The sequence below is a fragment of the Manduca sexta genome, chromosome 5, assembly GCF_014839805.1.
Source record: "Manduca sexta isolate Smith_Timp_Sample1 chromosome 5, JHU_Msex_v1.0, whole genome shotgun sequence".
NCBI lineage: Eukaryota > Metazoa > Arthropoda > Insecta > Lepidoptera > Sphingidae > Manduca > Manduca sexta.
The window spans coordinates 4,224,377-4,296,465 of NC_051119.1; the positions used below are offsets into that span (position 1 = coordinate 4,224,377).

General features: G+C 36.9%; 1 protein-coding gene across 1 annotated transcript; it reads left to right on the top strand.

Moving 5' to 3' along the window:
• Positions 1-8,343: 8,343 nt before the first annotated feature.
• LOC115442300 (photoreceptor-specific nuclear receptor) lies at positions 8,344-54,045 on the top strand. Its single transcript, XM_037444600.1, has 11 exons — positions 8,344-8,829; positions 20,267-20,395; positions 21,071-21,185; positions 30,781-30,884; positions 43,883-43,997; positions 47,900-48,039; positions 50,227-50,314; positions 50,753-50,861; positions 51,107-51,221; positions 52,117-52,236; positions 53,361-54,045. Exons 1-11 carry the CDS (start codon positions 8,769-8,771, stop codon positions 53,597-53,599), a joined length of 1,335 nt encoding a protein of 444 aa, XP_037300497.1. The 5' UTR covers positions 8,344-8,768; the 3' UTR covers positions 53,600-54,045.
• Positions 54,046-72,089: the final 18,044 nt, after the last annotated feature.

Consider the following 72,089-nt stretch of genomic DNA (forward strand, 5'->3'; position numbering starts at 1 on the left):
ACACTTTTTTACTTCCTTCTCCAATCTCATTGTAAATTTTTTTTAAGCTTGTCATCAAATTGAATTTAAATGGATATTAATAAGTTTAATTATGTAATGGTTTCAAGTATTGACGTATATTCTATAGACACGAACGTCCATATAAACTATTTGTTCAAAATCTGGAGTTAGCACTAAAGTTCGCAGCAGTGCTAAAACAACAAACGTCGTCTTACCAAACTTTTAAAACATGCAGTGCCTAAAGCGCTTTAATTAGCTGTCAATATTGACACCATATTCGTCAGTTTGAATGTATTGCAGTTCAATTAAGTTCAACACAGGAAGTGTTCGGAACGCTACATTTAGTGCGTAGTACATATATATATCGATGGTTTCAAGAAATTCATATTTAACCTCTTTGCAAGTTGCAACAACCTGTGTTTGCACATGTTGCATGTTTTAATTAAAGATAATTTTGAGCCTTTGTTAGTAACAATAGACCTTGGTGTTCCATACCTGTCTTATCTACTTATAGAAATTTATGAAAAAGCATAATGCATTTGGCTTTTCCTCGATAATATCATTGCACAGAAAATACTCCCATCTTCAAAGCATCAAATCCTATCAAATAGGGTATTTTCCTATGTTTGATTTTGTATATTATTTTATATGTAACAGTAGATACGAATAAAAAAAAATCACGTCGAATTAATAACCTCCTCCTTTTTTTGAAGTCGGTTAATAAGAAGCCCTTCTCTAAAAACTATATTCAAATTGGTTAAATAAAGCAGTAATTCATATTTCAATTATTGCATTGTGCAGGAGTGGGCGTAGCAGGGATATCGCTACATCTCATTCTTTCACACGCTTTATAATTCACAATGACGTCACATGCGCGTATTTCGCCTCTTTTCTCGTTTCTAGACACTTAATACTTCCATCAGATTTTTCTAAAGATTTTTTTATTATTAATGCCTAAGGCTAACGGTCCACCTGATGGTAAGTGACCGTTGGTCACGGACGTTGGCAATGCCAGGGGCATACCCAAGCCGCTGCCTACCGTGAAAAACTTTTTTAAACCTCGTGTGAAGGACAATTTATAACGCCAAGGAAACTCCGAGGGAGAAAGTTCATTCCACAGTGCAGTGGCGAAGGGTGAAGCTGTACAAAAGGAAACCTGAGGAAAAAAATACCTTAGTTAACATATGTATCGGCCAATTTAACAGAAACCAAAAACTAAAACAAACCTAAATACACCTAAAAGGGAAGCCGGTAGGAATCAAATTGTATGGACGCTTCGCCACTGCCAGAGAGCACAAGTTCGTGGTAAAAATGATCTCTGAAAACGCACAATAAAGCTTATAACTTATTGATTTTTACTGGATTTTAATTCATCTTTATTGAAATTTATATAAAGTAAATATTTGGTGAAAGTAAATAACAAATAAGAGTGAAATACACAATTGTATTAAGTTTAAGAGCTTCTTATCAGCTGCCGCCATTGTTACATAAATAAAACTCAGCTGTTAAAATCCGTCTTATGCTGTGACTCGAGATATTATTTGAGTTGTTGACATCTTTATTAAATAGTGACGACTAATGCAGGATTTAATTTGACAGCGTCTCACCTGACGCACTTAAGAGTAAATTTGAGTTCAATATTATTACAGCCTATAGGGTCATAACGACAGCTTCTCGATCAGCTCCAGTTTGACAATAAGCAACGGAATTGAACTATAATGAAAAACAAACACTACCACTACATTACCACTGAACATATTTTACCTAGAATTGTAAGATGTAGAGTTATTTAGATGAAACTCAATAACGCTCTGAAGAGTGATATCAGCCGAGACGTTGTCAAACAACTATCAGCGTTTAATATCGCTATTTAAACAGATACATCTCAAATGATATCTTAAATCATAACGTATAATGGATTTTGACAGCTGAGTTTGGTTTATTAAACTGCGCCGAAACAGCTGAGAACAGGCGCTTAACTAACAGCTCAAGTATTGTTTATTAAGTAGTTTAATAACTCAAATGTCTACTTAAGGAGCTACTCAATTACATCGTTCAATAACTTAAGTGTTTACTTAAGATGCTACTCATAGCTGAGACGTAATCTAAGACGCTGTATTTATGTTATAATTTGCAACTCAATATCTATAATTTTTCCCTCCAGTTCTATTTATTCCCTTTACACCTTAAAGGTTAGGTACGATACAGGCCTATCATATACCTAATCTTTGACAGTAAATGTCACAGCCCTATCTCCCCATTGGCCGGGGAAGCGCGGGGAAACTGTTGACTTTTCCTCTCTGACGCGAATTTTCGCGGTCGCCACGCCTCAAACGTATTTCGTTTTGTCATTGGACGATGTTATCACGTGATTATGTTTTATATAGAGATTACACGAATATAAGTATTCAATTTCTTACTTATGTACCATTCTGGATCTGATACAATGTGAGTAATAAATTATGATAGAAAAATCTGAAGTGTTAGGGATTAAAGAATCATACACAAACTAACATTTCGTTAAGTACGATGCAATGTGTTTAGTTATATTGTCTGCTACTCAACTAATGACACTTATCAATTTGAGATCATCAGATTACCTATTAATATAGAACGATCGATATCAACTCGTGTTTTTTTAAACATACATAAAAAGTACCGCCAACCATAGATACAAAAAGGATACATTGATAGTTGATGCATAGGCAAACACCATAGCTCATCATTCGCACCATGATTTAAAAAAAGAACATTTTTATTTTTAAATTCAAATAAAAACTATAAACATTTCGGCCTGTAATTGGAACGCGAAATAGTGGCTCATTCAGCGAATATACGACATTATTCGAAACGGCGTACCGCCAACGCGTTATACCACAAATTAAAGCTTAAAATGGACGCTTAACAGCTGACCCAAAATCGAAGATAGTCGGACAGCCTGACTCAGGGAGCGCTGCGAGATCTCTCTGTATACTTATGCAATATTTTTATTTGCTCTATAGTCTACGTTTTATATTTAGGGTGCATGTCAAGCCACATGTAGCTAAGCTGTTTGAGGATGCGTAGCAGCATTACCAAATGGTGTGACATTTTTTATAAGCCTTTTTCCTACCCTGTATTAAGCGCGGGTGGAAAAATGAAGTGTTACAAAAAGGTGTTTTATTCTATTTCAAATTCATATTTATTTATTTTTTCTGGTCTAAATACGTAGAATATATTTATGGTGTAGGTAGAATTAACAATTAAAAAACAATTGTTAATTCTACCTAAACCATAAATATCTATTTATAATGACGCGATCAGCGAACAAATTAAAATACACTACAAATATTTCACTGAAATTATATATTACAATAATTAAACATTTACGGGAAAACATAATGAATGACGCATGAATTCCCTTAAATTATACAAAAAATATTTTTATAGCGTAATTCGCTCCACACTGGCTCCGAGTTTGTTTCCCCCTGTCTATCCCCTGGAGGCGAAAAGCACTGGGCGGAGTCTGCCCCGCCTTCGGCTAGCGGCAAGCGTAGACCGCGTCAAAAGTTCCCCGGCCGCCGCGTGACGCGCGCGTTTTTCGCCCAATTTGCGTAAAACCGTTTTGCGTATGCAATTTTTTTTTGTGTTTTAAATTTGGAATTGTGGTTTTGTGGAATTTTGGAATAGAGCAGCCAGTGTTTGTATTTTCAAGTATATATTTTTAATTTCAATGAGTAATTGATGATGTAGATGAAATCGGCAAAAATCTCTAGAAAAATTAACAAAACGTTTCAGTGCTTTGCGTAATAAAAAAGCTACTAAAAAAAAAATAGGTACAAATTAATATTCCGCTCTGTGACCATGAAGGATGATCTGCAAAACGTTAGTCGAAAAAATTAAAAGCAAATTAAAAAGTATCTAGTCTTGCTTCAATGTCAAATTTCGCGTAAACAAAATATATTTAACAAAATAGGTACATACATTTAGACTTCATTTTATTAAAATTGGATAACGGAAATATAAATATTGTAGAGCGCAAATGTGCAGTAAAGTGCATGATGCACTATGAACAATAGACCACACGTCGCGATACCTACTTTACTATAGTTAACATGAATACAGCACGCATAATGAAGTAAATTTAATATTTTTACAGCTGAAAGAGACCATTGTTTCCAACTTGATACCCTCTACGTGTTCTAAAGAAAAAGGGACCGACAAACGGACAAACGGCACTATAATGCATTGCGTATTCCTAAAAAGACGTATTAACAATTTTACTAATTAGTAAACAAAACGTATTACCAACAAAAACAACCCGTATAACAGTAAATGTAGAAACATTTTTTACCTTTTGACGACGGAGTACTTATTAGAGGTTGTATATATGTAACTAGCTTTTGCCCGCGGCTCCGCCCGCGTTATAAAGTTTTTCAGGCTAAAGTTTTCCGTTATAAAAGTAGTAGTTTCCCGGGAGCCTATGTTCTTCCCAGGGTCTCAAACTGTCTCCATACCAAATTTCATCTTAATACGTTGGGTAGTTTTGAGTTTAACACGTTCAGACAGACAGATGCAGCGGGGGACTTTGTTTTATAATATATTTTTTAGAACTTTTAAAGTGGAACAATCCCGTCATACATCATTGTTGCATAACTTTAACCGTTTACGCAGCGCAGGCAACGGAAGCACTCAAAACTTATAATTTTCCCCGTTTTTGCAACATGTTTCATTACTGCTCCGCTCCTATTGGTCATAGCGTGATGATATATAGCTTATAGCGGTCCACAAATAAAGGGCTATCCAACACAAAACGAATTTTTCAGTTGAAACCGGTAGTTCCTGAGATTAGCCATTACTGCTCCGCTCCTATTGGTCATAGCGTGATGATATATGACTTTGAGCACTCCACAAACAAAGGACTATTCAACCCAAAAATAATGTTTCAGTTCGAATCGGTAGTTCCTGAGATTAGCTATTACTGCCCCGCTCCTATTGAATATAGCGTGATGATATATAGCCTATAGCACTCCACGAACAAAGGGCTATCCAACGCAAAAAGATTTTTTCAGTTTGGACCGGTAGTTCCTGAGATTAGCCATTACTGCTCCGCTCCTATTGGGTATAGCGTGATGATATATAGCCTATAGCACTCCACGAACAAAGAGCTATCCAACGCAAAAAGAATTTTTCAGTTTGGACCGGTAGTTCCTGAGATTAGCCATTACTGCTCCGCTCCTATTGGGTATAGCGTGATGATATATAGCCTATAGCACTCCACGAACAAAGGGCTATCCAACGCAAAAAGAATTTTTCGGTTTGGACCGGTAGTTCCTGAGATTAGCGCGTTCAAACAAACAAACAAACAAACAAACAAACTCTTCAGCTTTATATAATAGTATAGATATGTGAATAATTAAAGATTTTATGTTCATTGCAAGTAATTGGCTAACCAACTTTTTAAAAAGGGGGAGTTATCATCTCGTCGTGTATTATTTTTTGTTCGTTGTGTCAGCACTCCGTCATTTATTAATAGATTTAGAATATTCTTTTATTTGAAACAATTTATGTTTCCAGATTGATCCCATAGTAATATCTTTATCTAAATATGTAGTTAAGATTAAAGACTGCATTAACCTCACGTTTATCACCTTGCATATTGCTATTTTTAGACTAGCAAGTTTTTGCCGCAATAAATTGCGTATGAACTTCCAATGCGTTAATACTCGCCGCGATATTCCAATAGATACACAGGCGTCCTTGCAAGTCGGCTTAAAAATTTCGAAGCTTGAAAAGCAATCATATCTAAGCGACAAATATACCGAAAATGTATTCTATAAATATTTAGAATCGCCATATATTTCTGCGTCATTTGATCTAGGTTTTGTACGTGTAGGACAATTTTAATATCATTAGGCTATATCTTTATAAAATAAAAAGTTGAATTGTTATGATTTTTTATATTAAAATCGAAACTTTAAATCACTCTACTCAAACATTTACTGATTGTCGCTTAGATATTATTGAAGCGTCGATTTGCAAAAGTCAACTTTACGTGATTGTTTGATACACGGTAACATTTGTTTCGGAAGTCAACTTCAGCAAGATTTCTTTTGTGAGTCCCAGCAATTCTCGTTCAAAATTTGCCGAAGTCTCCGTGATTGTTTACACGATATTTATTGAAATTAAACTAATTTTCCGGATTCTATCGCGGTTAGTATTTTATTTTTCTCCCGACGTTTCGAAGACTTTACAGCCTTCATGGTCAGCCCGTGACCATGAAGGCTGCAAAGTCTTCGAAACGTCGAAGTTTGAACGACGTTTGATTTCAATGTCTAACATTCGCGTAAACATAAGAAATCATTACGATATTTATTATTATATTACGATTTACCGAATAGCTTCGGTAGTCGACTTCTTAAAGTTTTTTTTCTAATCTAAACCTCTAAGACAAAGCTGTTTTGTGGCCAATATACGTCTCTCTACTTTACGTCTGAACTGTTATACCATAGACAATTTATGTACCTACATATCAGCCGTATGATGGCTGTATCTCTCTTATACCCGCTATACTGCCGTGCTAAGCTCAAAAGCGGCATCTCAAAAAATCTAAATCTTGATTTTTATATCGTCAGATAGCTTAAAGAAATACACATCCAACTTACCTAAATAACGGTACCTTGTTTAGAACTACAGTTTTATAGTTTTGTATGTAAAAATGAGATAGAGACACTCTTTTGAGGTTTTTTTGAACAAGTTCTAAACAAGATACCGTTATTTAGGTAAGTTCTTCGGATGGGCATTTCTTTAAGCTATCTGACGACATAAGAATCAAGATTTTGATTTTTTTTTACCGCTTTTGAGTTTAGCACGGCAGAATATAAAAAAAAATAAATCACCGAAATGTTTGTACGCGCATAACTTTCAAATGGCTGTACCAAATTGGATAAATCTTTGTTTTATGTATTCGTTATTGTCAGGAGAAGGTTTGAAAAAAATTATAAATAAAATTTTTATTCTGATCTCTGGATGATTTAGATTTACTATGGCACTCAATTGCGCTGTACTCGGGTTCGAGAATCTTTATTTCTCCGTTTTAGGGCAAAAAACGTTTGTCAGAGCCACTAGTAGTCATTAAACATCTTGATTTCGTGAGAATACGAGCCCTATTTTTCTCTCTATATATAATTAACGGCTGCTTGATTTTGTAAGATTAATTTATTGATACGAGCCCTATTCTCTCTCTATTCACTTAACGGCTGGATGTTTTTCTAGAATTCTCTTCAGGCCGCCATCTTGAACTTTCAATACTAACGGTCACGGTAGGTGTTATACTTATTTACTCAGCATAATTAAATGTGAAAGTTCAAATTACTTTTTACGCACCTGCTTAAACTATATTTTGTTTGTAGTCACATGTTTTAAGTCATGTGAGTATATTGTCATTTTAAAGGCTAATTGTCATTTTTTTGCGACACTAAGTTTCATACATATTTAAAATCAGCTCTTTATTGTATGTTTATTTGACAGTTTTTTTCGAAAAATGTCGCTTAAGTCCATCGTCATTTGAAAGGCTAATTGATTTAAACGGCATTTTTTTGCGACACTGAGTTTCATACATACTTAAAACCAGCTTTTTTGTATGTTTTTTGACAGTTAAAATTTTTCGAAAAAAATGTCGCTTAAGTCAATTAGCCTTTCAACTGTCGATATGTAAATGATAAAAACACATTGCAGCACGATAAAAGCAGTGGGGGCGTTAGGGAGGAACCGGGCAACCGCCTAAGGCCTCGCGCTTACAGGGGCCTCGCGCGGTTCCTTAGAGGACCTTTTTTAAGCATCTTACATTCATTCATCTACGAAATGTTTAAATCGAAAAAAAAACATTTTTGGTCCATTCGGAACCTTACGTCAGTTTCTTTTTTGCTCCAGCCGGGGCCTTGTATCAATATTTTTTGCATCCGCTAGGGGCCTCGCTTCGGATTTTTTTGCATTCGCCCTGGGCCCCGCGTAGGTGTTATTTTGCATTCGCATTGAACTTCGCGTTGGTTAAGGCCGCTCCTGGATTAAAGAGATAGGGGTACATAGTGATATACTCTAGAGGGATCGACTAAATATATCTTAATAGCGTTCAAACAGAGATTTTACCAATGAAAATGTAAAATTAAAAATTAATTTTAATCAATCATATAATATCGTACATAAACTGTATGAAATTTAATGTTACTGAATAAGCACCGTAATAAAAATTTAAAAAACAATAGTACATATTATGTACCTATGTCTCAGTACTGCTACATTAATAGTAGGCATGGATTGAAAACATCTGGCAGCTTTAATTTCTTTTTAAAAAATATGCGTTCGCTTTTTAAATTTACTTTAAAGTACATCCACACTGACATTCCATTCGCATTTCATTGATTCGGTGAAACGCGCGTCGCTGCTTAAAAAAAATATTCGATTTAATGTAATATCTAAACCAGCTCTAAATATTTTTTTAAAGCTATAAAAATATAATATAAAAAAATTAAATTAAAAGTCATGAAAAAATTAAAAATCTGTAATTTATTAAATTAATAAAAATGATAACGTATAAGTATTAGTTTGGCTGTATGATTTTTTAAATTTATTTATTTGAAAATAGAATCACACAATTCTTCTGCCGTAATTGAGTGACACCGTATTGCATCAGTGATAAAAACTTTAAATACCTTCTTAAAAAGACTATGACAGAAAATATTTTATTATAAAGTGTGAAAAGGATTGAAGATTAAAGCGCTTGTTAGAAGATGGAGGTCGCTCAAGCCCCTTTGCAGCTGACCCAAGATCATCAAGATGGGAGGATCGGAGGTAATATTTTGTTACTTTATTTGATTTTTGTTAATCATGAGATGTGCCCGCCCTTATTTAGCCGCACGGAATTGTGTCATCGTTGGGAAGAGTGAGCTCACTCTTCACGTCGGAGTCGGTTGTAGTAAGCAGTGAACGGTGCACGTTGATTACGTTTTTTTTTGTTTTTTTGCTACTAAGCCTCTATATCTATAAAATTGCGGCGATAGCCTAGTTGGGTGTGGAACGGACTGCCAAGACGAATGTCCGCAGGTTCGAATCCCAAGGGCACACACCTCTGACTTTTCTAAAATCATGTGTGTATTCTTTGTGAATTATCGTTCGCTTTAACCTGCACATCTGAGAAGTTCTCTATAGGAATTTGGAAGGTGTATGAAGTCTACCAATCCGCACTAGGCCAGCGTGGTGGACTAAGGCCTAATCCCTCTCAGTAGTAGAGGAGGCCCGTGCCCAGCAGTGGGACAGTATATAATACAGGGCTGATATTATTATTATATCTATAAAATATGCCTTATCAAAAATAACTACAAACTATCTTTGATTATAGTTACCTTGTATTCATCCGGACAGCAGCCACCTAACCTACACAAGGTGTAACACCTTAAACTCCTTTTATTGTAAAATATAGGTAGATATTGTAATATTGATTTTTCGTTGACCTATACCTCAGTCCGTCCCGTGACCATGAAGGGTGCAGTCTTCGAAACGTTGGGAGAAAATTATATAAAAAAAACTGAGATATAATCCGTAAAATAGTTTACTTCAATCTATACATCACTACATAGTATTATTATAAAACAAAGCTCCCCTTTCTGTCTGTCTGTATGTTATAGATTTTTATAAAATTTGGTATGGGTCTTAAACTATCTGTTTGAGACCCTGAGAAGGTTATTGGATACTTTCTATCCCGGGAAAATATATAGCAGGACTTTTATCACGGAAAACTCCTTCACACGGGCGAAGCTACTAACAAAAGCCAGTATAATACTGTTTTAAAATATCAAGTAAAACAAATCAAATTAAATTATAATTTTTGTTCATTAATTGTTTCGAAAGTATATTATTCTGCCGTGCTAAGCGCAAAAGCAGTATGTCAGGGAAACCTTATTTCGAGATAATCGAAGTTTTGTAAATATAGTTTTATAGTTTTGTATATAGAACTGAGATAAAGAAACTCTTTTAAGGTTTTTAAACAAGTTCTAAACAAGATACCGTTATTTAGATAAGTTGGATGGGTATTTGTTTAAGCTATCTGACGACATAAAAATCAAAATTTTGATTTAGCACGGCAGTATTTAAGGTTCAAGTTATCATGCATGCCTGTACTGCGAACCGGGATTTCAAGTAACAAAGATAAGCCAAAATGTTCTAATCAATTTTGGACAATTGTGGCTTGTTATTAGTTCACAGCTGGATTTATCTATGTTTAAAAAATATTGTGATAAACTTTACATTTTAATTACGTTATTAAACACTTGTATGTGAATCTACATGGGCTGTGGCCCGTAGGACGATAACAGTGAGATCTTTGTCCATATAGGTAAGTTCCTTACACTAAATTTCAACTTTTTAAAAAAATAATCAACTTTCAACTCTATTGACATGGTTATTACTAAAACACGACACCTGAATAATTAAGCAATCATAACAAATTGAAACACAAAAACTGACAAAGGCCGCATTAATGTTAACAAAATTCTGTATCGGCTGTTTTGTATTCAAAATACGTTTTGACCGGGCAAAGTGGCAAATCATGGAGAGGCTGAAAATCAGTCAAATAGACACCCCTAGACGCTTGCGCGTGCACGGAATGCTAACGAGGGGGAGGTTGTGTACTGTAGGATAATATTTTAGAGACCGCACTGGAAATATATGCACTCACAAGTTTTCCCTAGAAGTACACGCGCAACCAGTGTTCTTTGTTTTTCGTCTTAAGCATTGGGAATCACACATACACACACACATATATACATCACGTATTTGTCGTCGAAGGGGTATCCAGCATTTCGTCTTTTCGCCAAGTGTGTTCTGTCCCATGAAGTGATAAAGGGCGAGTCTATCGCCATATCTTTTTTTTTATATCGGGAATAAATTCTAGTCTCCGGGCTGATACTGAGCAGAAAAAGCCAAATATCACTTATCGACCCGGGATTCGAACCCAGGACCTTATTTTCTATGTCACACGTTTCATAGTGCGTACCAAACACGTAACGCACCGCGTCACGTTTAAGACAATAGAAATGTGCATACATAATACCATTCCACGCTAACTTCACGAAGATAGCACAGCCGTTACGAGCTCACACTGTCATAGAGAATAAAGCCCCATATAATTTTAATTTGCGTGAAGCGTGCTTACATAGTGACAACATTTAAAAAGTCACGTTTAAAGTCATATGTATTTCCTTCTACGTGTTGCTTGCAACTACAGCTGCGTTAATACCTTTCTGACTACAAACTGAAACACTAGCGCTGCATAGCGTATATTTGAAAAATTCTATTATTTTACATAGCAGCAAATTTTCGGGATAGAAAATAGGGTTATATTACAGGACATGGTTTACCCCTGTACCGTGTTTGGGGCCGTTCAACTATTACGTAACGCAATTTTTAAAGATATTTGTTGGTAACAAATATCTTCAAAAAGACTAACACAAACGTACTACAAGACAGGGAAATAACATCTATTTAACTTTTCCAAGAACAAATTACGGAAAAAACAGCATTTTATTTGAGGGAGCACAGCTGTATAATAAATTGCCAAAGAGCATAAAAGATACTAAATCTATACGCACCTTTAAAAAACTATTGAAAAGCCACATCTTGAAGGATTTCTCGTTAATAAAACATTGAAATTAGTGAACAAAAAACACACAGACGTTGCTGTTGAACCTTAGACACGTTAGAATACCATAGCGTAGATAAATCGGTTTAAATATTTCATTTCAATTATTGTATTTTCTCTACAAGCGATTTTTGTAATCTTTTGAGAAAATAAATGTCTATAACATAAACATAAACAAACATATACTTAAACATTTTCAGAAAAGTTCATATTTAAACTATTAGTAAGAAATAAGTAGTGATAGTCTACTAAGTGTTGAACTGCAGAGACGAATGTCCGCAGGTTCAAAACCCAATTGCTACATCTCTGACTTTTCTCGTCTCGCGACGTTTCCCCATGACCATGAACTAATTAAAAAATTCTAAAAACCGCAATAAAATGAGCAAAATAATTTTATTTCAATTTCACAAGGGAATCAAAGCTATTGGGTACTTCTAATTAACCCAGAATTTAATTTGGCAAGAAGCAATGTTTTACAACAGTTGTCATATAAAAATATGAAAACGGTAAATATATACTTTATTATAAAAAGCGATCTACTCTTCTCCGGTAATTATCGGTGTGCCCAATAGTCCACATTCATTTACTTTCATGTTTAAATATCAACTATTTCCACTTTTGAAACATTTCGCCATTGTGTTTTATATATCATTGTTATATCAGGTGTTGACCTCACAATTAATTTACAGATACAAAGAGAATTAATAACGTGGACTTAATTCTTTTTTTGGTAAAATATTATATTTATGAGTACAATTGTTGTTACAAATGTCTCATTTATTGCATATTTTTGCATGGGCACGTCAAATTGGCTCCAATGCACCTGATGGTAAGTGGAGAAGGTTCCAGATAGAGTATCTAATACAATAGATTATCTTTCCCCAATCGACAAAATTATGCCGGCTTAATTGAAACCCCTTTATGTATAAACTACTTTACATCTTTTAGGTCTCAAAACAGCGCCATCTATCGGATCCAAATTATTGTAACATTCAAGCTGGACCTAATAAGTCTTATAAAAATTTTCATTGAAATCGGTTACGTGATTTTTAGATATAAGTGCCAAATAATAATTTCATACAAAAATATCACACAAATTGTTGATATTTCCCGCCTTTTCCCGTTGATTTTCCAAATTATTCTTAGATACAAACTTTGTCCTGATTAGGAACACCCAAAAAATACCATTTTCCTTATGACGGCAGACATACCTATGTCACTAGATATCATCTAACTGAACAATCAATAGTTGAACTTCAGAAACATTATTTCGCCCCTCAGTGGGCGTTTAAGAACGGATTTGTGCGGGTCTGGGGCAGGGGGGAGGAGAGAAATTAATCAGAGAGGCTCAAGGGCTTGGCGCGTCAAAAGAAAAGCAAATAAAACGGCAAGCGACAAAGTTTCCCGACCGTTTTCGGACAGAGCCGTGGAGTAGTGTGCTAAAGATTTTTAAACGGAGTTGCGTAGATTTGTTTTTTTTTTTTTTTTTTTTATCAGGTTGAGTGGTTTTATGTTATTTCGTCTTATATATAATAATATGTTATTGTAATGGCTATTTATTACTACATACAATACCGTTATAAACCAGGTTATACGATGTCAACTTATTTTTATTTTTATCAGTAATTCTACAAATCACCTGAAACATTATTCCAAATATATCTCATTGTAAGCTAAACTAAGCTTTATAACAACAAATAAATTTATTAGAAATAGGAAAAAATCTAAAAGACATTTTTTTTTCAATGCAAATAGTTGCCACAATATTCATGGATCGATAAAGTAATTCTAAACAAATAACAGAGAACATATTTGCGTCGACTGACAAGGTATAACCATCTCCCGTCACTCGATGCTCTATCCAACACTTCACTTAGCATCAAGTCATGGCAGTAACATTTCGCTCTAACTCTGTATAAAAAAACCGTTAAGATAACAAGGTTTATTAGATTACTGTCAACATTAACGTTATTCGAATTCAAAATAATTTCCACACACACACACACACACATATCACGCATTTATCCCCGAAGGCGTATGCAGAGGCGCAACCAAGACACCACTTTTCGCCAAGTGTGTTCCTTACCATGATGAGTCAGATAGCCAATCGCCATATCAGGCACAAATTCCAGAATAAATACATAATTTCCACAACATCTCAATCTATTTATATATATAAAAATGAATCCCTAATTCCCTTGGTCACGCCAACACACGTAAACGGCTGGACCGATTTCACTATTTTTTTGTTGTTGTTGCGTTTGTTATTGTCAGGTGAAGGATCTTATGAAAGAAAAAATTAAGCAAGCCGAGCGGAACGTTAGAAAATTTAAGGAAAGTTAATTTCAGCGATTGACAGAATGCGCGCTGCAAATTCATAGTTAAGACGGGACAACGTGTGTCGGGTCAACTAGTCGATTATAAACAAATGTTCTAACAATAGCCTCTCCACAGCTCTCCCTGTCCGTTCCCGACCGCAACACTCCAGCACAAACATTGATTTATTCTGATACCAGGATACAGTCGCCTTGCTGACTTACAATCCTCCCATTGGAACTTTTTATGTGCTTATAAAAAATTATTTTATGTCCCTTTTCCTTATTGTTTGTTTCGTGCAAAAAATTACCAGTTATAAGATATAATTTGGAGATATGCTATTTTTTATAAGTTGGTGGCATTATTGTGGTTGGTGATGTTTCACTAAGTATGCTGTTTATAATGTTGACCAGAGCAGAGATTGGAAGTTGGTTCCGTAGTAAGAGTTATTCGTATTGATAGGTGGAATAACCCCCTTTCGAGATTTAAGGGTAGTCACAAGTCAAGAAAGCTAAAAATTGATTGACCAGCGACTAGATCTAGTAACATTTTTACTTCCGCCCTAGCTGTAATCACAGCTGCCCTGCCTTAAATTCAAGTCTAGCTACGGCCCTGCATCAGTATCCTAAGCAAGAATAAAGTATTCGTATAGGATAAGTTTACTTATCTAAAGTCGTTTGACAGTACTGTAACCCGTTTACAGCAATATTATGCTGGTTATATTTTTCACGAGGTGGTGAAACCTGCCATAGTTGTCCACGTAAGTGTGTCGCGTACCATTCCCGTGTATACCAGATTCCAACAGGCCGGCATAATTGTGTCGACTGTCGAGGGGTAATTATGTTAGTCGACATTCTATTGGACCACACTCCACTTACCATCAAGTGCAGTGTCCTTATAAAAAGAAATCGTATGATACATGCAGCATACCACGCCTGTCTAATGCGTGTCGGCAAAGTTCACGTACCTTTAAAATTACTAGAAAATTCTGAGGTTGGTTTCCTCACCATGTTTCCCTTCACCGTTAAAGCGAACTATAAATAACAAAATGTCAAACAAACCAAATTAGTTTTTCACTGTCCTATACAACTCTTCTAATTTTTAATGAATCATTTTGATTTGTAAATATGTTTAGTTTTTCCCATTCAACAATTTTTGACAAGAAATTTTGGTTTGTATATATTTTAAATGTTTTTTTCTATCGTATCCACTCGAAATCACTCATTACTAAATAATATTAGTCGTGGACAACGCTGCGAGTTGCTCATTTGTATAATTGTAAGAAATACTATTTAAAATGCCTATAGAGTCGCTGTTTCTTAGTTCTTTAAAGAAATAAAATAAATATGTCATAATTTATTTCCAATTTTGCTAGATAAACAATATCTATCATATTTGAACCACAAACTCTACATTAAGCGGCAAACAGTGCGGGTCCCATGTGCGGGGAATCCCTTAGGGGCAATTCAGTAACATATTGATTTTATATCGCTGGGGTGCGGGGGCATAGCTATTGCATGCGGATTTGTCCATATCTCTGCCCGCAGCTTATTAGGGCTTGTTTTATGTCTTCGTTTTTTCATAAACTGTAAAAAAAACAACTAAAATTAAACTTTAATGACAACACAATCGTAAGCATTGTCCGCATATAACTTTGCCATTTTAGCCTCACTTGTAAAAAATCTCCCGTACTTTGATCCTTTGATCTATCCGTGGGTCAATTCATCCAAATTCGTTCAGCGGCTTACTTCTAACAAACATCTTCGCGAACTTGCCTATTTAGTAAGGGCAGTGTGGGAAATTTCAATCGATTTACCCGACTTCAAAAAATGAGGAAGTTCCCAAATCAACTTTTTTATAATTAAAACGTAAAATTTTCTTATTCTTAAGTAAGTAAAATCATAAGCACAATTTTACTACATTATTACTTCTACCTGTAACTATGCATCGCCATAACGGCCCACGTAAATGTGTCGCGTTCCGGAATCAACCTGTGTTTATCCGGTTCCAACAGGCCGGCATAATTGTGTCGACTGTCGAGGGGTAATCATCTCTCGTGAGTCGATATTCTATTGGACCCCATGCCACTTACCATGAGGAAGGTCAATTTGTAGTTCTCGATTAAAAAATCGTCCTAACTGCCTCAGAGGCGTAGTTGTAATGCGTACGAGGTACGGGAACAAGTACTGCGCTGAGGTCCTGAGATCGAACCCCGGGTTGTGTCAAACATAAGTGTGACCGTGTTTTTCCATCTTTAAAATTACTCAGTCACAGCTCGGAGTCAGGAAGTCGGTGGTGTATTACCCGCGTGCCTCGGAAAGCACGTAAAACCGTTGGTCTTGCGCCTGATCTCTCTCCGGTCATGTCGGATTGCCGTCTCACTGGACTTAGAGAAGGAACAAAGAGTGCTTGTGTATTGCGCACAAACTTGTGCACTATAATATCTCCTGCGTACCTGGCTGATCGTCCATGGATATTGGCCGCCATGGCCGAAATTCGAGGAAGGAATCTTCTAGGAAGGATTAATTTATTAATTCCTTCCTATTGCCAACACAGGTAATGAACCTCGACTCTATAGGGATAGCAGTAAGCTGCATCGGTAGACATTGTTCAAATAATGTAGTTAAAGGGCTCTGTTCATGACGCGAGACTTGCCCCTATTGAATTATCTCGTACACAGACTTATTAATGTATAGAGGGTATTGCGAAAATAGATTTATGTAATACCTGTACATAGCCTAGTAAAGCGGCGATAGCCTAGTTGGGTGTGTAACGGACTGCCAAGACGAATGTCCGCAGGTTCAAATCCCAAAGGCACACACTTCTGACTCTTCTAAAAGTGAAGTGTCTTCTGAAAGTGAAGGAAAACATCGTGGGAAACTTGCACATCTGAGAAGTTCTCTATAGGAATTTCGAAGGCGTGTGAAGTCTACCAACCCGCACTAGGCCAGCGTGGTGGACTGAGGCCTAATCCCTCTCAATAGTAGTAGTGGAGGCCCGTGCTCAGCAGTGGGCAAGTATATAATACAGGACTGATATTATTATATTATTAATACTTCTATATTTCTGATGATAATATATTTATATCAGGTCGGTTAGCGACAACCGTACACAAAGTTTAAAACCCGCCACATTGGCTCACGTGAGTACGTCGTGTTCTGTACATTCGATTTTAAAGAGTCCGGCATAATTGTGGCAACTGACAAAAAATACTAATCTCCCATAAGTCGACACTCTATTTGGGCCCTTATCCATTTACTATCAAGCTTAATGGGGTCACGTTGCCATTTTTATTCAAAAAATAATTTTCCGATATTTTTTCGGGGAGAAAAGGCGTGTGTGGGCTTCACATAGTTGTCATTTCTTTGCCCCAATTTACCAACCTACTACTACTGCTTGGCGTAAATAAAAGATGCATTCATCCTCTATGACTAACTCTTTTTTATTTATTAGTAAGCAACATAGGTTTATAATACCAACTCTAAACGGGAAGACTGTCATGGCATAAACCTAACATCATCACCATAATAATTGATAGACATTTTACAAGTTAGAAAATAATGCAGATGAGTGTCAATTTTAAATAGCGTCTTGATTTTTTAATACTGTTTTTTACGGTCTAGAACAAAAAAGTATCTAGAATTTAGATACGACAATAAATTCTTACCGTATAAATTTATGTCTGAAAAAATATTTTCTGACGCCGTTTCTACTCTCTTCGTAGCTCTACACCCCGCGTTCGCAGTTCGAGTGCATCGGACATTTAATATAGGTAAATAAATAAGGCATCGCAGCGTGAATTCGTTGTCACTATTGTACACCAATTAATATAACGAGACTACAGTTATGGGGCGGGCAGAAGGGAATGTAACTTGTTAAAATAGACTTTCGTGTTTCGCTTTTCTTCTTTTGTTGGAGGTATTTGATTGGTTTGGGTTAGTGATTTTATTAACTTAGTGGTAGTTCTTCGAACTGTGAAGTTTTGGTTTTGATTCCCTGGTAGGGCAATGGGTGTTTTAGGTGACTTGTTAGAACAGTAAAATACACACAATATAATGATTTCTTATGTTTACGAATGTTAGATATTGAAATAAAACTATTTACGGATTTTATTACATATTATAATTTTCTTTTGACGTTTCGAAGTCTTACGTTGCCAGACTTTTCGGACCAACACCTCAGTCCCCCCGTGACGATGAAAGTTGAAACCTTCGAACCGTCGGGAGAAAATTCATAGTACATGCTTTTGTGAGGTGACCTTCTCTTTTTAATTTTAATTTTATTTTCTAAATTATTTATCTTTGCTTATTCTGCATTAATTTAGGGCGATATTTTTTGTTTCTTATTTTTTCCAACGGCCTTCTTATTTCCCCCTTATTTCTATTAAAACGTGGAGTAGACGGCACACTATTTAAAACCATTAAAATTATTTGGATTATGTTTACCAACAGCCGCGTGCTGATGTCAATAAATCCACGTGAACCGTATTATAAAAATGTACTATTACCTACCCGACCTCAGTTAGGAACCCAATACCCTACATTCAGAGTCAATAATATATTGAAATATCGCAAAACCATAACAAATTCCTTTGCTCCCAATAAAAACACTTACATCGTCTGGTTCCAATCACTTAATTGAATCGTCACATTAGGCGTAATCCTCAGATCCTCTATTATACCCCAAACACCCTTATTCCGATAGGGTAAGGTCGAAAATCGCAACAACTAGGGTGTGCACCCCAATTTTATTCGCAAAGTGGAAATGTATTAAAAGGAAAGGGTGCGATATCAAACGATTATTTTATTACAACAGATTAAATATTTATGAGGGATAGCTTTTGGACATTAGCTGTTTCGAAAATTTGATTTTTATAGTAGAAGTTAATTAAGATTCGTATAGTTTGGTTCTGAATTTGATTTCCAGGTGGCGCTATATATAATAAATAATATCAGCCCTGCATTATATACTGTTCCACTGTTGGGCACGGGCCCCCTCTACTACTGATAGGGAATAGACCGTAGTCCTCCGCGCTGGCCTAGTGTGAGTTGGTAGACTACACACACTCTCGAAAATTCCTAGTAGAGAATTTCTCAGATATGCAGGTTTCCTCGCGATGTTTTCCTTCGCCGTTAAAGCAAGCGATAATTCACAAAGAATTCACACATAATTTTTAGAAAATTAGGAGCCGTGTGCCTTTGGTTTTTGAGCCTGCGGACATTCGTCTCGGCAGTCCGTTCCACAACCAACTAGGCTGTCGCCGCTTAGGACGGTGGCGCTATACTGACGTCACAAGAAAAAAGGAAGTTTCTACATAAAATATTATACGGAAAAAATGTTTTTTAATTGGTTTAATTTTACTAATTACGAATATGTATTTAACAATTTTAGATATGCCTTTTTTCAATATGACAGCAGTAATGGCGAAGCGTCTATATAATCCGATACCTGCTGGGCGCCGGCTTTCCTTTATATGTAGAATCTAATAGGGTACCGGACTCATTTTTGTTCTTTACTATTATCAAATATTTACATAATATAAATTATAACACAGAAGGAATTATTAAAATCCGGTAAAAAATCAACAAGTTATAAGTCTTTGAATTTCGGTGGAAGGGGTAATTAACAAGAAACAGAAAAGAGACGAAATACCCACGTGTGACGTCACCGGGAATTACGACGCGTGCGAAAGAAAGAAATGAAGCGATATTCCCACATCGCGCCCACTTCTGCACGTTACAATATTTTAAATATGAATTACTCGCTCATTTTTTAACCAATTTTTATGCAGTTTACGCAGGAGTGCTTCTTTTTCGTATTATTAACCATTACATATAGAATAATATACAAAATCAAGCATAGGCCGGTCCCCTATTATCATCAGAACGATTTGTAGACCGCATTCATGTATATTAGTACCTATATGTTGTGTCGGTTCCCCTCCAGAAAATTTCACCATTCGCCGGACGACAGGAACTACTATATTTTGAAGATTTTTTAATTCGTTTACTTCTTACAAACATACAAACATCTGCATTCACATTAATAAGAGACAGAAAAAGATCTGGACCTGCATTTGGACAAGTCAATAATAAAATAAAAATCTTTTTAAACTCTGTAATGTGAAAGAAGTAAGTGGGTCCACTAGTTGCGCCTGCGCCGAGCCTTTCAGGGATGAATGCCCTGCGTGTGTTTGAAATAAAAAAAACAATGTTCAAATGAATGGAAGACTTTGATGTTAAAAAAATGTGTAATATATATCAATTCCTCATGCAGGTGACGACAGCACCTCACCACTGCGATGGTCACCACCTACGTCAGCGGCGCTGGTGGCTGCAGCCCTGGCCCCACCTGCACTGAGACCCTGGCTCCCCGACCCACCCACGAAGAAGACCAGCCACTTGGGTAAGACAGGTTGGCATTTGACCATTATTTCGTATGTTTGATAGCTTTTTCATATTTTTTCTTTAATAATAATCGGAAACTCCCTACCTAGATTAGATGTATTATTTACGTGTAAGATATCGCTTTAAAATTCCGGGTTCGAATCCTGGGTCGAGTAAAGTGATACTCAATTTTTTTTATCAGCCCGCAGCCTGGAATTCGTGTGAGGATTGAATCGCCCCTGTCACATCTTGGGACGAAATAAGATAGTGGTTCCTAGGAGATCTTTGTTTACTCTTTGAATGATAAAAAGTGTGAGTGAGTTTGTGTGTAGGTAAATATCCCAAAGGAACTGTTGTATTCACTATATTACGACCACTCTTATTATTAAACATTGAATAGATAATAGCTATGAAAACAACAAAAACACACATAAGAGATGCACGGCACTCATTTTTCACCACGTGTAAAACTAAAGTAGCATTCTGTCTTGTTAAGCTTGTTGCTATCTGATCAGGGATTCTTGCAGACAAGTTTACTGAACAATACCATCATACTTCTTAAATAGTTCAAACAGACAGACTGACGATAGATGATCTCTCATCAATGGACACTATTTGGACCCTATTCCGCTTATAATCAGGTAAAGAGTTCTCTTTGCGAGACCGTGTCAAAAAATAGAACTATTTTGTTCAGGGTTAATCTGTGTGGTCTGCGGGGACACCAGCTCTGGCAAGCACTACGGAATCCTCGCATGCAACGGCTGCAGTGGTTTCTTCAAGAGATCTGTCAGGAGGAAACTGATCTACAGGTGAGTGGAACGTGATAACCATATCTAGTAACTAAATGGCGATGACCACATACAAACTGATTCACGAGCTATGATGATATAAAGACGCATCACGCTTTTGTCACTGGGTAGGCAGAGGTGCAACCAGGGCATCCAATTTTTGCTATGTGTTCCATGATCCGTCCCATATAAGGGGCGATCGTATTGATGTTACCGAGCATAATTCCACACTCCAGGCTGACACTGAACCGAAAAACCTAATATAAGTGCGCGACCCGGGATTTGAAAATGTACCCTCAGTACGATGTTACGACGCATGCAACTCAACTTAGATCACATCATCACTTACCATCAGGCGAGATAGTGGTCAAACGTAAGGCTATATGCTATAAAAAAATACACCACCAAAACAGACCATAAAAAGTAGGCTATTTTAACAATACAATTAAAAGCTACGCTCCTAATTTTTGTTCTAAATACATAAAGATGATCAAACAAGCATGAAATACTAAGAAACACACATGTGTTGAGCAATCAACCTATTCCAAAAACCTTTTGACATAATTCTGTTTCGAAATTATATTTGTACATATGTTAGTGTGTTTGAACAAAATTTAACTTCGATCTATTTCTTCTGTTTGCTCAATGTAACAAATACGGCTTGAATAAACACTTTCTTTCTAAGGATATTGTCGGAACCCTCATTTTCTTTATTTTTCCTTGTCTAAAGACTTTATTAATATTGAGAATTTAATAATTAACACAAGTCCATTGAATATCACTATTGTAGTACATTACTTTTTTATCAGCCACATAAAGTCCACTGCTGAACATAGGCCTCCCTCAAAGATTTCTAAACGAACCTGTCGAAAGCGGCGTGCATCCAATGTTCCTGCGACATTATTTATCTGTACTATTTTACTTCAAACTTATCCGCACTGATACCTTCAAGGAAGAGGTGAGGTCTTCCTGTTGTTCCCCATGTACGAAAAACATGTCCCCTAACACTTTGCTCAGAATTATAGACGTATGGATTGCTGCTTGTTTTTGGAGGATGTTGATATTCATCATACTAATACTATAGACACGAAAATTTTAGCAAGTCATTGGAATTTTCAATTGATAATGATTTGTTTACGCGAATGTTAGACATTGAAATAAATTTAACAACGGATGTTATCGCGCTTCTTTATGTCATAATTTTCTCCCGACGATTCGAAGTCTTTGCAGCCTTCATGGTCACGGGGCAGAGGTGTTGGTCAGAATCAATCAATCTGCGTAGATCGGACCGTCAACACTGAAAATATTAAAAAAAAATATATAGTTGTAAAAGTAGTTATTGAAACTTTCATGTGCGAATGACAGATGTGCCACGTGCTCGTGTTGCTACTCTTCTCGTTTCTTGACACTTACCCCTTCTACCGAAATTCAAAGACTATTATACCTTGTTGATTTTAAAGCGAATTCAAACAATATTTCTATATTAGAATTAGATAAGGTAATTATTGGGCAAACATAGAGAACAAAAATGAGTCAAATATTGTATTCTATCATAATACTCCCATCATGCTAACGGGGATTATTCGATGGTAGCAGTTGTTCAGTGCGGTCTATACAACTTGAGGTCCTTCAAGCAAAGCGTTTTGGACATGGTAAGTGACCATCAGATAAAGTAAGGCCTCGATAAAAAATATAATTTGTATTACTCTTCGTACACCCTTGAGATGAGTAGTGTGGGGCTAATACAGCCTTTAATACCGAGATAGGAATTCAGTGCGCAAGAGCTTCTAAATAAAGTAGTAAGATTCAGATTTTCTTTTGAATATTTTCACCTTCCACTGTGCCTTATATTTTTTAATGTAGTTATTTTACATATTTAAATGCAAATACTTGTTGCCTAATTTTTTTTTATGTAAAGTTACATTATATATTAAAAACGACCGCTCTGTTTCCAATATGCCAATTAACACTTGTTCAAACACTTAAAACATAGTAGCAACATTTGTTAGAGAATTCATTCCGCATAATAATTGTGAAAGTTTTTTAAGAGTTGTTTATTCTTTTATAAAAGAACGGCGAGGTGACCGCTTTGCGTATGGTGAGAGGAAAAAATATTTATTGGCTGGTTGGATGGTGAACATAATTTACAATAAATTTAGGTACTTATGAGGTAGGGGGAAAAGTAAAAATTAAATTTTTAGAGTAAGGTGGGTAGCTAGAAATTAAAGTACTCAACTACCAATGAGTATAGTCTATATCGAACTCTTAATAAAATAATGACTCATTTCAAAATTGCTAATTTGTAGGAATCAAAAAACTAATTTCTGTTTGCGACGTTTTGCAACGGTCCGAAGCCCTGGGTGCCAAACCCGGATCTGGCAACGTGATATTTGGGTTTTTCTGCTCTGTATCAGCCCGGAGTCTGGAATTTGGGCCCGATATGGCGATAGGCTCGCCCCCTATCACATCATGGGACGGAACATACTTGGCAAAGAGTGGGTGCCCTGGTTGCGCCTCTGCATACCTTTTCGGGGATACATGCGTGCTGTGTGTGTAGTTTGAGAGCGTGGGAAGACCGGCCAAGCATTAGACACTTCTTTGGCATTTGTTATAATTTGTTTTAGCTTTGTGATTTGTGACAAGTATCTACCTGTACACTGCATAGGTTAGTATACTAGATACGTATAATATATACTACATTAGACTATAATGTTTTTTTTTATTTATAAGAACTATGGAATACTACTTATGTGGTGGCTGTATTTTGAAAACTGTAACCGCTATCATGAATGTCATGGCCATAACCATCAGGCCAATAGAACTCTAGACTATTCTACTTTTTAACGCGGGCGGAGTTGCGAGCAAGAGCTATGTCACTATTAAAATGCGTCCATCAGATTTTGTACGTTTCGATGCTGCGTAAACGGAAACCCAGCATATTGGAGACCATTGTTAAATTATCAGTTGTGCTAATATTTGTTTTCATATGAATTCGAAATTCGAAAGTTTGATGATCCTTGCCGCCATTTTGAAACGTCATCTGTTTTATATCCATTGCCAAAAATAAAAGAGTCATAAAATGAATATGAAGTATACGAACAATACTATTCATGGGATCGCGTAAACATCTGCTTTATTTACAAATAACACAAAACCTGTTAGCAAATACCACTTAGCAATGAAATTTACGTACGCCATAAATTAAAGATGATATTTGCGTTGCGTTTCAAGCATAAATTAATATTTAAGTAAATTTTGATAATTAATTTACTAAAAATTGTAAATTTAATTCTCTAGCTTATTTATTTGGGATCTTCGAGGCATATGAACGACGGAGGCCATTTGTTAAAATAAAGAAATTATAATTAAACACTTCGTATCACCTAACAGTCGATACTTTAATTTTTTTTAAATATTTATTCTGCTATTCGGGATACCGAGTCAGCTAGACAATTAATATTGACATTAATATTAATACAATACTAACGTCACTCAATCGTTTTGCCTTCCCGGAACCCCTCCACTAACACTTAAACTTTATGGTATGGTAGTAAAGTTCAAATTGACTTTAAAATATTATTACGAATGTTTTGAATGGGAATATAGAAAAATGTAGTTTTTAGACTTTTTCAGGCATTTTTTGATATTTTTCTCGTACTTCAAGGAATATTATAAATAAAGAATTAGCGAAATCGGTTCAGCTCCTCTCGAGATTTGCTCTTAGCAAGACATTCAGCGATTCATTTTTATATTATAGATTGTCGTAGTAGGACGCCTAAGCTGTTTGCTGTCCCGCGGTGCCGTAGCACGTTCTAGATCAACGATTCCGCGAACTCTCAACGCTCTTAATGCTCTCCTTAACAGCGCATCAGATTTTGACGTTTTTTCGGCTGCTTGGAACGTGATCCAGTATGAATGTTTGCATTATTGTGAAATTAACTCATAATACCGCATTATTGCTCTGTTTAATATTTTACTATAGTGATATGTTTTTATTATTAACTTATTTAGTGTAGTTGGTTTATCCGTTCTAAGTGAAGTAAATAAATAAATGTTGGGATGTTAAAAGAGTAAAATTTCTTGACAATTACTTAGCGCTTATAGCACGTGGTTGAAAAAACTAATATCATAAACCATCGGGAGGATAACTAACCGCAAGAATTTTTAATTTACTTAAAGTCTTCCTGTACTAGGTCAGCGCAGTAAGTAGTTGCGCAGAGCGTAGACTAGGGCCTAACTCCTGTCAGTCAACGAGACCCGTGACCAAAAGTAAAACATTATAAATGTGTTGTCGAAATTATTATTCTTATGTAAATGACAAAGATACGAAAGGCTATTTTTTTACAAATCCTATATAAAATTATAGAGGTAGTAACATACTATGTAGATCAAATTGACGTTCATCAATGAATACACGTACGTAAGAGATTATTCAATTAGTGTTAATAAGATATACTGAAACTATCAAGTTGTATGAATTTACTAATGGACGTGTTAATGAAACAATGTAACATGTCATCTAAAAAATGTTTCTTTTATAGAAATAATTGTACTTATGACATCTCTTGTCAGATGTTCAGTAGCAGTAATAGATAATGTTTATGTTTTAGTAATTAAATACTATTGGTGTTTTTTTTTAACAAAGCCGTACGTTTGTTAGCCTGACAAAGGTCGGCTTATAGAAACACACCGGACTTTTGGGTGAGCGCTTTAGGTGCTCGCAACCCTCAAAAATTAAGCGACCATGCTGAGGGCAACCCACTTACGAGTTACATACCTCGGCTCAGGACGGTCACTGGGAGAGGCTGAGATATCAACAATTATGGATGCGCGTAGTTATAGCGAACTAACAATCTAGCTCCCGTATTCATAGACGTTTTTATCTAAGGACGGAGCAAAGCTGTGATAACAAGTCTGTTTCTCAATGCTGACGGCATGGCAGCCTTCGCAGTGCGTAGACATAGGGCCGTTGTGATTGGCTAATATTGTTGTATCTCAATATTAGCCATCACAATGGTCCTATGTCTGTTTCTCAATACTGTTGGGCACTGAGAAACAGACATTACCACAGCATTACTCCGTCTTTAGATAAAAAACGTTTATAAATAAGGGGGTAAAACTATAGGTGTGTCATACAGGGTAGATAATAAGCCGCTATATATTATAATAATATTTTCAAAATTTCTCTGTTAAATCGTTATGTCTAAACACGAATCTGAATAACATAAATGTAGAATAATTTTAACAAAACGAAAGTCAAAACACATCCAACGAATTAAATCAAAATCAGCACCGAAATCCCATTAATCCCTTACAAAAAATGCATCTTCTCGAACAATAGGCGGGGTAGCAAAAATGACAATAGACAGACAGGGAGCCCTTGAACCTCTTAATCCATAGCAGGGCGGTTGTAATACTTGCCGCATCTGTGACCTCTAGAAGTGGGGAGCGACTAGCGATTTCTAAAACTATTTTTCTGTGGTAAGTATATTTTTTTAATCCCAAGGGCGCACACGTCTGACTTTACTAAAAAAATATGTGTGTATTCTTTGTGAATTATCGCTTGCTTTAACGGTGAAGGAAAACATCGTGACGAAACCTGCATACCCGAGAAATTATCTATAGGAATTTTGAAGATGTGTGAAGTCTACCAATCCGCACTAGGCCAGCGTGGTGGACTAAGACCTAATCCCTCTCAGTAGTAGAGGAGACCCATGCCCAACAGTGGGACAGTATATAATACAGTGCTAATATTATTATTATATATTTTGAATGAAGAAACGATCATGCCGTTGTGATTTTAGTGGTAGGTTTTTTTTTTAATGAAAAAAGGAACAAACCATATAAGTGTGTCGCGTTGCGGGATCAGCCTGTGTATACCCGGTTCTAACAGGCATAATTGTATCGACTTCCGAAGGTAATCATCCCTCGTCAGTCGACATTCTATTGGACCCCACTCTACTTACCATTAGAGCTGGCATTTTGCAATGCATGTATAAAAAAAACCGCTTCATAATAAAGCGACTGTCCAAAATAGCAACACCAAACTATGAATTACAAAGCATTGTTTAGCGCTCATCACCTTGTGGTTATGCAAACTATTTCATCGTCACCATCATCAGGCATTGTTAACGATTGTAGAAAGACGTTTTGGAACCTGAACAGATTTCGATGAAATTGAAAACACAAAGAGACCATGCCTCGGATTAACACAAACTACTTTAACACAAAAGTAGTAAGACTTTTACGGAGGAAAAATCGCTGTCTCCCATACATTGGGGATTGCGAGCCAAATGTTCACAACTGTGGCCTTTTAAACGAAACGCGAATTTGATTTACATTTTTATATGGGGAATTAGTTCGTCTTACACTTTGATAATGTTTGTGCTACGCGATATTACATGGCTTTTGTCCGACTTTTACTTGATCAAAATCTAGTATGATATTAGTAATAATGATAAAGCAAGCGCTGTCTTCTATTGTATTTTCTCTATAAATACAGACACAGAGAGTACTTACAAGTTGTATAACCCCAACTAAAGTAATGTATCTTAAAGGGACCTTTACGTGTTGGATCCATTTCCCCACGGTATCCTTCTAAAAAGAGCGGCCTTTATGCTGTGATTTCCCGCAGAATAATAATTAAATTATAATTTATTACACACAACACACCAAGATCACAATTTCTTAGAAAAATGGACAAGAAAACGTAAAAAGAAACATTAAAACAACCTAACATTAAATAAACAAAAGAAGACAATCTTACAAACTAAATACCAATAAAAAAAAATACAACACTAGAGCCTAAAAGATTATTAAGGGGTGATATTACTAATTGCATTATCCATAATCAAACCAGCACCATATTTCTATTATCTCCGAAATCGCCATGCCACGACCCTTCAAAGCGTGCAAAATTAAAAACTGTTTAACATTTGGTCTGTGGGCACAAGTACCAGATTCAATTAAATGCGCCCTTGTAGGCAACGAATGCGACATATGCTTTAATCTCTTACAAATTGATATTTCGGTGATGCTTGTTGAATTTTGATCTAAAAAATTGTATACAGGTTCATTTTGACATCGCGTTACTAAATGAAACCACATACTTATCTACTTGAAAATAACACTTTACAATAAGTTACTTGAGCCGTAGATGTAAAATAAAAAAGTGTAAGTTTCGAACAAAATAAATACTAATAAAAAGTAATTTTAATTTTACGCGCCCTAAAGCCACTACTACTACTCTAAGGGAATTCGTTGCAATGGCAACAGCACACTTTCAGTCAGAAATATACTTACGCACACGTCATATTCGCATTAAACTACAAAATAATCAAAAATGAGAAAACTGAAACCAAGATTTTTGGTGAAAATATTACTTATTAATGGATGATTTTTTGCACAATGTCAGGAAAGGTGAAGACGAGTATGAGGTTTGATTTAGTAACGCAATGTCAAAATGACCCTGTATAAAAAGTTTGCCATCGATCATATGCGGGAATTAAGATTTCTGTAATTTCAAAATATTTTACTTAAATTGTAAAATGTAGGTAGATATTGGTACGTTAAATTTCGGACTACCTACACCCGGTGACAGCAGTCTCTCAGTCCGTCCTGCGACCATGAAGGGTGCAGTCTTCGAAACGTCGGGAGAAAATTATTATAAAAAAAATCCGCGATAAAAACCGAAAAATAGTTTAATTTCTTTTCTTGTGTTTACGCGAATATGAGACATTATTTTGTTACACTTATTTATATTATTATTTTCTCTCGACGTTTCGAAGACTTTGCAGCCTTGGTCACGGGGCGGACGTCTAAATAGTTGTTATTTCATTGTGTCACTAATAAGAGCTTAGTGGTTCTCAGCGATCATTGTGATCGAAACGCAAATACACAGGCTGATATCCGGAATCTGTTAAACTCCTTTTTTAAAATTAGTTTTTGAAGCTTCGGGTCTACTAGAAAAAAATGGTCCGGGTCTACCTTAGGATGTTAAACCCCTTTGAATGCCCGTAATAAGTACATAAACATCGACGCATACCAAAAGAGATTTTTTTTAATATTGTCAATTGTTTTAAAAGTGTTAGTTGTGGGATATTTGGGACCACCGTACACTATGTTAAAACCCGCCATACTAGCCCACGTAAGTCGCTTTCCAATATTAAATTTTAAAGAGACCGTCAATGTGTCTGTGAGGACATCATATCTCAATATACTCTAAACGTTAAATTACATTAATTTTAATATTTTTACAAGGAGATGTATTTTTACAATTTTTTTACAAGAAAAACAATTAACATTTCACGAAGCTAACGGATGACGTATTTTATCCCTGAAGGATTTTGTGCACCCACTTTTCAGCGTGTGTATTCCGTGGTGTGATGTAGGGAGCTATTGCCATATTGGACACAAAACCCCAACATCACTTGCCTGGGATTCGAAGCCAAGACCTCAGCACGGCAATGGCATTACACTAAGTCAGTTGGATCACAGCTATAGGAATCAATTGTATAAAAACCTTGTGTTACTTTTTAATCATCATTTAACGAACTTTACTACTATTCCACGATACTAACAGATGACGCCCAACACCAAACAAATTGCATTAATCATCCAAAACTCAAGGAGCGTGTAAGCGGGTATTTCTTTCTTTATGTTGGTAAATTGCAACAAATGTCATCCCCGTAAGCCTATTAGAGGATTACTGGTAATGAAATATGGGTAATCGCCGGACTTTGTATTCTGCGGTTTGATTGGTCCCGGATTTGGGAGTTGATTGCTTATTTATTTCTGCTTTCTGTGCTGTTTCTTTCATTATGTCTTTATATACTTAAAGTGGCAATGTCATATTTAATCAAGATATTATTGACAAGATAGATAATATTGAAATATAACTACTTAAGGATTTCATCACAGTAATATATGTTATTATTTTCTCGCGACGTTTCGAAGATAGATCTTGGGGCGGACTGTCCGTAAATAGTTTTATGGAAATTTATAAATTAAAAAATATATACATTTGTCATTAATATTATTTATTTAGAAGTTAAAATTAGTTTCGATCGGGTGTACTAAAGCAAACCTCAGAATTCATTTGCTTTCTAATACTCCTCAAGCTACTATGACATATCAATTTCCAGCAGCGACGATAGTTCATAAAATTTCCTTGCACTGCGTGGGAAAACAATTTTGCCTTTACTTAGGGCTGCTATCACCTAAATTGCCGACGCCGGATAAACACGGCAAAAATCCCGGATATTTGGGCGAATTATGGGTTTTTACCCGGACACCTCTGAAAAAATATTATTGCAACAAAAATAAAAACCTCGTTATGATTGTTTAATTTTTACTCATTTATAAAGCGTTATTATTTTTTTTTATGAACATTTAATTAAATTTATCGCTTATCTATAAAAAAATTGGATTTTCCCTGTCAATAAAAGTGTCTGGGTTTCTACGGGACACTTTTAAAAACCCCTGCCGGAGCCCCCGGACGCCCTTCAAATTAATACAAATCCGGGGCATTCCGGACTGATGGCAGCCCTGTCTATACTTATACGTAGGTAATTATTGACGAGGAATATGCTTAGAATGACGATGATCTTTGTTTCAGATGTCAAGCGGGTACTGGTCGGTGCGTGGTGGACAAAGCCCACAGAAACCAATGCCAGGCCTGTCGACTCAAGAAATGCCTCGCGATGGGCATGAACAAGGATGGTGAGTGACCAGATTATCACATTGCAGGTTGATTTTTTATGTTTACCATACAATCCTTTAATGTTGAGATTAAGTTGAAGATAATGTTGAAACCTTGAAGTTCGCGTTGTTTATTTGACTGCATTGGTAGCGTAGTTGTAATGCGTACGCGGTACGAGTACGACTACGTACGTCGAAGTTCAGGGTTTGAATCCCGGATCGGGCCTAAATAATTGTGACTGGGTTATTCCATCTTAATTACTCAGTCGTAGTTTGGAGTCAGGAAGTCGGCGGTGTGATACCCCCGTGCCTCGGAAGGTACGTAAAGCCGTTTGTCCTGCGCCTGATCTCTCTCCGGTCATGTAGGATTGCCGTCTCCGCCGTGAGTATTGCGCACACACTTGTACACTATAATATCTCCTGCATACCTAACTAATGTCCGTCAAGCTTGGCATCACGCGCCGCGGCAAATTTTTTTTGACTGCATGAATCCCTCCTAACCGAATGTCCTAAGTGCAACTTATTAATTCAGTTTGTTCTCATCTCATTCAAGGTAAGCCACTGAGATCATACAATTGCATCCGATAGATGCAACATACCATAACGAAATTCGGAAACCACATTCCCTAATCAAATATTGACCCAGGTAGGAACACGCGCAGTAGTTCGGACGCACCCTAATTGACTCGCCGGAGCGTGACGCGGCATGCACGGAGCGTATTTGATTCACTATGTTATGATGTTTTATGACATGTTTATTTTGACGTGGGAAGCTATTAACATTTGCAATATCTTTTGTATAGTTAAGCAGTATAAGTAATTATAGACGGCACATCAGCACAAAATTTGTTCTCCAAAATATTAATAAGTCATTACATATTTGAACAGTTCGTGTGACAAGATGTCACAGAACCCATAGATTTTAGTTTTATGAATACAAATTTGTATACAAAAATAAAATATTCACAGAAAATCTGAAGTAATTCAGATTGGTGTTGTGCTATTTCAGGGTAGATCGAGTCACCATTGCATGAGCGCATAATATTTGTCTGACAATCTCCCCAATATCCGCTCTGTACATATAATCGGTAAATATATTGGGACAAATCCTAGAAAAACAACTTAGCTGACCTCAGTTTCGAAGGACTACTAAATCACATACGCTACCAAACTAAGAAACTAGTACCCTCATATCATTAGAATACTTAAAATCCATTTAAATTTACTCACCCAATGTTTCCGCTTAAAATACAAACACTCAGACAATGAGCGTTGGATTTGGGTCTTTTTGGCCACGTGCCGGCGCGTGCGACTAAACGCGTGCAAATTAAGGGTTAGGACAGCCGTGAAGCCGCGCATACATTTGTTAGTTTAGTGAGATGTACCGTATGGTTATTAATTTGAGGGTAGGGTTAAGTTTTTGGATTTAGATGTTCCATGAATACGTTTTCTTTGACTGCCTCGGTGGCGTGCTAATTGTACATGGTAAAAGTACGACTACAGCGCTGAGGTCTTGGGCTCGGGCGAATAGAATTGTGACTGGATTTTATCATATTAAAAATGAATCAGTTGCAGTTCTGAGTCAGGAAGTTAATGGTGGGATACCTCCGTGCATCGGAAAGCACGTAAAGCCGTTGGTCCTGCGCCCGATCTCTCCCTGGTCATGTCGGATTGCTGTCTCACTACGAGAGTGAAGGAACACAGAGTGCACCTGTGTATTGCGCACACAATTGTGCATTATAATATGTCCTGCGTACTTGGATGATCTCCGTTGAGATTGGTCGCCGTGGCCGAAATTTGGCTAGGAAAGAATCAATGTTTTTCTAGCAGCTACGTCTTGTGTAAAATCCGTGCTCAGATTAAAGACTGCACTCGGGGAATGGACGTAGCCAGGTTTAATAAGGGGGGAGGAAGGGGAGTAGTCTTAAAACACAACAAAATTATGCATGACATCCATATTCATTTGAAGAAAAAATACAAAAGCGTGTCAGACATAAGTATAAAACCAATAAATTCTTAGCTGAGCAGACTTTGTTACTTGCACTGTACATTAATAACAAAAAAAAGAGAATTTACTATTCATCATCATCATCAGCCACATAAAGTCCATTGCTGAGCATAGGCCGCCTCCAAAGATTAATAAAAATTATTTTCGGTTGGTGCATTAACCATGTCTAGGGATCGAACCGCAAAGTTAAGTTGTTCAAGTTTGAACTTATATACTCAGATACCCTACCTGTAAGTTTGTACGAAACCTTGGTGCGCTCGTCCTTCTCAAAATTGACCTGTTTATTTTGATTACACCAAGGAAATTTCATGTTCTTCATCTGTAAAAACTACAAACTAAAACCAAACCAAATTGCATCAATTATCACAAAGTCTACGCGTGCAAACCGCGACCAGAAACTAACTCAACAAAGAAACGTTACTAATTGACGCGAACCCAGCGGGAATCTTGGCGTCCCCACGATAGGTAAACCATTAAAACATTTAAATATTTAAAAAGCCGCAAATGCCCTTAAGCCGAATCTAATAACGACCACTCCCCCGTCATAATGAGGGACAAATTTAAAACAGATGATTAAAGTCCAAAGCGTGCCTCGAGGCTTGCGCGGGACCGCACGTAGAGTGTGAGATTGCGTGCAAACTTTGTCACTGTGAATTCGAATACAAGCTGCAGCAGTTGTTCAGGGTATGAAAAATAAAGTATTAACTACATACTTTCATTCTGATTGCTTCTGTGGTGTTATTGAATGTGCATCGTACGACACCGGTGTTAGGTTCCGAGTTGGGCAAAGTGATATGAAAATTAAATAATTTATTTGAACTGCAAAATGTTATTATTATGATTCCGTCGACATTAACGTCGATAAGAACGGACCAGTATCTCTCGTATTGCACTTTTCGAAATTAATTTAAGGTCCAAGGTTTAAGGTTTATTACAGGTGATCGAGTTTTGTCTGGAATTTTAGCCTGATATACCCCATCATCATGGACTTATAGATCGTACACTGGGCGAAAAATGAGTGCGCTAGATGTGCCCTATGCCTACCTCTTTGGGTTAAAAGGCGTGTGTGTACGCACATTCTTAAATTACTGACTCCATACTTCATGGTTGGCGTAGTTCTATTGTAATACTGCCATGTTGAATGAGTTTGATCTCCGGAACGTGTATAATGATATTATTAATTGCAGGCTTTTTTTCCCCCTTTAACGTTTGTACCTATGCATATCGGTCTGTGAAAAAAAAAATCTTTCTTTCCTATCAGGTTTTCTGAAACTTGAATATCTGAGAAGTTCTCTATAAGGATTTGGAGTGTTTATTAAGTCTACCTATCCGTCCTAGGCCAGAGTCGTATACTAATCCTTCTGAGTAGTAGAGGAAGCCCGTGGCCAGGAATGGGAAAGTATATAATACAGGGCGGATATTATTATGAAAAAAAGTTTATCTGGGCCCTTTGTGGGTACAGATGTAAAGATAAATATTTTCAAAAAAATATCGTCAAATAATGAATCTTGCTTGTTCTATGTGTTTAAAAATGCCACCACCCATTTTGCCACGAGTATCCTATATAATAATTTTGAGGTCTACAAACATTCAAATACTATCACAAAATAACATTAACTAAGATTTCCAAAAACTCTCTATCTACCCGAAATCATTTTCTTGACAAAAACCGACTCAGGGGCGAAGCAAAAGCCCCATCAAACTAAGTTCAGCGAATTAACATAACGCAGGCACAAAGGCGGGCTGATTCGATTTGCCAAGTGGAGTGGCGGAGGGCACGGATGTCTATTGTATTTACATCTGTGGTGTTTGGAGTATTACGCCTTCCTTCTGGCGTAGGCAGAGACGTGTCATATGCTACTGATACAGTAAAAGTTAGGTCAGATGTAATAGGAAAGAAAGAATTAACTGATAAAAGAAAATATTTCGGTAATGGATTTGTTTTACAATGAATCCGATACTAAGCTTAACCTATTTTGTAGGGTCATAAGTAAGTATAGGTAGATACACAGGGTTCTTTTTCTTTCACCTTTATGGGTATTAAAGCTGTTCTTCGAGTAGAATGCACGTAATTGCAAGACGGATATGTCCCCGCAGACGTATTAAGGCCTACTGTCTTTATGTGTGAATATAAAGTAAATATGATGCTGATTGCTGAAAAATATATCAGCCCTGTATTGTATACTGCCCCGCTCTTAGGTACGGGCCTCCTCTACTACTCAGAGGGGTTAGGCCTCAGCTTGGCAGACTTTACACACCCTCAAAATTCGTAAAGAGAACTTCTCAGGTATGCAGGTTTCCTCACGATGTTTTCCTTCACCGTTAAGCAAGCGAAGATTCACAAAGTATACACAAATATCTTTGGAAAGTCAAAGGTGCCTTTGAGTTTTGAACCTTCGTCTCGGCAGTCCGTACCACCGCCAACTAGGCTATCGCCGCTTTTGATCGATTTATTTGATTTTGATTGTTGAAAGTTGTTAGTAATCTAAACCTCGCTTCATTGATAATTCTTTACATAAACCACTCCAGTTGCCCCTCGAAACATTGTTAATGACATATAAATATGTCAACTATACAATTAAATCATTAAATTCAGTGTAACTCCTGGACATAATAAGACTTAACGTCTCATGTCTCAGGATGGGAGCGCAGTGGAATACCAAACGATACTGAGTAATTCAAGGTGTTGGATGGTGTTTCTATTGTTTATGGGCGGTCGTATCGCTTACCATCAGGCGAATGGCAAGCCCGTCTCGTCATTCAAAGCAATAAAAAAAATCGATATCAACAACAATCAACCTTTTAAGTTATTCCAAAACAACATTCTAAATCTTGTGGACCCTGTTTTATTTTGAATCTATATATATATAAAAATGAATTGCTGTTCGTTAGTCTCACTAAAACTCGAGAACGGCTGAACGGATTTATCTTATCTTGGTCTTGAATAATTCGTGGAGGTCTAGGGAAGGCTTAAAAGGTGAGAAAAATTCGAATAATTGCCGGGAAAATCCTCAAAACAGCATTTTTCTATTTCCCACACAAACGTTTTCTAAATAAAATGGAGAGTCAATTTGTAATTTAATACCGCTGCATAAAGTTCAAATTCGCGTGCGCGTTGGAGGATCTAATATCGCGTTCTGAAACTCAACAAAAGTGAAAGTGAATCGCGAACGCGACAAAATTGCATAGTCTCAAAATACATAGTACATAAATAGTGGTCGGCTTCGAGAAACTCAATTTTAGCTAACTTCAGTTGTTAATATAATATATAACTCAAAGGTGACTGACAGTGATATATAAAGGAACAGCCCAAACCATTGGACGGATCGGGCTAAAACTTTACATGCATAAAGCTACTATGACGTAGGCATCCCCTAAGAAAGGATTTTGATAAATTCTACCCTTAAGGGGATAAAATAGGGGATGAAAGTTTGTATAAATGTTCTTAGATTTTCGACTGATTGAACTGAAATTATAGATTGGGGATAAAATTAGTTTGAACCTATAAGTACCGGGAAAATATGTAGCAAGACTTTTATCAAACAGTGGAATTTTATCCTGGAAAACACCTTCACGCGGGCGAAGCCGCGAGCAAAAGCTAGTAGTATATAAAAAATCAGATAAAAACGCAAGTGAATATTGTACTGTGTAGACTTCACATAGAGGAGCCGGAGGTAATTCTATTACGTTTTGAGATGTCTCATTATGCGTCGGGTAGTCAAAAGCCCCGCTCTAATTAACGGTCTCCTTGACGCCTTTGTTTCAATTTACCTGAGGCGGTGTCGGAATATTAAGGTACAGTTCGGTATACGTGTTCATACGTATAATATTTTTGACTGCCTTGGTGGCGTAGTAGTAATTGTACACGGTACGACTATTGCGCTGAGGTCCTGGGTTCGATACTGAGTCGGCCCAAAAAAAATGTGAGTAAATTTTTTCCATTTTCAAAAAATTACTACGTCGCAGCTCGGTATCAAGAAGTTAGCGTTGTGATAACATCATGCTTCGGAAAGCACGTAAAGTCGTTGGTCCTGCGCTTGATCTCTCTCCGGTCATGTCGGATTGCTGTCTCGTCGGACTGTGCGAGTGAAGGAATAGAGAGTGCTTGTGTATTGCGCGCATACTTGTGCACTATAATATCTACTGCGTACTTGGCTGACCTTCGGTGAAATTAGCCGCCGTGGCCGAAATTTGGTTTGGAGGACATAATTTTTTAGTGGAGGAAAGTAACAAGAGCCCAGTGTAGTACCGATCATATCTTACTAATATAACTGCGAAAGTTAGTGAAAATATTTGTAAGACATAAACTCAGAAGAACTGAATGGATTTAGATGAAATTTGACATACTGGGAGACCTTGTCCTGGCTTAACATAGGTTTCTTTTACCCCGACAATTTGGTCTTATGAGAAATTATGGGATTTTGAAATAGATGGAGCTAGCGTTGTTCAAGTGACGTTATAGATCGCTAGTGTTTTATGGACTTTGGTTGCGGAAGGATTTTCATAAGCGAAACCACGAGCAACACCATGTATAATATATCTGTACAATTGTACTGCTATTCAACATCGCAAACCCTAACACTTAACTGTTTATACCGGAGTTAAAGCTAAAGTAACAGACACTGATTAATGCGATTTTAATCCCCCCATAAAACCCCCAAATCCTACCCTATATTAATCGCTCGGGTGATCTGAAACATCCCAACTCCGTCCCGCAGCGTTCAAATTTCAACTTTACTGGACTACGTATTAAGTTCAGATTAATAACCCGCGTCAGTTTCAAACATTTGGTACGAAAGGATTTCTAACTTTTAAAACTGACTTCAAAAGGCTTTAGGTCGCATTTTCGATTTCCCTTACATATATTTCTGTTGAAATTCAACCTTATTCGAATACTGGTAGAATATAAATTACTATTTAACACAAAGCTAGCATCAATAACCAATAAAGCCGAATCAGATGGACAGAAGTCGTGTGCGAGCTAGACGGATATATTCGCGCGCGAGTAAGTGCGAAAGAGAGGGTGGTATTTTGACGCGTCCGCTTTAATCCAGGGCTGTTGAACAGATGAGGTCGGCCACCTGATCTCAGTGATTTTATTTTCCAATTATTGTAGATGTTCTGTTTGATGCGAAATTCACTTACAATTAATTGCTTTTTAATTGAAATGGAAGATTTAAGATTTTAATAATGTCGGCAGATCCGAAGGTTACACATCGATAATCTAGTGTTCGCCAAAATATATCCAAGGTTTCATTGGATACAGTCTGTAGCACATTTCGAGGCAAAAAATGAGAATAAATCCGACACTAATCGTGATAAAGGGTTGATACTATGGGCTTTTTAACCGACTTAAAAAAGGAGGTTCTCAATTCGACGGGTTTTCGTTCGGAATAAAAGTCCTGCTCTGTATTTTCCTGGAATAAAATGGAGCGTATATTTCAAGTAAGACCTCTAGCAATAGGTACATTGCATCGGTGAAAATTCGATTCCACCCAGTAATTTTTGCGTGATGCGTGTGCAAACATACAGACAGACAAAAACTGTAAAAACTTGATTTGGCTTCTGTTGCTGTAATAAAAATCCCCTCCTATATTAATTTCTTCAATATCTATAACGTACAGACATCGGCTTGTTAAAATTTTTGTATATACATACATTACGATTATGATTTATTCACGAGTGAGGTTTTTAATCCTCCTTCTTAATCCCCATTTATCTATATATATAAAAATGAAACCCTATTTCCCTTGGTCACGCCATCACGCGTGAACGGATGGACCGATTTTACAAATATTTTTTTTGTGTTTGTTATTGTCAGGACAAGGTTCTTATGAAAGAAAAAAATCAAAAAATTGCGCGGAAAATTAGACAATTTAAGAAAACTTAACGACAATATTAATTTTACATAACTGTCAGCGGTTTGAAATAACTGTCAGCGATCGACAGAATGCGCGCGTGCATACATAGTTAAGACGGGACAACGTATGTCGGGTCAGCTAGTTTCTTTTAAAAATTAACGTGTACACGATTTATTGTGAATATTCCTTATGTTATCGATTTTTTCAAAATCTACTTATATTTTATGAAATTTTGTCCGGTGATAGTTTAAGACCCTGCAAAGGCGTTAGGCTCTTTCTATCCCGGGAAAAATATAAAGCGGGACTCTTATCCCGGAAACCTCGGGTCGAAGCCGCGAGCCAAAGCTATTTGCACTAAAAGTTATCGATCAATTTAAGTTTTAAAGATTTTTTCACGCGGGCACAGCGAAGTGACTACTGCACCTGATGGTAAGTAGAGTTGGATACAATAGAATGTCGACTGACGAGAGATGATTACACCTCGGCAGTAGACACAATTTTGCCGGCCTTTTGGAACAGGATATACACAAGCAGATGCTGGAACGCGACTTGAGTCACTATGGCGGGTTTTAACACCTTGCGTACGTTGCTCGCTATCCGCGCGGATATAAAATATATTCTACCACCAGCAAATTTATTTAATACTTAAAACAATTAATTAGGGCATTTATCAAAATTCCCAACTTTAGAGTCAAACCTACCCGACTACACAGCCTCACTCGTTACTTCAAAAATCACGAACAAAACACATTCTGTCTCCTTCTATCACGCGTGAACTATCGTCATTCGATCTCTCTCGCCCCGCCGGAAGTGAGACCTCAAAGATGGCTGCGGCCGGATGTGGGAGGAGCGATTTGATTTATAGTTGGGGAGGGGGTAACTATTGTATGGATTTTACGTTAACCCCACTTCTGTTTACTGTCTATTTAGCGGACGTCGATGGATGGCGTGCTTAATACAAATACGGTCAAGATGACCTATGGCTTAGCGCGTAACTATGCTGAACTGGGGTTCTTCGATTTCTAACCCTGAGTTTTATCAATGCGATTGCATTTTTTTTGTTCATAATATTTATTATTGTTCTTACTTTCATAAGTAAAGTTCTTTTATAGTTTTTTAGGATCCCATTCTTTAATAAGGAATCTTTTGGATCACATTGCTTTCCGTCTGTCTGTTTGTCAAGAGCCTTTTTTTTAAATGCGCAATTATCGAAGTGAAATTGATATCAAAAGCTTGGTTTTAAGGTTTCTTTCAGCTGTGAAATTAAACGTCAACACGTTCAAAAGATATGACCGTTTATTCCGCATATTTTTCGATTTTACTAAGCGAATCAAGTCTATAGGGTATTTCCCGTTCACCTAAAATCATGAAATTGGGCAAGAAGCAATGTCTTACTGCACTTGTAAATTAAGAAGTCTGAAAAGCGTAAATATGTTCTGTAATAACAAAATAAAGTGAATTTACTATTACAAACTTATTATTTGCGGTTGGAGAAATAACTGTATTTAAGGATCGAATGGAAAAGTTAAGTTTGTTCTTTAACCTAGCTTGTCTTATGTTTGATGGGCCTACCTATTACCTTCATATTGAAGCTTCAGTACGAGTCCAACTCGCACTTGTCCGATTTTTTATACGTTCCTAATTAGGAATTATTGTTTTTCTAATAAAATCTCTCCAATAAAAACCTGTACCCAATCAAATCCAATCTATGTGTATACCACAAATATATGGAACAATAAAAGAAATGGAAAGAGGAATCGAAGACGAAAGCGCGGTAATAAAGTGTCTTTATGTGGAACATTACTGCGAGATACATGTGTAAGGGAAAGGTTGTCCGTGTGTCACTGAGCGTGTAGTAAGCGACCGCTCTGCGACACTGCGCTGTCATCGACGTAAAGTACAGTAAAATGGGGCGAATAAGAACAATAATTAAAGAACGCAGATGAATTTTATGATTGATGAATATCTGAATCTGGTGCATCCACTTTTCGTCGTAGGTATTCCGTTCCATGACATGAGAATAGGCAAGTAGAGATTAAAATTAAACTATTTTTCGGATTTGATCGCGGTTTTAATATTTTAGTTTTCTCCTAACGTTTCGAAGACAGCTAAAATTTAAAAAGTTATATAATTGTAAAATGTAGGTAGATATTGTAACTCTGACTTTGCGGATAAACAACACCTCAGTCCCCCCCCCCCCCCGTGACCATGAAGGCTGCAAAGTCTTGTAGAACATTTGAAAAGTTGTAGAACATTCGCGTAAACATAAGAAATCATTATTGGGTAAGTAGAGACTTAATAATGATAAAGGATAATTCGATTGGTCCATCCATGTTATCACAAAAAATGTTCAATCCTATTGACCTTATGTTCCTGAGTCAAATGCGAAATGCAGGATATCTTGTCCTAATATAAAATAAGTATACAGAGACTATAAACACCTTTCAAAACGCTTTTATGGCATCACGACTCATTATTACCTATTTGTTATTAATTTTTGAGACAAATTAAAAAACCGGTCGCGCGCGCTTTGGACTCGCGTGCCGAGGTTTCCGTAAAAACCTGTAAGTGGTATCTAAGAACATAAGTTCAAACTTGAAAAACGTAACTGCTGTTCGGTCCCTATACACGGCTATTGCACCAACGGCAAATAATAAGTTTGTAATATTAAAATAGTTTTTTTGTTGTTAAAATACGTACTTATAGTTTTAATTTATTTTTCTTGACATATATTGTAGAGAAATGTTATAGGTTTTATTTTCTTGTGAAATCGCAAAGTATACATCATATACAATCATATTTTTGGATCGCGTTGAGTTACTTATTTAATTTTTTCACAGTTGAAAGAGATCGTTGTCCCGAGAATATTATAAAAATTACAACTTGATATCTTTATGTATACCCGAGGAAAAGAGTCTAAACAGACAGACAAACAACAAAATAATACCATAAGGGTTCCTCTAGAAGTACGGAACCTTCAAAAGGACACTAATTAAAACAGTTTCCTTCTAAAACATCCATTTCATATTTATATCCCAAATAAAAAAAAAATAAAGCCGCAAGCATATCCTGCATCCAACTAGTGAACGTCTGTACGTGAAGTTTAGGAGTAAGAGGCGCTCGTTCGACGCCGAGGCAATAAAATCAAATAGAAGCCTCCGACCGTCCCCCACCTCCCTCGGGGGGGCAGGGGAGACCGGGGCGCGCCCGGCGTGTGACATTTTTATTTCCATGGAAAATTGTCGAAACGAAAATCATTTATTTTGTTACGTGTCTCGTTCGGATTTGAGTTGATTTTATTATCATTACGCTCGTAATTTTGATTATTTTTGTTGGAATAATATATTTGGTACGTTATAGGTTATTCAGGGAGTTATGTAATAATAATAAATAATATGAGCCCTGTATTATATACTTGCCCACTGCTGAGCACGGGCCTCCTCTACTACTGAAAGGGATTAGGCCTTAGTCCACCACGCTGGCCTAGTGCGGATTGGTAGACTTCACACACCTTCGAAATTCCTATAGAGAACTTCTCAGATGTGCAGGTTTCCTCACGATGTTTTCCTTCACCGTTAAAGCGAACGATAAATTCACAAAGAATACACACATGATTTTAGAAAAGTCAGAGGTGTGTGCCCTTGGGATTTGAACCTGCGGACATTCGTCTTGGCAGTCCGTTCCACACCCAACTAAGCTATCGCCGCTTAATCGGGAATTATGTATTGGTGTTAAATAAAATGTTGTCTATAGAATTGGAGTTGAGTAAATTATAATATCCAGTTTTCTTAATAAAAATATCAGACCTTTATTTTTAAGATGGCGCCCAACATGGCGCCTGGTTCTTCCGAAAATTTCAAAGTAAGACTTGCGATGAATACTTAAAATAATTTAGAAATTATTATTTCTCAACATAATTGAATATTAAAAAAAATGCCTATACGAGTAAATTAATTCTAGGCGGATGAACGCGTCATAGTCTACTTGAATTCTGATTAGATTATTTGTTTATTTTTAGTTTTTTTATTGCTTTGAATGGCGAAAAGAGCTTGCCATTCGCCTGATGGTAAGCGATACGACCACCCATAAACAGTAGAAACACCTTCCAACATCTTGAATTACAGAGTACTATTTGGTATTCCACTGCGCTCGCCATCCTAAGACATGAGATGTTAAGTCTTATTCTGTCCAGTACACTGGCTACAATGTCCTTCAAACTGGAACACAACAGTGACTACATACTGTTGCTCGGCGGCAGAAATAGTCATTGCGGTGGTACCTACGTAGGCAGACTCTCACATGTGAGAGACCTACCACTATTACTTGCATTACTAATAGTTATGAGAGATAATGAGAAAAGGAGTGAAGCGAGACGGGGTTTCATTCGTCCTTCTTTCTACTAGTACTTATTCATTTGTAATATAAATTGACATTACCTTCAGACTACTATGATAATATTAAATTGAAATAATGTACTAAACACGCCAATATACTTTTCCCTAGTTTAAAATAATTTAAATGTGGGTTCAACAAAGGTATATTCAAGCATTTTGAAAGTATGATTCGGTTTAGAAAGCGGTTATTTTATCTTAATACCCATTACGAGAATAAACCAACAAAAATGAGTGATTTTAAAAATAATAATATCAGCCCTGTATTATATACTGTCCCACTGCTAGGCACTGGCTTCCCCTACTACTGAGAGGGATTAGGCCTTCGTCCACCACGCTGGCCTAGTGCGAATTGGTAGACTTTACACATCCTCAATTTTCCTATATAGAACTTCTCAGGTACGCATGTTTCCTCACCGTTTAAGCAAGCGATAATTCACCAAGAATACACACATCATTTTAGAAGAGTCAACGGTTTGGGCTCTTGGGATTTGAACCGACGGACATTCGTTTTGACAGTCCGCTCCACACCCAACTAGTCCATCGCCGCGCTATTTATTTATAATCGTTTAAAATACTAGCGTATTTCGAACTTGGTATAAGTTTCATACTTATAAATTGTTTCAATTTCTTGACATGTTATTTCAATAGTTATCAATAATATCAGCCCTGTATTATAAACTGTCTCACTGTTTGGCACGAGCCTCCTCTACTTCTGAGAGGGATTAGTTATCAATACGAATTTCTTATTGTCCGTAGCCGTGCAAAACGAGCGTCAGCCGCGCAACACTGCCACCATCAGACCTGAAGCGCTCCGGGACATGGATCAAGAACGAGCTCTGAGGGAAGCTGCCGTCGCTGTGGGCGTGTTTGGGTAAGAAACTGAAGAAATATGAACGCAACCTCCTTGTTAATGTCATTGTGACTGCATAGGTTTCTTCTAAAAACAAAATACTGTGCGCTCTGTCCTCTTACAAGCTTCCACTCGTGTAATTTCCTAATAAAAACTAACACCGTTTATATACGATAATTTATTATTTTATCAGAAACTATAAAAATTAAGTACCTTCAACCACATATAAAGGACGCGGCGTCTATCTTCACCTTCTGCTAGAAGTTAGAAGTTTCTGCTAGAGTATTTTTTACTGCTTTGAATGACGAGACGAGCTTGCCATTCGAGTGATGGTAAGCAATACGATCGCTCATAAACAGTAGAAACACCATCCAACACCTTGAATTACAAAATATAGTTTGGTATTCCACCGCGCTCGCAATACTAAGACAAGATGTTAAGTTTTATTGTGTCCAGTAATTACACCGGCTACAATGACCTTCAAACTGGAACACAATAGTAACTACACACTGCTGCTTGGTGGCAGAAATAGACATTGCGATGGTACTTACCCAGGCGGACTCTCACATAATATGAGAGACCTATCACCTGTATAAAAACCAATGCTTATGCACGTTGCCTACCGTGATTGACACAAAACGGCATTAGTATGTGTAAATTGGCCTTTTTAACCGACTTTAAAAAAAGTTCGAGGTTATAAATTCGCCTTGTATTTTTTTATGTAGTAGTTGCGTTAAAAGTGACAGTTGTTGACAATTTAAACTATTTAAATAATATACTTTTGCGAGAGCGTTTTTTTCTAAAACTAGCGAGACGAGTAAAAAAATCTTTTATTGACTTAATGACTGAACAACTCTGGAATATACTTGGCAATATCATTAGCTAAATTTTCCTTTCAAATATATGACTTTAACTAGCTTAAATTGAACGCAGCCGAAGCCGCGAACACCCATTAGTCAACTTGAATATTAGCAAATCTACTTTTCCTAACCCATAATATTCACGCAAAAAACACTAGTTTCCACATCGCATACTTCTCAAAGGAAACGTGTGAAGAGTGTTGAAACGTTTTCCACGAGAGAAGTCAAAGACAGCCGCTTCAGTGGGTTAGCGTTTCGTTTGACTTTGAAAAGTGTTAGCAAAGAAAAGCAAGTTTTTTTTTAAAACGTGGACTCCACTGCACCTAGTAAGTGGAGTGGGGTCCAGTAGAATTTTGACTGACGAGAGATGATTACCCCTCTGCAGTGGACACAATTTTGCCGGCCTGTTGGAATCGGATATAGAAAGGCTGATCCCGGAACGCGATACACTTACGTGGGCTACTATGGCGGGTTTTAACACCTTGTGTACGGTGGTCGCTAATCAGGCGGATATAAAATATATACTACCGTATTTCAATAATATAAATGCGTCTTGCCGCAAGTTTTACAAGCTTTAAAATTTACAGAGATCAACTTGCCGTGATTGTTATAATGCAAAAATGAGTAGCGGAATTCGACTTCTGCTAGTTTTGCTAATATAATCCTTTGTGGTAGTAATTTGTTAAGAAAAGAGTAAAACTATTTATTAGCTATAATACGCATAAATAACTAAATAGATGGAGGAATAGTGGAGAAGCGGCGATAGCCTAGTTGGTTGTGGAACGGACTGCCGAGACGAATGTCCGCAGGTTCAAATCCCAAGGGCACATACCTCTGACTTTTCTAACAAATTATGTGTGTATTCTTTGTGAATTATTGCTTGCTTTAACGGTGAAGGCAAACATCGTGAGGAGTTTCTCTTTTTTATCCCTAAAAAATCATATAAGCCTATATTTCGCAAAAAAAAACTTGGTGCTCCAAGCTGAACAATATTCACACCAAGCCGCTCGCCCTTCGAATAAACATCCCCAACCATAACTCATATCTAAAAATATTACATTATCATACGATTATGCTCGTGTGCTTACACTGTTAGCCACTTCAATTGAATGTGTTTGTCCAATGATCGAATTCTATTTGTTTTTTTATCGCTTAATAAAATAGATTTGTAGTAATGACTTTTTGTCGCGACGATTTCGTATTAAAGTATTATTTGTGACGTCATATCTTACTAATATTTAATACAGGCAAATGATATAGTATTTTTCTATGTTTAATTTACATTTTTATATGTATCAGAAAATACTTATACGAAAAAGATTTTTTTTTATAAAATCAGCATCAAATAGATTGAAAATTATAGCAGTTATTCATATTTGAAATATTGTTGTCAGCAAAAGGGCATGGTGGGTTATTATGCTATCTCTGTTTCACGCATGCAACGTTATAGCCGGTGACGTCATAGTTTGTGTTATTCAACAACTCCCCCCTTACACTAAATTATATTTGAAACTTATTTATTATTGTGTGGATTGAAAATCTTTTTTCGCTAGGCTTTAGATAACAACAAATTTGATAAACGTATTTAAAAAAGTAGCCAACTACGTAATTAAGTGAGTTTTCTCATAAATAACCATCGTTTCCTAAAGCCATCTTAAATATAAGAGGAGTTATGAATAGCCTGCCTGCCATAAATCAAAGGGTTTGAGGTAAAAACCATTATTTGTAATTTAGACTTTAAGAAAACTCACTTGATACGAAATGCACCTCACTGTCACTAGGCTTAATCTTGGTTTTCAGAATACATTTTAATAATAAAAATCAATATATTTTACAGATTTCCAAACAATTTATACCTAATTATAAATACAGTGTTTAGAGTTTATTAAAAATAAATTCACTATTAATAATAACGGTTAAAATGCGCCACTATTTGTGCAAGCGAAATTACGCGTTTATACAAAACGCATATCGCTCAAGCGTACTTTCACGCATGGTGTGCGGTCAACGAACGCGGTCAGTCCTGGCATGATCACCTGAACGAACTGGCCGGCCAGTCAGCCGTGCCAACCTTTGATCGTTCTACTTTAGCTTTAGACTCGCACGGACGGCTTGACGTCATGGCCTCATCAAGTTATTTACGGGGAATACATAACTCGACTCTTTCAGAAAAGGTTAGGTAGACTCTATAATAAGCACGAATTTGATTACAATCTGAAATTTTCGGATCGATTTTACAAATTTTAGTTCAAAAATTTGGTATTTAAATTCATCTATGGTTTGTGTTCTAAGTAATTTGATTAACGGAAGATGATCGACACAATTATGCCAGCCTGTTCAAACCGGTTACACAGGTTGATTCCAAAACGCTACACGACTACGTGGGCCACTATGGGGAAATTCATTCCTTGTGAATTGTGATCGCTATCCAGGTGCAAACATCATAATCCGCAAAGCATCAGCAAGCTATATTAATTTTGGCACGACTGAGCTGAGGTATCGGGTTCCAATCCTGGATCCGGCAACCTGATATGGTGTCCGATATGATAACAGGCTCGCCCTTTACATTTTAAAACGGCATACACATTGGGAAGAGGCATTAATTGCCTACTTGAAGTATGAAAAGCGTATGTATGTAATCGACAGCTGATTGAATCTGCCAACAGTTTAAGTTCAAGTACACCATTATTAAATCAATCTGCCAATTTTCGAAACTAATGATCCAATTTTAAAAACTTTTCCACTAACATAAAGCTACATTGCTGTTTTATTTTTAGAATGGACTTCATGAAACCATATTAGTCTCATATTAGTATCTACTAGGTGAAGGTTTCAGTTGAAACCTACCGCCAGGCACAACTTGTCCGGCATTTAGTGGTAAACTGGAAACTTTTCGGCAATATCATGGGATGCATGTTGCCCGAACCCGCTACGTTTTTTTTTGTACCTCGTAAATGTTTATGTGCGTCCCAGTATATTGTGCGAATAATTGTTTCTTCCTTTCTTTCATATTCACGACCTATCTTTTGTCCGCAAGCAGACTAATTAATGTCCTATCTCCAGCCCTCCAGTGTCCCTCGCGATGGCGCTGTCTCCGGCGCGGTACCCGCTGTTGTCGCCGCAGTACGCGCCGCCGCCTCAGCCGCCTGCACAGCCAGACTCCTCGCGGGACAACGACGACCGAGCTCATAGTGATAGCGATGGTAAGTGTTGGCGAATAATTTTGGTAGTTGGTACCTGGTATGAAACAATTAAGTATATTGATTAAAAGTAGTGATTGGTACAGTAAAGTGACCCAAACTGCAGCTGATGGTAAGTGAAATGGGGTTCAAAGAATTAACTGACGAGAGATGATTACCTTCGTCAGTCGACAGTACTTTCCGACCTGTTTGAACTTTCAGGTTACTTACGTTACAGATCAGATCAATTGTAATGCAAGACGACTTTCGAAATATCACATAAATAAAAACCATAACTATGGAGACAGCACTCTAGACACCTAAAATGTGAAATAGAAGATCGTTATTTTTTTTCATTTCTTTTCCTTAAGTTTTTCACCAGACTATGAACTCTTAAGATAATTATACATACATACATAGTATCACGCCTTTATCCCATAGGGGTAGGCAGAGACTATAGATTGCCACTTTGCACGGTCCTGGCATACTTCTCGCGCTTCCTCAACCTTCATTAATCCTTTCATGCATTCCCTCCGGTTCCGGGTACTTTTGACCTGGCCTTTACTGAGAATGTCAGATATCTGACATTCGAAGGTTCGGTGCGGTCGACCCCTACCGGCTCTTCCATCCACATTCGCCTTATAAACCCTCTTTGTCAGTCTCTTATCATCCATCCTCTCCAAATGCCCAAACCACCTTAGCATACCATAATTATTATTCGTATTTTGTAATTAATTCTTAGAATTTAGACAAGACAAGATATTTCAATTTAAAAATAAAACAATTTATTATAAATAACTAGCTTTTGCTCGCAGCTTTGTCAGCGTGAAAGTTTTCCCGGGATGAGAGTAGCCTATGTCCTTCCCAGGGTCACAAACTAAGCCCATACCAAATGTCATCCAAATTCGTTGCGTAATTTTTGAGTTTATCGTGTTCAGACTGGGAGACAGATGCGCCGGGGACTTTGTTTTTAATGTCTGTTGGAACTTTTAAGAGGAACAATTTCCGTCATACATGAAACTTGCAGCTATGCAAAATAAATAACGTTCCTGCCATATTTTTCATTGATGCTCCACTCGTCTTGTCGATTGTCCAACACTAAAAGATTTTTTTAATTCAAACCAGTAGTTCCTGATTAATCAGAACGCCTTAATGCGCTTTTAAACAAACAAATTGTTCACTTTTATAAAATACTCTAAATTAAAAATGTTAAAGTAATATAGTTTTGCACATTAGTACCCGTCTCAGTAATATTTTAGTACAATATATATTGATATTTAATAACCTTCATTCTGCAAAATTATATAACTAAAGCAAGCATGTAAAATAAAGTAAATGAAAATAAATTCAAGAACCAAACTTTACACTTTGTAATGCAAATTATTGATGTGAGAATACGTTCTAGGTAGGTAGTGGCTACTGTATATTCTTATTTAATATACTTCGGTATATCAACATAAGAGTCATATTTGTTTACACATTCATGTAAGAACACTATGTACTTATTCACTTTCCACCACACTAATAAACGTTGTATACATCTGTAATAATAATTATTCAGTTGTTTTTGTTGAATGATTCTTAACTTCAGAAGAAGTGAACAAAGCGTTATACATATAACTAGGCAGATGTACCGTCGTTTACTAGTAAGATCTTTGTGAGCTATTTTATAGCCGTCGCACGCGTCGTTAATTATATATAAACAAATGACTTCTGTTCCGATCGGTACCAAACTCCACAAGATAACGCGTTGAACTAATCTGAAGATTATCAAATTTCATTAAAATCGCTCCAGACGTTTTGGATCGTACTCCAGCGAACATAGATGCACACGTTTATTTTTATACTAGCTTTGGCTCGCGGCGTCCCACGTGTGCATGAGTTTTCCGTGATAAAAGTCCCGATATTATCCAGTGTTAAAATAGCTGCTTACTTACCAGGGTTTCAATCTCCACACCAAATGGCATCGAAATCCGTTAAGTAGATTTTGAGTTTATCGCGTTCAGACAAGTAGACAGATGCAAAGGTGGACCAACAGTAATCGTTATATATCAGCCAATTTACATAAAACCGTAACATACTGTGAACCTAAACCTTCCTCAAGAATTGCACTATCTTTTAGTAAAAACCACACAAAAATCCGTTTAGTAGATTTTGAAAAAATCTGTTGAATTTGTTTTATAATATTTATAGATAATATTATTGTTACAGACGATAGCATCGACGTAACGAATGAAGAAGACTCGTCTTCGTACTCGCCTCCGGTACCAAGCTACCCGCAGAGCTGTATCCCTTACAGGTAATACTTAAGTTTCATTATATGTTACTATAAGGCTGGTAGGTTAGCTAGGCTAGGGCCTTTACCGTCCTCACCGGCGAGGATCGCGACACGTTCGTCCGTTTATCTTTATTAGGATTATTTACATCTTGTTTTATTTCTTTTTTCCTGTCAGCCCGAGCTGGCTTCTTTGTTTACTTTATACTCTCCTCTATTTTATGTCCTATATTTATTAATGTATGTAGTTATTAGTGACTTCATTTGAGTAATAATTGGATTAGTTCACTGAAATTCTAAGTACATGTATATGAATATGATGTTTTTTTTTCAAACGGCTTCATGATTCTTACAATGTGGGTATTTGAAGATCACTTAGTTGACCCAATACTGCAATTTTGTTGACCTACACTATAGTAATTTGCTTAATTTGCTTAATTACCTTATATTTCTACATTCCAGACCTCTGGGAGTAGAGAGTGCTGCGGAGACCGCGGCCAGGTTACTCTTCATGGCAGTCAAATGGGCTAAGAATTTGCCATCGTTCGCCAGCCTTGCTTTCAGAGATCAGGTATGAATTGTTTGACAAAAAGGTATCAAAGTATTGCTCGATAAGGTTGAAATTTAAATCAACTTCAATGTGTGGTTGGCGCAACCCAGTTTTTAGCTAATTTGCAAAAATATTTGGCATTACGCTCGGCCGCTTACCGGACTTTACCTTTCAACAATCAAATTAATATATATCATGTAATGAAGTTTTAAAACTACTAAAACTAAAACTACCTGTATTACAAGGAGGATCATTTTCCATTCCAGGTGATCCTCCTGGAAGAGTCGTGGTCGGAGCTGTTCCTGCTGAATGCCATACAGTGGTGCCTCCCGCTGGACGCCGCCTGCGCTGCTCTCTTCGGCAGCGAACAAACAGACCAAGGTATAGTGATTTTCCCGCCCTTACCTCTACAACTCCTGCAGATTCAGCAGTGGCACGCATTATGATACCGATCGATGAAGCTTAGCTGGTCTCAGGGAAAACTAATTTATCATTATCCCGCAACGAAATTAATCAAATAGAAAGACCAATACTATTCTGCACTCTGACCACCATTGCTCCTGTAAAACAATAAGCTGACCTCCCACCCGCTACTACAAGTTCTGTAAGCCAGCATTGACAGCACGTATTATATGGCTCCAGGCAGTAAAACTCGGCGAATCATTAAAAACACAAATCTTTTTAACCCGCAATTAATTATGATCAACTCTTCGAGACATTTTAGTACCAATTTTGCTTGTGTGAAAAGCATTTGTCGAAAACAAAGTGTATTTATGACCTCTATCTTATTTTATGTTAATCCAGAAAATGGTCTAACCTTGGAATATGCTTTTTAATTTATTATCATGTGCTTATAATTGTTTTTCTGCCATCTTCAAAATATTACTGTTATTCTTTAAATAGTGAGACCACACTAACTGTGTGGACCACACCACGAAGGGTGTAAAGTCTACGAAATTTGGGAGAAATGATAATATAAACTGAATGCCTCGGTGGCTGGGTTTTTCTGCTCAGTATCAGCCCGGAGTCTGGAATTAGTGCCCGATATGGCGATAGGCTCGCCCTCTATCACATCATGGGACGGAACATACTTGGCGAAAAGTGGGTGCCCTAGTTGCGCCTCTGCATACCCCTTCGGGGATAAATGCGTGATATTATGTATGATAATATAAAAAACCGCGATAAAATAGTTCTATTTCAATTTATAACATTCGCGTAAACATAACAAATCAATATTCCTGGTTTTTCCTGAATCTAGCAGGTCTATTTGTTTCAGAGACGGGCACTAGTTCTGCGACGCTGCGTCGCTTGCGCGACGTGTTGGCGCGGTACAGAGCTGTGTTCGTCGATCCCGCCGAGTTCGCTTGCATGAAGGCCATCGTGCTCTTCAAGTCTGGTCAGTAACAAGAATAATAGAACTATATATTGTATAATGCACGCCCATACACAGGGGGACATTTGTTGCGGCCCTAGGTACACAGTTAAGTGAGTGTAGCTCATGGTTGCCAATTCACATTGAATCTTATATAATAATAATATAATATAATAATATCAGCCCTGTATGTATGTAGCTGTAGTACTGTCCCACTGCTGGGCACGGGCCTCCTCTACTACTGACATGGATTAGGCCTTAGTCCACCACGCTGGCCTAGTGCGGATTGGTAGACTTCACACACCTTCGAAATTCCTATAGAGAACTTCTTGGGTATGCAGGATTCCTCACGATGTTTTCCTTCACCGTTAAAGCCAACGATAATTCACACATAATTTAAGAAAACTCAGAGGTGTGTGCCCTTGGGATTTGAACCTGCGGACATTCGTCTTAGCAGTCCGTTCTACACCCAAATAGGCTATCGCCGCTTATAATGGCTCGCGAACATTTCCTGATCTTCTCCCCTCCTCCCATTCGTTTTCGAAATACAAGACTGTATAATTGCAATTCTTTCTTCTTTAACTCCTGTTCACGATTTCTTATCCAATGTGGCGTGGGCAAACCAACAAAAAATTGTTTCTTCTATATAAGTGAAAGACTAGATTAGCAAGTCTCTTGTCTTACAGCAAGTAATACGATCGCTGTAAATAATAGCAACACTAAACAGAATTTATAGTTACAAAACTTTGCATGGCACTCTACTCGCTCGTCACACTGAGACAATCGTTAAGCCTCATAATACTTAGTAATTACTTTGGGTCGAATGGTCTAGAGGAACAACAACATTGCACGCTGTTTCTTGCAAGAAATAGGCATTGGGTATAACCAGGATTTTCTTTGCAGGGGCACACTGTGTCCCTAAAGGAAAGATCGAAAATATCGAAAAATTGCCATTAAATCGTAAAGAAAAAACATAAATTATGTACTTACAATTTTCTAGAATTAGCGTGCTCCCAAAAATGAAGTGACAAAAAAAGGCCTGAGTATAACATTGCACATTGTTTGCCAGCAAAAAAATACGTTGCTATCGTACCCAGATACTCTCATACAAGATACCTACTATCTTATATTATTGAAACTTTTCCCAGAAACCAGAGGTCTCAAAGATCCTCTACAAATTGAGAACCTGCAAGACCAGGCGCAAGTGATGCTGATGACCCACGCGAGGACCGCACACGGCGCCGCGCCTGCCAGGTTCGGGAGGCTGTTACTCCTCCTCCCACTCCTGCGCCAGGTCTCCCCCCAGCATCTAGAGAGGGAGTTCTTCGCGAAGACCATCGGACAAACGCCCATGGAGAAAGTTCTCGCAGATATGTATAAGAATTGAATTTCGCCTTTTTACGCAGTTTTCGCATATTTGCCGATTTACGCAAAAATGCGTATTTTTATGTGTTTGTGTATTTAAGATAATGCGTAAATATATAGTATTCGTGTTTGTATATTTCGCTGATGAAACAGTTTTTATGCGAACATTAAGTATTTATCAAATAAGATAACGTTACCAAATGTGATTTGTTAAAAACATTTTTTTTTTTTATTGTGTTCATTATTTTAATAGTTTATTTTACGTTATGATAAATCAATTTTTATTTTTCTACAAAATATTTTTTTTAATTCTACGAACCCATTATTTTATAGTCTATTTACGTTTAAAATAATATTATTTAATACAGGGTCATTTAGACATGGCGTTACTAGATGAAATCACATATTTATCTACTTGGAAATAACACTTTACAATAAGTTACTTGAGCCGTAGATGTAAAATAAAAAAGTGTAAGTTTCGAACAAAATAAATGTTAATAAAAAGTAATTTTAATTTTACGCGCCCTAAAGCTACTACTACTACTCTAAGAGAATTTGTCGTAATAGCAACATCACACTTTCAGTCAGAAATACACTGACGCGCACTATATTCAAATAACATTACAAAATGACCAAAAAATCAAAAAACTAAAACCAGAATTTTTCGCGAAAATATTCGTTATTAATTATTTTGGCACAATGTCAGCAAAGGTGAAGACGAGTATGTGGTGTCATTTAGTAACACCAGGTCAAAATGACCTTGTATAAGTGTGTATAATAGTCGCTGTATATAAGTTTAATGGATGTGTAGATCTTTGTGATTCATTTTCATTGCCATTATTATGTCGGTATAAACGGTACCAAAGACAATGTCATGCATTACCAACTTCGGCCATTAATATTCTAGTCATAAATGTAAATATTGTTTAATCACACAGGTTCGCTTGATGTTTGAGAAAAGCAAACTGTTGGAAGCTTGGGAATTTATTCTAAGTTAGTAATAAAAAATATCGGTTGAGAAAACTAGACGTGACTCGTACTTCCTCGGTAGCGTAGTACGACATTGCTTTGAGATCCCTGGTTCGAATATCGGGTTGGGCAATTTGTTTTTGGTTTGTCAGTCTGATGGAGTCTGGAATTTGTGGCCGATAAGGCGATAGGCTCGCATCCTATTATTATATGAGACGATACATATGGCGAGAAATTGTTGCAAATCTGCCTATCCTTTAGTAATAAAGGCGTGATGAATGCTTCGTCAACGCTCGTCCGATTTCAATAAAGAATTCCAAACGGTATCTGTTGATCAATAGTAAGAATAAACAAATGAAAATAAGTCATGTGTCAACCGACTTTATTCTAATTGATCTGTTTTCGCGATCCGAATGAAGTGGTTAGAATTGTTTATTGTAATAATAAACAACTAGTTGCCACGAATTTATAACTTGAAGCTGCTCCAGTTGACGTCTGCGCGTCGCTTAAATCTAAAATATCGACCTTATTGACTATATATAAGGGATATAATTCCTAAGCTGGGCGCTTAATATCGACCTTATTGACTATACATGAAGATATATAATTCCTAAGCTGGTTTTTTTATTAGTCTTCAATGTAATGTAGTGTAAATATGTACTGAAACGAAAAACACGGCCTCGTAGTGATTCGATTTTAGCGTAGATTTTTAGGTTATGTTCCATGTAAATACATGTATGTGTTAGGATTATTCGTTTTGGCTGTACGTTGTACGTTTCGTTGCCTCACTGAAGTTTTAAAATGTGCGGGAATTTTGACTTGTCAAAAATTATTTATTATACAATCCCAATGGTCAAATAAAATTTATTTTTTTGAACCTAAGAGCTGAAGTACTATTTCAATATTACAAACAAACAGACACACTTTTATTTATATACTTATATAAAGTTGAAACACGCTCTATTTGGTTTCTGAATGTGCTTCCCGAGCAAAACGGCGCAATAACTATTATATATGTTTAGAACATACATAAAATAAAGAAAAAAAAAAATCAAACATTTTATATTTCTTGAAAGAGCCGGTAGGGGTCGACCTTACTAAACCTTCAAATGTCAGATATATGACATACCAGGTCAAAAGTACCCGGAACCGGCGGGAATGCATGAATTAAATATTTTTTATAGTAAGTATAGAAATTGCTTCATTAATTCCATAATTAAACTTCAAATCGACACAAAAATTTTTGATTCCGTGCATCACCTAAAGTATTCATATTTATTTGGATGTGAATTTTTTGGTGGTTTCAATTATCAAAATAATCTAAAATATATTTTTTTAAATTAATTTCTCGTGAAACTTATAAATTCCCGTCCAAAACTCGTGCGCCGTAAATGTATGGAACGAAAACTCAAAGCCTTTCGCTCGGGAGACAGCCGGAAAATCTTGAGTTCTCCATCATGATTATGACCATATTAACAGCTTATACCTTAAAATAACATTAAATAACTAATTAAATAAGTATTTCTATGAATTTTGTACATATTACGGAATATAAATGTTACCAATAGCTGCTTGATTTCGACCCAATTTAATTGGGAATGCCAGTTAAAGTAACTAAAAATCATTTACATGATTTTTCTAAAATGTAGACCAAAATATCGTACAACATAACTGTCGATTCCAATACATCATTCCAACCACTAACTTAGCGTAAATAGTAAAAATAAACCAATAAAAATAATGCATTCGTAAGCCACATACTTTATTCTGATTGGCTACGAAACCGTTGGTCATGAGAAAATTCTTAAGGAATCGGCCATAAGTCTTAAGTGTGAAACCAACCTGTATTAAACTAGTACGTAATAACGATGATGATGATGATATTTGAATGTCATTACCCACTTATAATGATATTGTGTCAGTACCCAGTGCCCAGTGCCATGCAAATCATTGTAATACATAGCCATTTTGGCAATCAATACCTACTATAATTGTTTTACTAATTGGCATTAAAGACTTATAGTTTTTATGCCAATTTTAGTATATTGCAAGTTAGGCACAGTCATATTAAATGTTATTCATAATAAAGAATGCCACAGAATAAAAATGTAGGTTTCTAAAGCGTCAATTTGCGCACAAACGTGGCGCCGCCCTAGCGGCAATAATATAAACTACGTTTTTATTTATTGACATTTTTGAATTAATTATGAAACAAAGTATTAATAAGTTAAGATGCCTAATGTAAATACGCTGGTATGCGTCGTCGCTTATAATGTAACTGCCAAAATATAACCAAATAGCTAAGTCTGCATGTTTAGTTGATTAGTGAATAAATGTGATGTCTAATTACAAATTGTTTTATTGGATTGCCTTTATCTACTAAGGGATGAGCTGGCCTGTAACTGATTGGCTCGCTCCCTATCACATCATGGGACAGAGTTAGGTCTAAAACAGAGGCATAGCTACTGCCAAGATATACGGGTCCCCTAGCTTCAGGGGCCCTTCTTGGACCATAACTGCATTAAACTAAGCGAGCGCTGAAAAGATCGCATTGCCCTAAAAAGGTCCCAACAAATACTGACATAGGACCCTTCTGAAATAGTGTCCTCAACACACCTGATGCTCTCCCAGGGCAATTCTTGTGACACATTGGGATTCTTCTTCCTCCACATTCTTGTGGGACATTTGTCGCGATCCTAGACATACTAAAATGTGTAAAACTCATGGTTGTAAGTTCACATTGAGGGCTATAATCACTCGCGAACATTTCCCTTCTTTCCCCGCTCTGCCCATTCTAAGATAGTCCTTTCTCCTTCCTCAACACTTCATTCCTAATTTTCCTCCAGAGCCCTGCAGTCGCTAAAACGGTCGAAACTGGTATCTTGCCCGCAGGCTTCGCTCGGTGTAAACTGTGGGGTCTGTAACCAAAAAATAAATAGGTACACCTGATGGTAAGTGGGGTCCATATACCTAGAATGTCGCCTGACGGGAGGTGATACTCCTTACCAGTTAACAAATGCCGGTATGTTTGAACCGGTGTTGTGGCATGACGGCAATATGCTAAGGACCCTCGACTTAAGGAACCCACGAATCGAAAGGAAGAGGCTCGACCTGCCTTAGGTTTGCTTCAGGCTTTTTACAGATAGGTATTGCAACCAAAATAGTCTTATTGTGATCTAAAATAAGATCTATTCTTTGAATTTGCAATGAGTCTTCCCGGATTTAATTACTGGTAAGGTGATCGCTGCCACCACGCACAACGTGATTCCAGCACATGCTTTCTCATATTTTATACCTAAAATTGAAAAAGTTACTCATTAATAATAAGTAAGAACTATCTTATTAAAATATTGCTACATATTAATTATGATGTTTACACAGGTTGTAATTATAAATATTATACCCGTTAAATGGAACTAATGATGTTGCGTAATATAATATTATAAGTATATTTATTAATACAAAATGATTTAAGTTTTCCATTAGTACCTATAACATTTATATTATTTAATGTTTATATTTACAATCTACCTACTGTGATTTATTCAACTTTAAAAGTATAATTATTGCCAATGAGTACTAAAATTGTTTTATTTGTGATATAAAAAAGCGTATGTTATTGCCTTAAAATGTTAATTAATATATGAACGTCAATTCTGGCATCACTTCGCCAAATTTTGGAACTGGGTGTTGAATATCAGAATATCAGATATCAGCTCTCGAACTGAATACTTCCCAATATTACATTCCCTAGACGGTATCCGGCATACGCATGGCAATCAGTCGCTACACCAGTTGCATCACTGTTTACCCATTGGGGATAGAAGATGAAAGCGTGCGTGGATAGGCAGAGACACATTTACATCTCATTCAGGCAATGATATTTAGGACTATAAATTGGTTTCTTTATAATAGAATGTAGATACCTTCTTATTAACAAATTTCAGCTCATATTTATTTTAATAAGCTGAACGCCATCTATGGGCGAGATAACAAACTATAGTTTTGATATTATAATCATAGATGGCGTTTTACTGGACATTGTAATAATAAAACCAGGCGAAAAACATCTTATTCACATTAAAAGACAATGAAAAATCTTATACTTACAGTATTCTTCAATTTCAATTAAAATTTGTTTATCCTTAGAAAATTAATTAAATTTTATTACTGACAAATTACAATGCAGGTGTAATTTTTTTTTAATGATTTAATAAGTAAGCTTACTAAAGTATGTAGGTCTCAAAAACCTAGAACATTCCCCCTATGACTAAATACATATTTACAGTAATAATTTAATTACCCACAAAGCATAGATAATGTATAATTAATGCGTGTCATTTGCAATGAATAATTAATAAACATAACGCTTTCCTCATATTAACATTTAAATTAAATACATTTTGTTGTTTCATGTTATTAAGTCATCTATTATTTTACATCAAATATATCATTTCAGAACTAATTATAACATAAGTACTAATAGCCTTCCAGTCCCTATACAATTTATAACAGAGATTATACAAAATATTATTTCTTTACACCTTTATATGAACTTTAATCATGTCAAAACTCACACTCTACCATGCGCAATGTTTTTTCGAAATAAAATTCTGCCTGTAATTTAATTTTGACCTTTAGTAATACATTTGCAGAAACTGCATTAAATTACATGCAATACTTTTTGCGTGATACGTGTACAAACATACATATCTACCTACAGACAAAAACAAAACCTAAAAACTGTTGTTTTGACTTTTATTACTCTAATAAAGATTCTCATATTAGTATTTATTCAATAACTATAATGTACAGACATCGGCTTGTGACAATTTTAGTATATTGTGTAAAGTTATTATTTCCGTTTTTTAATTTAGCTCACTAGATTTTGCTTTTATCCTAAATATCATACTTTGGTCCTCGAAAGGGTAGGCAGAGGTATAGATCTCCCACCGTTCACCGTGTGTGCTCCGTCTTATGATGTGATAGGGGCGAGCCTATCGCCACAATCAAAAAATCTTACTTCCAAATACCGAAAAAAAAATGTCATTCAATATAAATTTTCCCGACTCAGGATTCGATCCCAGGACAGTACATCATTAATTAGGCGAGCGTAAAAACCAACATTAAAAAAAATCCACTTTGTATGGAGAATATTTTCCCTTTTTGAACTCGGTTCAAAAGGTCCCTGGGGCCTTATTCTCTATCCCGCACGTTATTTTGACAGTGTGTAACAAGCACGTAACACAACGCATCATGTTTAGGACTATAGAAATTTGGCTTACAGAATACTATTCCACGCACATTTCTCGAAGATAACATGACACTGCCGCGTTACGCGTTTACACTATCATACAGAATAAGGGCCCTGATTGCATCAAATTCTATGGTAACTTTACTTTAACAGGGCTTTAACATAAAAAGATATTCAGATAAGGTAAATATACATATGTCCCGCCTTAAATTTTCAAAATGTCAGTCTTAATAATTCCTTATGTTTACGCGATATTTTTTTAATAATATATGAGCATGTCAAAGTGGCCCCACTGTATCTGATGATAAGTCTAGTGGGGTCTATGTTCCATGTTAAGGGGCTCCTTTATTCCGCAGTTAGCTAAGTAGTAGGTCTGGCCGTTGTGCGTGGGATGCCGACTATGGCTCTAGCCAGCCCAACTCCTTCCAGAAGCGCAGGATCTTCCTTGTTCCTCCACAAGCTTCTCTGAGTGACCCTGGTGTGCCGAGGATTTCAGCCCGTTGTGCAACTACTCCTCCACATTCCAGGATAACGTGGGAGGCTGTTTCATCATCCGACAGACAAGTCTAGTGGGGTCAAAAGAATGTCGACTCACGAGAGGTGATTTCCCCTCGAAAGACACAATTATGCCGGCCTGCTGGAACCGGTTACACACAGGCTGATACCGGAACACACTTAGGGCCACTATGGCGGGTTATAACAACTTGTATACGGTGGTGGCTATCCGGGCGGATATAAAATATATCCTACTACCATCAAAAATTTAATTGTTATTATGATGTTGGCCTTATTTGTGGTGCCACTACTTTAAAAAATTTTGGTCCTAGGCCGCTGCTAATTGCTATCCCTAGGCCGCGAACTATACCCACCCTGTGGATTGGGGGCATTTGGAGAATTCCACCACGGTATCCCCTGCCTGTCGTAAGAGGCGACTAATAGGGGCCACGAAGGGGGGCAGCAGCTGGCTGTACCCAGGGATGGACGGTAGCGTGGAAGGTAGGCCTCATGCTGCCGTTGATGCCCACAGCGTCCGTCGGTGCGCGGGGGCATCTGAGAGCCCCCCTCCCCCCTATTGACAAATCCAACTACCTCAATGTCTATTTCTGTAGCTAAAATAGTGCAGGCAATGTTGTGTTTAGGTTTGAAATACCAGTTTCTGCGCATGTGACTTAAATCTCAGTTTAGATTAGCAAGTTCTTGCGGCAAGTTCTTGCGGCAATATATTGCGTTTAAACCAGCGCGAATATTTCATAGATATTTTGTCGTAGATACAAAAAGGATCCAGCCAACAAAGTGAATATTGAAGTTTAAATCATATTTTTGCTCATTGAGGTTCTGTTTTGATTTTCGACCGTACTGTGGGTTGGATCCTTTTTGTGTATCTACACCCAGTTCTAAACTGCAAAGTTATATTAAATGTGCATTATTGCGAAAGTCTGTTACGCTTTGACGAGCCTCTGAAATGATTTTAATAAAATTTTGTACTAGGTAGACTTAAACCATAAGGAAGAACATGGGTTACTTTTTATCGCAGGAAAATATGTAGCGGGAATTTTATGCCGGAAAACTCTTCATGCGGGCGGAACGGCGAGCTAAAGTAGGTATAAAACACGAATCAGTAAGATTACATTATATGTTTTAATAATTTCTCACTAACTCGTGCGTTATACAGGGTCATATTGAATTTGCGATACTAAATAAAATATAATCGTCTTCATCTTTGCTGACGTTGTGCCAAAAATCATGCATCAATAGCAAATATTTTCACCAAAAATCCTGGTTTTAGATTTATGATTTTTTGATCATTTTATAGTTTCTGCCTTGGTTTTCGGGTAGTCATCACTTAGGTAGCTAGTGAAAGGCTGGTAGGTTAGCTAGGTTAGGGCTTTTATTGTCCTCACCGGTGAGGATCGCGACGCGTTCCTCCCTTTATCCTTATTAAGATTATATACATCTTTTTATTTCTTCTTTCCTGCCAGCCCGAGCTAGCTCCTGTGTTTACTTTGTATTCTTTCGGCTTTTTATGTATTAAATGTCTGCAGTTATATAAGCGAATAAATTTGAATAATAATTAGGTATTGTCTTACCTGGACTTATCATAAGTGCAACTATGTTCGCCTTTATATGCTTTGAATGAGGAGAAGAGCTTGCCGGTCGCCTGATGGTAAGCGATACGACCGCCCATAAACAGTAGAAACACCATCCAACACCTTGAATTACCTACAAACTATTATTTGGTGGTCTGTTTGGCGGCAGAAATAGATATTGCGATGGTACCTACCCAGGCGGACTCTCACATATGAGAGATCTACCACAAGTACGCCTACGTGATGAATAAAGTATTTTATTATATATATATTTTTTATAGTGGTTTTTGAAGTTTGAAGTTTTATTGTTATTATAGCATCTAGTGATAAATTATAACACTGATGATGATGATGGTTCAAAACAGGCGTGTGAAAATCTGCTTTGAAGCCATCATTCGAATTTAAAACTCCTTTTTTAAATTGGATAGTAAATTAGTAGGTACCAAATTCACACGCCGTTAGTGTTAGTGACCCACGGAAATGAATAAACTTATATAACAAAATTTAATATATATCGTCGCATACAAAACAAAGTAATTAAAAAAACACACCACATTGTACTTCTGCGTAGAATCAACACGTAACTATTAAATTGGAACGTTCCACAACGACGTAAGACATGTTTTTGCATGACACAAAACGCTTATTACGACTTCGATATCATTCCCAATAACAGTGTAGCGGGTATTGAAATTTGGAACGTAACACAACATGATGCGATTCATTTCACAATAAGTCCATTTATATTGGAATTACCCACTATGCAAGCACGTATTTTCCCGCGATTTATGAATAAAATTGCCTCATAGCATTACTACTCAAATAGGCCACTCATAAACAAGCATTCGTCTAGGTAGGTAACGCTCTAACACAACTTCTCTTAGATCCTTTACCTACATATCAGTGGTGAAGGTTATAACCCGATTCTTGTCGGTTTCTCTTTATGTAGAACTAGCTTTTGCTCGCGGCTTCGCCCGCATGAAGTAGTTTTCGGGATAAAAGTCCCACTATTTTCCCGGGATAGAAAGTAGCCTATAACTATAGGGTCAACTATCTCCATACGAAACTTCATAAAAATCCGTGCAGTTGATTTTGAGAAAATCACTATTTTGGTCATAGTGGTTTCTACATAGAAGATAGATATATGCTGTCGCGGACTTTTATTTAGAACTATTTAAGAAAAACAATCATACGGGACTTCATCTTTGTTTAACTCCAACGGTTTAGGCAGCGTGCGCCAAGATAGCAATTTTTTTCCGACTTACTTGATATGTATATTTATGTTATTATGACCAAATTATACAAAATTATTATAAATTGTAGCCTATGTGTTATTCTGATGTATATCCAATATTACTGTAAAGTTTCATCCAAATCCGTTCAGTATTTTTTTTCTGAAAGAGGAACAAACATACATCCATACATCCATCCTCACAAACTTTCGCATTTATAATATTAGTAGGATTATTGTGGAATGAAATTATCATTAGTATGATTTGAAGATTGCATTCATGCATATCAGTAAGTGTATCGCGTCGGGTATCCTTTAGAAATAAATTCACATTCGCCACCGACGTATAGGGCAGTGCATGTCTGATTTTTTTGGGTATCGAATCCCGCAGTCAATCCCAGGGTAAACCTGATAATGGGATACTGGAATCCCTTCTTTTACCGCCTGCAGGGCCCTGGAAGAAAGTTGGGAGGGGATATCTGGGGAAGGAAGTATTGAGGAACAAGGAACCCTCTTAGAATGGGAGGAAGGAAGTAGGCCAGGAAATGTTCGCTATGCGGCTTGTAACCAGCGTGGCTTGCAACCTTTATAATATCGCACATTCGCATTGTATCCTTTCTATATATAATAATAATATCAGGCCTGTATTATATACTGTCCCACTGCTGAGCACCGGCCTCCTCTACTACTGAGAGGGATTAGGCCTTAGCCCACCACGCTGGCCTAGTGCGGGTTGGTAGACTTCACACGCCTTCGAAATTCCTATAGAGTACTTCTCAGATGTGCAGGTTTCCTCACGATGTTTTCCTTCACTTTCAGAAGACACTTCACTTTTAGAAGAGTCAGAGGTGTGTGCCCTTGGGATTTGAACCTGCGGACATTCGTCTTGGCAGTCCGTTACACACCCAACTAGGCTATCGCCGCTTTTCTAGGCTATCTACAGGTATTACATAAATCTATTTTCTCAATACCCTCTATACGTTAATAAGTCTATGTACGAGATAATTCAATAGGGGCGAGTCTCGCGTCATGAACAGAGCCCTTTAACTACATTATTTGAACAATGTCTACCGATGCAGCTTACTGCTATCCCTATAGAGTCGAGGTCCATAACCTGGCAATAGGAAGGAATTAATACAGGAATCCTTCCTAGCCGAATTTCGGCCATGGCGGCCAATATCCATGGCGATCAGCCAGGTACGCAGGAGATATTATAGTGCACAAGTTTGTGCGCAATACACAAGCACTCTTTGTTCCTTCTCTTAGTACAGTGAGACGGCAATCCGACATGACCGGAGAGAGATCAGGCGCAAGACCAACCGTTTTACGTGCTTTCCGAGGCACGCGGGTAATACACTAAAAACTTCCTGACTCCGAGCTGATTAGGCCTTAGTCCACCTTACTGGCCTAGTGCGGATTGGTAGACTTCAGACACCCTCAAAATTCCTACAGAGAACTTCTCAGGTATACAGGTTTCCTCACCATGTTTTCCTTCACCGTTAAAGCAAGCGATAATTCGCAAAGATTATACACCAAATTTTTAGAAAAGTCAGAGGTGTGTTCCCTTGGAGTTTCAACCTGCGGACATTTGTCTCTGCAATCCGTTCCGCACCCAACTTGGCTATCACCGCTCCGTTCTATAGATTGGTAATTTTTGTAAGGTTATTTACTTTTTTCGTTTTAACAATTGTACATAACAAATTAGGTACATAGTGTTTTATATAACGTTTAAGCAAATGCACAATGCACACCATTATCCACGGATTATATGAGTAGTATTAATTAAGGTATTGCCAAGTCTATTAAATATTTGAAAGCCATGACTACGTTGATTTGAAAATAATCAATTCGCATTGAACCCGCCAAGCAATGAAAACATTACACATGCCTATGATAAACTATATTACATTTTATCGCAATTTTTTTCCAATCACACAAACCGCAAAATTGATTAACTAAATTCATTGTCCGGATTTAAAAAAATTATTAACAAACGTAGACCTTATTTCATGCTCATTTAGGTCGCCATCTAAGGCTGCCTGCAGCCGCTTGACAGTTGACAAACGAGTGATAGGTATCTAACATATAAAACATTGATTTGCTACAGAAAATTGAAACATATTCTTGTAGCAATTATTTTTAAATAAAGAAATACTTCACGCCACTGATACTGCGGTTCACCTTTGTTCAGAGTCAATGCGATGACGCATCCAAGCGCACACTTTCTCAATGCATCGCGTTTATAATTGCGTTGCATAGTTTTTTTTTATATTTGCGCGGCAACCTGACCTCACTAAACCTGATGGTAAGTGGAGTGGGGTCCAATAGAATGTCGACTTACGAGAGAAACTTACTTTGAATCGGATATACACGGGCTGATCCCAGAACGCGACACACTTCCTCGGTCAGTTTACTCACTTTGTCAAGGTTATGACTGCCTCGACGCACTTGTAATTGTATTCGATACGAATATAACTACTGCGCTGAGGTCTTGGGTTCGATCCCAAGGCAAGCCAAAACAATTGTGACTGGGTTTTACCATCTTAAAAAATTACTCAGTCGCAGCTCGGAGTCAGGAAGTTGGCGGTGTGATACCCCTGTGCCTCGGAAAGCACGTAAAGCCGTTGGTCCTGCGCCTGATCTCTCTCCGGTCATGTTGGATTGCCGTCTCACTATGAGAGTGAAGGAACAGAGAGTACACCTGTGTATTGCGCACTTGTGCACTATAATCTCCTGCGTGCCTGGCTTATCTCCGTTGATATTGGACGCCGTGGCCGAAAATTCGGCTAGGAGGATTAATTTGTCAAGGATTGGAATTTGTTACTTCATCCAAACCAAACAATGACGAAATACTACGACGCCGACTCGCTCGTGTTTTCCGTAATCAAAAATATCCTATAGGATTTCGATGTTCGTAATGGAATCGGAATTTGTTCCTCTCGGAATCGGATCAGTCATTTCGGAGATTTCCCCGACATTATTTTTACCCGTATATTTTAATATGAATAAAGAAAAAAAATTAATTACGATTCCACTATTTATTTCTCATTTATATGTAGGTATTTGACTATGTTTGATTTTATACATTTTAATATGTAACAGCGATTAGTACAAAAAAGAAATCCTGTGAAAACAGCATTTAAATTTGATCAGAAATGAGGCAATAAGTAATTCAAATTTCAAATATTTCTACGTGCAGGAGTCGGCGTGGAGTGGGCATGTCGTTTTAACGCTCATCCCTACGATCTAATTTCAATACCTTATAACGTGGACTTTTCACCAGATTTCAATGATTTCTTCTGTTTTAGAATTTATACGATGTAAAAATTTTATAAAAATCATAAAATTAAAATAAGTCAAACACCTTATTGTGGAATTTGACGGGCAATGGTTTGGCTCTCTCTGACAATGCTACCATGGTTGCTTGCCATTTGGAGGACGCATGCTCGTTTGCTTACATAGGAGTTAAAAAACCTCAATCAGGGGCCTTTATTACGTTTACCGGGGCATATTCGTCTTTTTGCTTTTGCAAAAAGCTTTTGTTCTAATCGAAGGACATATTTGATAGCTCTAAAGGTATAAGAACCCTACTAATATTATAAATGCGAAAGTTTGTGAGGATGGATGTATGTATGTAATATTGGTTATATATGAGAATAACACATAGGCAAATTATAATGATTTTGTGTAATTTGGTCATTATGTAACCATACCTATCAAGTAAGTCAAAAAATAATTGCTATCTTGGCGTACGCTGCTTAAACTGTTGGAGTTAGAAAAAGATGATGTACCGTAGGATTGTTTGTCTTAAATAGTTCTAAATAAAAGTGCGCCACATATATATGCAGCATATATCGTCGTTGTAGGTGGAGAACTAAATAACTCGGTTTTTGGCCATTTTGGACTTTCATCACTTTTGTATTGCCCAAAACAAGGCGCATATTTTGGCCTAACAAGCATTTCATTATCTTATTACGTTTCGAAATTATAGATTTTTTTTATGTTAAAAGTGGAGAAATAAATATTTTCAAATAATATATATTTTGTTGTAGAAAAAGTAAATAATTAAATAATAAAATCAATAAACTGCGACTTATAATCTGTTCAATAGTAAGAAATAAAATAAAATGAGTTGTTTAATTCTTCCTCGAGTCTATTGTTTGTAAACAAAATTAATCAAGTGTGTAGAAGAACTAAACAACTTGATTTGTTTAATTTAGACATTGAAAATCCTATTGGTATTCACTTTAATAAACTCTATAATTGTAATTATTTAACCTTATAATTACTTTAACATATGGTTTCTAGTATGGCAAAACTAAATAACTATACGAGTTATTTAGTTTATTTCAGCAAACTTACAAAACATTGTCGTGGCAGAATTAAATAAGAAGTTTATATATTTATATATTTATTCTTCAGGTCAGAGTTTTTTTTGTTAATGCATAATATACTTAATAGATAATAAGACCCAAGATATATAAAAATACCGACATTAAAATTATTTATAGTTTTTTAGTAATGCTTAAAAATAACGAAAAAAAACAGTTAATCGCGTTTATCTCGAAACTAGAAATTTTGAGTTATTTAGTTCTCAACCTACAGCGACGATATACCTTTTATGTGGAAGCCACTATGACCAAATAGTGAGCCATAAATATAATTTAATCGGATCATTTCATTCTCAATTTACCTATACAACCACCAAACCCTTCCATTAGAAATCCCGTAATTGTAATTAGTCGAATTCGCTGCCATACACGGAATGGCCCCTTGACAAACTACAAAAAAATATTTGAAATACGTTTTGTTAGGGGGAATATTTTTCACATGTATTCCCATAATTTAATTGTATTTATTGTGTTTTCCTGTACTGTATATTTCCTATTGTATTCCTGAGTAATTGACTGTATTAATTCTTAGTACATGTTTTGTACCTATCTAACATAAATAATAAAAATATAAACACACTAAATACTTTAATTAGTTGGCAAACACGGTGGCGTGATTGTATTGCGTGAGCGGTACGTCACCACTCTGAGGTCCTGGGTTCGAATCCCGTTAGTAATATTGGGTATCAGTATAAGCCTGGAGTCTGGAATTAGCTCACGATGGTTCGGTTGGATGAATAGGTTCGCGTAGTAACATCTTTGATGAAACACATGGTGAGAAGTGGATGCCTGGTTGTACCTCTGTCTACCCTTTAATGAAGGCGTGATGTGTGTATAGGAAACAAAATATTGGTCTATATGTATCAAATTTCATCTAAATCTTGGTATTTCTGAGTTTACTTCGCAGTTGTAAAAGACTTAAATCTAAAATATTTAAATAAAAATACCCAAAGAATTGCCCCTGAAGCAAGAGCGGAGCTACCGCCGTATGAGCCGTATCAGTGATACGGGAACCCTCTCAACTTTGAGGCCCCTCTTGGCCTACTGCTCTGAAGAGCCCCTAACAAATATAGCTATAGGGCCCCTAGGGCAAGCTACGCTTTGAAGTAATGGCGGCTGAAATCGAAAGCGAACAAACGAAACACGGTTCTGGTTAGAAAAACTGAATGCAGTCGGACCTATAACAATATGTACCTAATAGCGTAAAAAAGGTTTAGTCAAAAGTTCCGACCTGCCCGCGTTTCCTGGTAATAAAATATTCTCAGTAATGGCTGACGCGGGCGGAGTTAAGAGAAAAACGTGTCATATAAATTACTAATTCAAGTAAAGTCCACAGATAATGAAGGTTGCCTTTACTGGTTACCAAATTTGGAGTCGGTGGCTAATAAAAATTGTTAGTTAAGCTAGATAAAAACATGAACGAAAATTTATGTTTGGCGAGAAAAAAGAGGCGCCAAAAACAATTCAAAGGCTTTAGAGTTTAGAAGCTGCAACAGACGTACATTTTTTATATTACCTACATACATGTTGTCAAAATCTCTAGAAGTCTGAGAAAGAATTCAGTATCTACTGGTGGTAGATCTCTCACATGTAAGAGTCCACCTGGGTAGGTACCACCGCAAAATTCTGCCGCCAAGCAGCAGTGTGTAGTCACTATTGTGTTTCAGTTTAAAGTACATTGTAGCCAGTGTAACTATTAAACATAATAAGACTTAACATCCCATGTCTCATGATGGTGAGCGCAGTGGAATACCGAACAATACTTTGTAATTTCAAGGTGTTGGATGGTATTTCTACTGTTTATGGGAGGTCGTATCGCTTATTATCAGGCGAACGGCAAGCTCGTCTCATGATTCAAAAGAATAATAAAGTAAATATACCTACGCCAAAAATATTCCCTCGAGACTTCTGAATACAATCCTCGACTCTTACAGATTGGGAATTACCTAGCTTAGCATTTTGTCTACGGCTCCTAATTGATTTTAAATTCAAACCCAAGATTACAAAGCAAATTTTGAAACAATGACGTACTTATGACGTATTTATTCTATGATAAAGGAAGAAAAACCAGATGAAACAGTGACATTGCACAAATGACGACTAACGCCACAATGAGCAATGCTATGACGAAGTCTATTTCTCGGTGTATTCGGCATGACAGCCTAAGGAGTGCAAAGGCATAGATCGCTGTGTTGGTTAATATTTAGAAACAACTTTACTTTAGCTGCCTGATAAACAAAACTAAAGAAATGTATGAAATTTTCGTCACATAGCCTTGTTTATGAATACGCGTGTTAGATTATATAGCCTCTAAATACGACATATTTGGCAACCCCGGTTGCATACTGGCATGAAGTGTTACTTATGGCAACACTACGAGACTTTCCCCGGCAGATACGCGCATGCACCTTTTTTATACGGACAGTACAAAGTGATCCTAGTGCACCTTATTTTTATCTTATTTTATTCAAAAGGACCAGAAAAAGTTACACATTAAACAAGTAAAGGGTAAAATTAGACATATACTGCATTAATAAACATGTAACCAACAACACTGTTCACAGTTTAACAGAAAACTTTACAAAGAAGCAACAAACGTCTATAAGTCATAAGTATGAGAAAATCTCAAGCCTGCGATATTCAGTTTATGCTTATGGTAAGTAGAGTAGGGTCCAATAGAATGTCGACTGACGAGAGATAATTACTTCTCGGCAGTCGACACAATTATGCCGGCCTATTTGAACTAGATATACACAGGCTAATGACGGAACGCGACATGCTTACGTCAGCCATGATGGGTTTTAACTCCTTGTGTACGATACGCTATCCGGGCGGATATAAATATATCCTACCAACAGCAATCTGTGTACATCATGTTAAACATATTTCATATTGCATAAAAATGTCAACGACATTGACATATACTCGCTGCTATGAGTCAGAGTTAACATTAAACAGAAGTCTTAGAAGGTCAATAATTCCGGTTGGAAGGCCATGTCGGGTGACCAAGTTCGTTGCAATTAAGGAAATAGTTTTTATACATGGATGGAGCAAGTCACATAATACATACACAACAACACGCATTTTATCCCCGAAGGGGTATGCAGAGGCGCAACCATGGCACCCACTTTTCGCCAAGTGTGTTCCGTCCCATGATGTGATAGGGGGCGAGCCTATCGCCATATCGGGCACAAATTCCAGACTCCGGGCTAATACTGAGCAGAAAACCCCAAATATCACTTTGCCCGACTCGGGATTCGAACCCAGGACCTCAGAGCGCTGCCGTACCGCGCATGCAGTACAACTACGCCACCGAGGCAGTCACATAATTGTGTGTAAAATTCCGCACGAATAGACCACAGTACACAAGGTATCATACTGGCCAAAGTAAGGTTCTTTCGGTACTTCTAACTCGAATTTGGATTGGTATAAATAATTTGTTAGACATTTGAACAGCGTCTCGTGAGAGTTTTTGGAAGTAAAATACGTCAGCGTGAAATGCGCGCTTGTAAACTTTTTTTTATTGCTTTGTATGACGAGACGAGCTTGCTGTTCGTCTGATGGTAACCGATACGACCGCCCATAAACAGTAGAAACACCATCCAACACCTTGAATTACAAAGTATTGTTTGGTATTCCACTGCGCTCGCCATCGTGAAACTGAGATGTTTCTTATTATGTCTAGCAGTTACATTGGCTACAATGTCCTTCAAACCGGAACACAACAGTGACTACACACTGCTACTACCCAGGCTGGCTCTCACGTATCAGAGATCTACCACCAGCGAACTTCGAATAATAAATCGTGTAACCATGTTAAGAATCTTCCCTGAGCAAACGACCTTGAGGATTCGATTCAAACATTTTCGGCGGAACAAAGCAAAAATTTACAAATAATGTATTTAAAAACAAATGTATTTGATAATTTTAAACTATCCACATATTCCGCATTGCATTGTCTAACTCCAGAAATCCAGTAGAAAAACCCAATATCACTTTCCCGACCCAGGGATTGAACCCAAAACTTCAGCACTGCAATCGTCACACAACTACGTCATCAAGGAATGATTCCTCATTCAGTAAAAATAACCGGATTTCCATCCAATACTACGTGTTTAAAGTCACACGTGAGTATCACAAAATACCCGAAAACGTGTCAATAAGGATATTTCTGTTTAACTGATCGCGTACGTGACCCCAACTTCTGTATTTGTACTACGACTATCGGGAATTCCCGCGTGTTATTCATGTATAGTTCTACTAATAAGTACTATGTTTACATACCTATACTTATATTCAGGCTTGAAGAAATGTACCCCTTTTTACATTGCACGTAGTGTGAGATTTGTCATGATTGAAGTTAAAGGAGAGCAGAACATAAAATTTGTTTATAATCTGTTCAAATATATTGACCGTCGAATTACGACCACTGGATAATTAAGTACCAATGGAATAAAAAGCGGCGATAGCCTAGTTGGTTGTGGAACGGACTACCGAGACGAATGTCCGCAGGTTCAAATCGCAGATCCAATCCCACCTCTGACTTTTCTAAAAAATAATGTGTGTATTTTTTGTGAATT

Excerpts from the sequence above, each read along its gene's own strand:
- LOC115442300 (XM_037444600.1), top strand. The coding sequence starts at position 8,769 with ATGGAGGTCGCTCAAGCCCCTTTGCAGCTGACCCAAGATCATCAAGAT. Across the intron at positions 50,862-51,106 it reads GCCTTGCTTTCAGAGATCAG|GTGATCCTCCTGGAAGAGTC; the intron begins GTATGAATTGTT and ends TTTCCATTCCAG. Across the intron at positions 52,237-53,360 it reads CATCGTGCTCTTCAAGTCTG|AAACCAGAGGTCTCAAAGAT; the intron begins GTCAGTAACAAG and ends AACTTTTCCCAG.